The sequence below is a fragment of the Saccopteryx leptura genome, chromosome 1, assembly GCF_036850995.1.
Source record: "Saccopteryx leptura isolate mSacLep1 chromosome 1, mSacLep1_pri_phased_curated, whole genome shotgun sequence".
Taxonomy (NCBI): Eukaryota; Metazoa; Chordata; class Mammalia; order Chiroptera; family Emballonuridae; genus Saccopteryx; species Saccopteryx leptura.
Genome location: NC_089503.1, coordinates 292,709,165 through 292,781,253, shown reverse-complemented (window position 1 = coordinate 292,781,253; position 72,089 = coordinate 292,709,165). Strand labels below are relative to the sequence as shown.

Here is a 72,089-nt window from a genome sequence, read left to right as displayed (position 1 = left end):
TTCTTTTTCTTCATATGACATAACATGATTTTTCTTTAGTTTTTATAATTGGTTGTGATGTGAACTATTTAAGTTGGAGTTTCATAAATTTTTGGACAGATAAAGAAACTGGTTTTCAGAGAAGCAAGTGACTTCCTGAAGACCACCCAGCTAGAAAGTGACAGAGCTGGGACGTGAACCCAGAGCTGCTGGTTCTGAGTCCAGGGTTCGATTTTTCTCCTACACCAGGCACCCCCGTGCATTCTCATAATTCAGGTCCAGCTGAACTGGGAGCGTCTGGGAAGCTGGGTTCCAGAGCTTTCTATATTGACTCCTGAAGAAAAATTACATATTTTGGGAGTATGAGTTGATGTCAGGACCCTTTCTTCTTTCTGAAATCATATTGATGAATTGTTTTGCTCATGCATGACTTCCAAAGCAATTCCAGGATCCCAAAGCAAGGACACATCTAGACCACTAAACCAGAGTATGCCAATCCCTCTGAAATCAGGAGCATTCTCATTCCGGTGTCCACCTCACCTGGAAGACAGCCGTCGTTGTTAGTGACGTGTAATCTGATTTTTGTCTTCACTACTGTTTGGTATTTATCCTTATATCACATTCCTCACGGGGCGTGTGAGACTTCCTCCCTGTGACAAATGAGGAAACGAGGCTAAGGTTAAATTGCTTGCCCAAGTTCATGCGGTTAGTAATGGAGAGATGGGAAATCCAAACCATCTTAATCCAGACACTGTGCTCTCAGCTACTAAGCTATTGTGTCTCCAAGTAGACATTTGCTGATTGAATGGAGTTGAATAACAATAGTGGAGTGAGCGTGGCCGCGTGCCAGGTGGCCAGCACAGGGGGGAGTGCTGGAGGAGTCGGAGGAGAGAGGGTCATCTCTGAGACCCTGTTGGTGCTGCTGTAGAGCTGTCAGGTGGCCTGGCCACTGGGGTGAGCAAGTAGCTGGTGTCCGGGTCCTTCTTGGGCAGCTGGTGAAGAATGAGATCTCACAGGAAAACTGACTTGTGATGAACCATGCCTGAAATGGCCACTCCGTCACCAGCCCCCTCTGAGGTCATATTTCAAAGACTGGCTCAGAGCCACTGGCTGGGCGCACGACTGTGAGATCATGGCTGAGCAATTTGACTTTAAAATATCGAAGGACCAACTTGGGAGTTTTATCGCGTTTCTGCTGCCCAGGCATGAAGTCAGCTGGACCGCGCATGACAGGGAGCGCTCCTCTTGTAATTAGCCGGGGTGGGATTTTTTTTCTTTTCTCGTGTGCTGCCTAAATTCAGTGTGCCGCAAGTGCGTCCGCTCCCTCGCAGCTCCCCACAGCAGTAGCGGAGGTGAGTCATGGCCATAAAATCTGAAAGCTCGTGGGGGGGATGAGAGTGGTGGAGAAATATAAATTATTATCATCACCTTTCAGGCACACTCCAGTTAATTAGGGCACTTTTACCAGCTGCCCTGTGCCTGCGTCAACACCGAGCTAGAAGTGATGGTTTTAGTGGGGACAGATTTGGTCCCCTGCTCAGGCAGAAGCCCGGGAAGCCCTTGTTCTCATGAGGGAGGATGGGGCACGTTCAGTGCCCAGCACCGCCCTCACCAGCTGGGACCCGTGTGGATTTGCTCTGAGACACCTGAGTGTGAGCAGTGTCACGTCACGTTTTCTTTATTTTTCTAAAGCAAATAAATCTGGCATGGTTCTCCACCTGCTGGGCCTGGTGGGAAACCTATTCTCACTTATGGTGTTGAGGCGTTCTTTCTCTCTTCCTTCGGAACATAAGGAAGCCCTGGGAATTAGGTAATTCTGCAAGATTTAAGGGTCAGTTTCTCATCTTGGGTCCATTATAGCAAATCCTTGCTCATGGGTTGCAAGCACCATTTTGAAGGGAACCTCTCATTTCCCTCCAACCCTAATCTTGCCAAGGGGTCTCGACAGAGGGTTCCCAGGCAGACAACCTCATGTGCCCGGTAGGCACACCCCTCAGTCGTCCCTTCCCCCACATCCAGTGCTGTGGGTCTCCACTCTCAGGGGCTTTCAAAGCACTGTCCCTTTCCTAGCCTCAGGAGGACACATCACATGTCAGGCTTAGTCTCCTCTCCTCAGTCTTTCTACCCTCAGAACAGTTCTCCTCTCAGGCCGAGCACTAATCTCATCTCTTTTAGTTGTTCTTTAAAATAAAAAAATCAGAAAAGCAGAAAAGCAAGCCGAAGATTCCATCCAAATGGACGCTCACCCATATCGCACATTTAAAGTTGAACAGGCGTCAGAGTTTCCTGGAGGACTTGTGGAAACACAGATTACTGGGCTAACTCCCAAATTTCTGATTCTGGAGCCCTGATAATTGGCATTTCAAACAAGTTCCCAGGTGAGGCTGATCCCGATCACCATTTTTTTTTTTGGGGGGGAAGGACTGTTTTAGATGAATAGTTCTCTCCTGGAGATGGGAGGTAGGTTAGCCATAAGTATTTTAAACAAAATAAAAGCAAAAACAAAATCTCTCTCCTGTACTGAGTTGATTAGCACTCCACCACCCAATCAAAATTCATATCCATCCAGAAACTTTGTGACATTATCCATCCAGAAACTTTGTGACATATCCATCCAGAAACTTTGTGACATTATTTGGAAATAAGATTAGAGTGGGTCCTAAATCCATTGTGACTGTTGTCCTCCTAAGAAGAGGGAAAATTAGACACACAGGTGCAAAGATGGAGACACATGGGGGAGAATTCCATGTGAAGATGGAGACAGAGGTTGGAATGACGTGTCTACCAGCTAAGGCACACCAAGGGCTGCTGGCTACCGCCTGAAGCTAGGAGAGATACAATACATGGGACAGGGCCTCCCCAGGACCCCAGAAGGGACCACCCCGGTTGACATCTTGATTTTTTTTTTTCATTTTTCTGAAGCTGGAAACAGGGAGAGACAGTCAGACAGACTCCCGCATGCGCCTGACCGGGATCCACCCGGCATGCCCACCATGGGGCGAAGCTCTGCCCACCAGGGGGCGATGCTCTGCCCATCCTGGGCGTCGCCATGTTGCGACCAGAGCCACTCTAGCGCCTGAGGCAGAGGCCACAGAGCCATCCCCAGTGCCCGGGCCATCTTTGCTCCAATGGAGCCTTGGCTGCGGGAGGGGAAGAGAGAGACAGAGAGAAAAGCGCAGCGGAGGGGTGGAGAAGCAAATGGGTGCTTCTCCTGTGTGCCCTGGCCGGGAACCGAACCCCGGTCCTCCGCACACTAGGGACATCTTGATTTTGGATTTGCAGTCTCCACAACTGTGAGAGACTAAATTACTCTTGTTTTAAGTCATCTCAGTTTGTGGCAATTTGTTACAATAGCCCTAAGAAACTAAGGTGCCCCTAAAACGCAAAAACAAATACCCTGAATTCAAAATCAGTGATTTTACCTTTTCTTCTTTCACTGAGAAACTTCAGTGAGCACTGGAAACCACCAGGAGGATCAGAGGGCCCGGGTGAAGCTGTGTGGTGGTTCTTACCTGGAAGGGGTCCAGCCCACTCGAAGCAGCCCCACCCACTCAGGGCGCCATGCTCGGCAGCTCTACTGGGGGGCAGGTAGAAGCTAAGATCCCCAGGTTCCAACCCCAGGAGTCGACTTCTGTAGTTTGGATGTGTCCTGGAAATCTGCATTTTAATAAATAATCGGTGGCCAAAGTCTGCATTTAATGAAACAGAGATTGAAGGGGAGTGGGGTATGTAATATTTTAAAGTAGGCAAAACCTTTGACTTTCTAAACCAGGAGTTTTTAATTTTTATTCAGTAATTTGTTGAAGCCTATAGACCTTTCTCAGAATAGAATGTGGTTTCTAAATGCACAAAATAAAATATCTAGGATTACAGAGGAAGCCATTTATATTGAAATAGAGCATTAGAAATGTAAAAAAGAAAAAACCCAGACTTTTTAATATAGTTCTGTAAGTGATTTTTTATTAACATATTATATAACAAGAATTAACAGTAGGTCTAATAAGCACTGAAATGTCAAGGTGGGAATGTGTCTAAATCATATTTTGAAAAGCTGTGACAACTATACAGTAATTTAAAAAATCTGTGATTTCTATTCATAAAAAGTCACAGGAATTGCTTATACTCTGTGGTTTGTGGTCCACATTCATAATCGAATACCTTTTCTTTAGAATTAGTAGAAATAAACATGAACATTTCCCCCAAGTTTATGGTCCCCTTGAACTGTGTCTACAGATCCTTTGAAACTCCATGGACCTCAAGTTAAGAACTTCTGGAGTCTAGTCCTTCACATTTTCCACTTCTTGGTGGTATCCCTGTCCCCCTGCAAGCCCACAGCACACCCAGAGTTTCCTCCTCTCAGCCCACGCCCAAACCTGCCCTTAGAGACTACACTGCACAGTTAACCAAACTTGGATTTTACAGCCAGAAGGTTCAGGGGTTCAAGTACCTTCCTCCCCACTTATTAGCTGCATGACTTTAATCCTCTGAGCCCTGGTAGCTGCATTTATAATAAATACCCACTTTGTAAAGCTAGGATTAGAGATGACGCATGTAAAGAGATTGGCACACAGCAAGTGCCTAATGAAGGTTGAATGTCACTTATTACAAGTTATAAGTAACTGATTAAAAATACTTTTTTAGTGTTTCCTCAGTTAGGAGCTATTCCAGTTTTAACAAGGATTCATAGCATTTCAGGCATCTGTTGGAGTAAGAGGACTGGATGGGAAGAATGAGAACCTTCAAATCCCTTCCTGTGGGAGCTGGCTGGATTCATTCATTGAGCAGTCTTTCAGAGTGATAGCTGAGCACTGCGTCTCTGCGCGTGCACTGTTGGAGCCAGAGGAGCATTGGGGAGATCCTGGTGGAATCTGGGCCAAGTTTCAGCAGCTCATGCCTCCTGAGGTTTAACCAGCCTGGTTGTTACTGTGGCAATGACAGAGCCAGGTAGAAGAAGGTGGGTGAGGTGCTTGTGGTGGCTTGGCCACTCCTGGAGACACAGGCTGTGCCTTGCCTGGTGTGAGGCCGGAGTGTTGAGAGGACAGGCAGACAGGCTGGTAAACATTCCACCACGCTGTCCCAGCCTGCTCTCGCCAAGGGCCTGTTCCTAATAAAGCCCGCGTGTGTGAGAGAGCCTCTGACAGATGTAATGGGGGCCTCCGCTTGCCAAGTTTGCTCGCTGGCCATGCTCTGGTCTGCTAGGGGACTTGTCTGCAAAGCCACAGGACAAGCCCTCCTGAACCCCCTTTCCCCATCTCTCTGAGATGGGAGCTAGCATTAGAGGTCTCTGGGAGGTACACCTCTTTTTCTGCTGTTCTCCAGGGTCTGGTATAATGGCCAGGCAAACTGCAACAATGTCGGCTGTGGTGGGGGGAGATGATGAGCCCATCCTGTGCCCTAACTCATGCCGCTCAAAAGACAAACCCCCTGAAAGGAATACCAGCTTCATCTTCCAGCCTGTCGATGGTGACAGTAATCTTTGTGAAGTAGCATCAAGACACAGGGAAGCAAAAGATTTAAGGTCAAGTATCCTGGATTTAATTCAGTTCTATTTCTATCAACTGCTACTTGTATGATCTTCGCCAAGGCACAGAACCTCTCTGGGCTTCATTCTCTTTACAGAATATAACACAGGTAGAAAGTAGGGCCACCTTGTCAGTAAGGCAGTAAACAAGGAGGCTGAGAGCTCCCCCTCTCCTTCCACAGCCCACAGTAATCTCCTGTGTGGGCTCTAGCTTCCTCACCCCCAGTTTCTGCTCTGTGCCACGTCACACCCACACGTGACACTTCTGAGTGTTCTAAAGGGACCCGCTTCTAAAGTACCAAGAGTAAGATTAGTAGAATTGGCCAAAGTGTCTTGATTTTGTTGTGTTTGTTTTTATTTCTGTTTTGGTTTTGACAGGGGAAAGAGAGCTGAGGGATTTACATGGCAGAAATTTGATCAGCTTCAAAACATAGCAGGCATTGTACCACCCATAAGACAGTGTTCAGCAACCCAGCTCACCTCAGAGGGGAGCATCTTGCCTCCCCCCATCTACGTCCTTCTCTCTCTGTGGGTCCTATCACTCCATCCTCTAGTTTCTCTTCTCTTCCCTGATCTCGGCACACTCAACCCCTTGCCTCTTGCCCAAGGTTGAAAGGCTTCTCGCTCCTCTGTTGTCTGGGTCAATGTGCCTGCCTTCATGATTCAAGCAGCTCATAGCAAATTGCCATGATTATACCTCCAAGTGGTATTTGGGTACTCGTTAATAATCCCAACAGTTCACCAGCTTGCATGAAGATTATATGAGATAGTGTAAATGAAAGTATTTTTGAAATGCAAGGTGTTGAACAAATTCATTCATTCATCCATTCATTTATGCAATAAACCTTTGTGAAGACTTTTCCAGGTGCTGGAGATGCTGAAATAAACAAGGGACTTTCAAGGAGTTCAGAGTCTAATGAGATTTTAAGAATAACTGCAATGAAGTGTGATAAATGCCACAATTGTGCTACATTTTATGTGTAATGATGGGATAAAGAAGGGAATGATAGGTTCATGTTCCTGCAAATATAATGGATTAGATATTTAAAGTATAATATGGACAAAACAGATGCTCTTCTGAGCACTTTGGAGAAGAGCTTTCTGTGTGATTGACCCAGCTCCTAGAATCATATGGACAGCTATCTACATCCCTGTGTATAGATAAGGTCAGATCTGGGTGCCAGGACTACAACTTTATACCTCGTGTAGATCATTTGACCTCTTAGCTTAGGGTCTCAGTTTTCTCATCTTTCAAATCTGTATGATAATCCCCCATAAGGTGGCCAAAAAAGATGAAGAAATTAATTCACTCATTCATTCCACAAAGTTATGGAGCAACTACAAGGTGCTGGATGCTGCTCTGGGCACTGTGGTTTTACAAGGAATGAGAAAGTGAATGGGTTCCTGTCTGTCAGAATGAACATCTTCCTGGGGAGGAATACCTATTGCTGCCCAGCCCTGTTAACTGGCAACTAGAAGCTACGTAGCATTCTTACTCCAGCCTTTCCTTTCCATTGTCTTCATTATTCAATTCTTCGGCACTTGGCCTCAAAATTCTGTCACCTTAGAGTCCTTCAGATAGAAGTTGCGTAATGGAACTCCTGGGAGTCTGGGGGTAGGGGGCAACCTCAGACCCCTGGCGCAGGAGCCTGGGTTAGAGAGTATCTTAGCTCTGGCTCCCATAGACAGGGTGTCTTAAACCTTTGTTTCTCCCAGTTCTGGAGGTCAGGAAGTCCAAGATCAAGGTGCTGACAGGGTTGGTAAATGGTGAGGGTCCATCACTATGATCTCACATGGCAGAGAGAGCAGTCAGCTCTCTTGTGTATCTTATAGGAACACTAATCCCATTTATGAAGCTCCACCCTCATGACCTAATTACCTCCCCAAGGCCCCACCTCCCAATACCCTCACACTAGAAATTAGGCTTCAATATATGAATTTCAAGGAGGACACAAGCGTTCAGTTCATAGCAGGGAAAAGAGTAGGGAGCCAATCAAAGACGCTGAAACCAACTAGCAAATATCTCTTCTCTGCTTTCTTTTGCCAACAACACTGGAAAGAAACCCAACTTTTTAATGACTTCTCTTTTTTTTTTCGGTTCAGGATATATTACAAATATACCTCCTTTGTGTCTCCTATAATCATGTCATCGAGTGGCCCAGAGATAAATGTCAACAATGCAGCCCTCTGGCTTGAAAGGGGCCCAGGGAGGCTTGGGCTTGTCATTAAGGAGCCCTGGTGGAGGGGAGCAGACAGGGGCCTGGCAGGCTCTGCAGAGGACACATTCATTACACCGCGGGAGGGTTGGGGAGCCATCCAAGACCGGGTCTGGCAGGGTTTTCAACCGTGGCAGGGAGCAGAGTGCTTTTGTGTCTCAGGAAACCTTCTTGTCAGCCTAGTTTCTGGCTCCTTTGTCAAGCTTGGGATCTTCAGTTTTGACATTTGTTTTTCCTTTTGGATTTTCCCTCTCATTACAAGTATGTGTTGTGAATTTGAGCCCTGGGAGACACTGCTGCATTTTAGGCATAGAGAGTTAGTGGCGCGTGGGACCTGTGAAAGGAATTCAGTGCCTTGTGCTCATGGAGGCAAGGCTTGAGGTCTTGTGGTGTGTATGCGGTCGGAACGAGGTAGAGAAGTCAAATATTCAGCAATGGGACCGGATTTCTTGACTCCTAAACTGGACTGCCAGCGTCACACAATCCGAAGGGCTCCCGCAGATACAGTGCACGTGGCACCCTCTGGGGTTGTTGTGCAGCACAGCAGTTGACTCTCTACTTTCCACTCCACTTTATCTCTCAGCCTTCCTAGTTTTTAAGTGGTTAGACCAAGTGCCAGTTTCTCTATGAGCTAGGAGGCGATCCAAGGAATGGACGCTAGGTAGACTTCATCAGGAATTCTGCTGTGGAGACAGACGCAGGAAAGCCATAGTCAGATGTTCCCTGTAAGTCTGGAAGAAGGACTGTGCTCAAAAGAACCCTGGGTGGGTACCCCTGCTTAAGACTGGGTGGAAGGTTTGGGGAGACCTTTTGCTGTGTTTTAAGGATGGCTTTATCTACCTTTCCCTTTTCTAATGTGCTAGAGTTAGGGTTTTCCACATGCCAGTGTTAGGGCTGCAGAGATGTGTTGTGGTCAGCCAGGATGAGTCTAATACGGGGTCTCGAACAGGAAAAGGTATGGAGCTGAATAAATGATAGACAGAGACTTAAAGATATATACATACAGATGGGTTCAGGAGGACAGCACAGAGAACAGTCTCTACTGTTCCTGAGCCATAACATGGCTGCTCCCACAAGCACATCCATCTTTATTCAGGGGAAAAAAATGGTCCATTAGCAATTCAATTGTTTCCAAGACAACTCAAAGACAACCCCCACCATACCATTCAAATCTAACTTTATACCAGTAAGAAACTAGCTTCCAGTCTCTTTTGGAGAACATGCGTGGGACAAGCTAGAATCAGGTATAGCTCTTTGTGAACTAGGCAGGTGAGGTGGGGGTTGGACCCAGCACCTCTGTCCCCAAGATATCCAGATTGTAAAAATACGCTGTTTATATTTTGGTCCCCAGCAAAGATGAATCATGACATGAGTTTGGATTAAGACTTAGGTGCATGAACCTCACCATTTCCTTGTCTGTGCCTCTTGACTTCCCCAGGGAGAGATTAGCATTCTCCAGAGACAAACGCTGATGGAAACAAAATATTGCTCAAAAAAACCAAAATAGTTGGGCAAATACTTCACGCCCCCTTCCTCTCTATATTAACCTCTCTCCTGTTGCCATTCAGAGCTTTCTGGTATTTGTACTGGGGTACAAGGCAAAGACCTGGAAGCCTTAGTAAGTTTCTTAGTACTGCCCCCAAAGCCAAGATAGATCTGTAGAAGAAGCCCGCTTGTTTAGCCATGGAGGGGCAGATAAAGCAAAGCTGGAACAGAGCTGATATATATCTTACCCTTGATCATGCGCAGTGACTCTGTACACAGAAATCATGGTGAAGTCCTGTCCTCAGTATCACAAGCTGGGAGCTGACCTTGACCCTTTTCTCTCTTTCAGTCTCATACCCAACTTTTCACCAAATCCTGTCAATTCCAACTCTAAAATATCTTTCAGCTCCATCTGCTTCTCTCCAACCTCTCTGCCACCTTCTGACGACAACCTCACTTCCAGTACAGCAACCTCATCATTCTAGATCTCCCCACATCCCCCTCCACTCTACCCTTCACCCGCGGGTCACATTGCTGCCAGGGAAATATCTTGAAAATATCTATCTGGTTAAGTAATTCCCTTATTAAAATCCTTCAAAGTTATCCCTTTGCCCTTAAAAAATGTTTTAAATCTTTCTGATCATTCTGATTATCCCTGCTTACTCTCTTTATCTCATCTTTCACTTATCTCAGGGGTAGTCAACCTTTTTATACCTTCCGCCCACTTTTGTATCTCTGTTAGTAGTAAAATTTTCTAACCGCCCATCAGTTCCACAGTAATGGTGATTTATAAAGTAGGGAAGAAACTTTACTTTATAAAATTTATAAAGCAGAGTTACAGCAAGTTAAAGCACATAATAATAATTACTTACCAATTACTTTATGTTGGATTTTCACTAAGTTTGGCAGAATAAATCTTTATAAAACAACTTACTAGAATTAAATCTATCTTTTTATTTATGCTTTGGTTGCTCTGCTACCGCCCACCGTGAAAGCTGGAATGCCCACTAGTGGGCGGTAGGGACCAGGTTGACTACCACTGACTTATCTGTTCCAGACACCTAAACTGCTTTCTTTTTTCCTCAGATGGGCCATGCTCTTCCTTGCCTTTTCCGATGCTGCTCCTTTTGTCAGGCATTCTCACCTCCACCCCTATCTCCTTTTCACTAACTCCCATGGAATCTTCTTGTTCTTTGTTTAGTTGTCTCTTCACGAGGCAACCTCCCCTCCTTTGTTTGCACTGGTGATCCTCTCACATGTTTCTGCAGCCACCTGTCCCTTTCTGATTATGCCTTGTCATTGCCTATTTACTTTCCATTCTCCCTGGCCACTACAGCAACATTTGCCATCAAAAGATGCCCGCTTGACTTGTGCTAGGCTAAGCATGTAGGGTCTCCACACCATGTGGATTTACTTTATCTTTTCATGAGTTTGCCTAAAGCAAAAGAAAAGGGACACTGGCTACCATAATGGATGATGTTCACAATGGCAGTGATTTCTTTTAATATAAAGACATTCCATGCATTATTGGTTGCTTTATTGTTTCTCAACAAAGCCAAGAGTGAAATGAAATGTTAACTATTCAGTAATGATTCTATGGGGTAATGGGGTTGAGACTGCTTTTTAAGTTGTGTCTGTAAACTCTCGAATGAAACACAGTTTCACCTCTTCTCCTCTTTGCAATGGTGGAAACTTTGGAGAAGACTTGGTAAATCTTTTCTCTCTCTCTCTCTCTCTCTCTCTGAAGTATCATAATTCAGCCAGATTTTGACAGGGGCTATATATCAGATGGTTCTCTGTGGAGCCACTGGGGAGAGTCTGAAATGATGTGTTGCTGATTAGGAGAGAATATGCATATTCAAAATAACAAGATGCTTCTCTTCTTTTCTACAACCAATGTTTCCTGAGCATCTAACCTGTGCCAGGCTCTGCTGAGTGCTGGGGTACAAGGTAATCAGATACATCCTTGCCCTTGAAAACCTCACCTGTCCCTGAGTTCTATAAGAATAGCATGCGTGCACACACACACACACACACACACACACACACACACACACACACACAAACAAAATGGTAGGAGTTGAGAGAAGGGAGAGAGTATACACAGAGACACACCAAATAAAGAGGAACGGGCAAAAATGGTGAGGTCCCAATTATACATGAACACATTATGAGTGACAGCGTGTAATTGCCTTGGAAAGTGTCCCTCTGATGGTGACAATGTCAAGGATCAATGTAGAATTGGGAAGTTTTAGTATTCCCCCAAATCTCCATTAGCACCCCATGTTCTTTATAAAATCACCTCTTCTTTAATGATATATAAAGTGTTATATACATGCACCCTCAGGTCCCCTTGCCTCCCATCACCAGCTTGTCTCCTAAGCCCAATGTTAAACATTCTGTAGCCATCACTTCCTCCCTCTAGATCCTTGTTAATTGACAAGTTGCTGAAAGTTGGTCCTTAGTTGGAAATGGAGGTACACTGGGCTGTGATAGACCTGGACACAGGCTTATGCAAGCACGCATACACTTTATGTGCGGACATATATCCCCCATGGACCCTGTACCGCCATATTGTCATCCCTCACGTCATCGGATAAGGATGTCTGCAAACACTCCAGGGACTGAACAAGCTCATGGGTAAGAGACTCTTCCTCCTCCTAGAGACTGGACAGGCTTTTGCAAAGCTGACCTAACAAGGTCCTGGCTGAGAGAGGGGGACAATGAGGATCTCAACATTATTTATGACAGCTTCTCTTTGTATTGTAAGTGACTTCAGTGCCCTGTTTGTGAGGGAAAAGTTTCTGTGCTAACAAGACAGGAAGATGTGTGGGTGTGGCATGATAGATGGGGTTTGGGGGGTGAAGAGTTCAGAGGAGCTAGAGTGAGGGGCCAGGTGCTTAATTTTGAGGCTGTTTGCAGTGGTATTAGGACATCTCTGACTATAAACCAAGACAGACGAAAATCCTAAGTTTTCATTGTGAATAAGTTTGCCTTAGAAGCAAGAAAATGATAATATTAATAATAATAACTGTCATTTTCAACAGGTAGGTTTTTTGAGGGGGCATAATCATTATCTCTTTTTTTCTGATTCTAAAACCAAGACAAATGTTCGAGGTGGATGGGGCCATACTGTCACCTTATGACAGAAGCAAGCCCTTTGAGTGAGCAATCAACCTGAGAACAAATTGGGGTCTGCAAAGCATTGCATTTCTCTAGGTAGAGAAGAACAGGGAAAAGAGGCCAAATATCCCCTTGGGGATTTTTGATAGTTAGCACCACCCATTAAAGAAATATAGACAATTGTCTCTTGTTTGTCAACCAGGTAACTCACTCTTTCTCTCCAGGGAGAAGTGAGAGGTGAGACAGAGACCAGAGGTGTTCAGGATAAATCCTCTCTCATTGCAGTGAACAACTACAGAGGGGAAAAGTTCATCTCCCTAGAAGAACTTTCCCCATGTTTTTGTCATAGTCAACCCATAGTCAATGTGGATTGTGGGTGTCTTCCTGGTGGAGGTAGGTCCTTTGTCAAGACATCAGGACAGCTCTACTCTTCAAGAAGCTGCCTTTCCCACACAACCCCTGCTCCTTCCAGTGTTCTCCTTGGGCAGCTGGTGGCAAGGGTACACTTTGCTCTCAGAAGGTTCTGAAATGAAGAAAATCATCCATTAATTATATTACCTCCAAGGACATTCTGATCAGGGCTAAAACATTATTCTATTTCCTGCTTCTTATCCCAAATTATGTCTAGCTACTTTGCCTACTGTAGCTCCCAAGAGGTTCTTGTCCAATGGAGAAGCAAGAGTGATGAAGATGATCCGTCAGGACAGAGCCCTGATGGAGAGCCTCTGAGGGGCGCGTAGACAGCGGGGGCCACTGAAGGGCACTGGCTGCTTCCTGAGAGGAGCTGCTGGTTTGGATTGTGGGCCAGTGAACTCCATTTGACTCAGGTGTGAGGATTCAAATGAGGACAAAATATTTCTCTTTTTCTCTCTATATATCTAAATCTCTCTCCTTTTTTCTTTTTCTCTTCCTCTTTCTTCTCCTTTACCCCATAACCTCTCTCTTTTTTTCCTCACCCTTCATAAATTAATAGCTCAACCAGGACTTCCTGAGAAAAACAACCAAGTCAGAAATCACCCCGCCTCTCTGACAGCCAGACCCATCCCTACAAACCCATATCTCATGAGCAGCCACTCCCACGTGTCATCGGGCCACTGAGAAACTTCCTGTTCATTCCACTGTCAGAGACATTAGCACTTTTTGGCAAAGGATCTTGACAATTGCCTTGGGAAGGAAAACAGCACCATGGTTTAGTGGAAAGAATGTGACTTCTGGAGCCAGGCAAAACTGGGCTCCACTCCTAACTCTGCCACTTAATACCTGTGTAACCCTGGGCCAACCACTTAACCTCTTCGACTTTCAATTTCCTTTTCTGCAAAATAAATAATAAAAAGATGATAATAGTGATATTACAGAACTGTTTTGAAAGGTTAGAAATTCCGTACATGATCCGTTCCTGCAGGACATATGGCAGATTGGTTTTAATATGTTGGGATGGGCTAATTGCAGTTTTATGGATTTTTTCCTTTTGATAAAAGCAGGACTTATTTGAAGACTCTGAAATTACAGAAATCATGCAACATTTATACTGCACAAGGAAGTTCTTACTAGATAGTCTTCATTAGTTTTCCTAATGAATCACCCTTTATTTTGCTCTAAGTTTGTGCCTATTTCTTTCTTAGTGGTAGCGTCCTGTTAAGGCCATTTTGTAAATTTCCTCCCACAATATCCTTTCAGCTATTTCTTTACTAGCGTGGCCATGGTCTGTAATGAATTGTTTGCATATTGAGGTTGTCTTTATGTGGCCATGGAATTTATAGTGTGGACAGAAAAAGTCTATGGGACACAGGAGTCTGGCTGATCTTTTGGTCCTTGCAGTCTTTGTTATGGGTCAGCCCTGGTAGGTGACTCAAAGTTCCTTCATCCTTCCAGACTTGGGAACTTGGATGAGGCCCAAGCCAGATCAGTCTATCCATAAACCCTGCCCTGAGGCCAAGTGTGTTAGAGAGAACATGTAAATATATCATGAGGATGTTTCCCTAAGAGTATCTTTCAGAATAATTGAGAGCAAGAAACAGATTTTAACAAAAAATACATATATTGAAAAGATATCAGGTAACTTCCAACATCAATGGAAAACTGGAGAACCAAGTTGAGGAAATGCATGCATTGCAAGGTTGGGCCACAGCTGAGGTTCCTTGTTAGCGTGCTGCCTCTAGGTGAGCACCGCTGCCCCCGCTGGACCCTGAGGCTTATAGCACTGAACCTCGATGACACTGGATGAAAACCTTCCCTTTGTTCAATATTCACAGACTTGATTGGAACAGCCCATTGACTGACCCTAGGTCAATGTGGCTGGGAGGGAAATTCCTGTTGGTTGATGTTAGATCACGTGTCTGGTTCCAGGTATCAGAGAGCAAGGAGTCCTCTTTGACTTTCTTTGTGGGATCACTTAGTAAAAAGTTCCTCCTAGAGTAGGAAGGTGTTTGAGAATTTAATATCTAATAATCGATAAAACTAGGCAGCTTTAATTTATTGTCACAACTTTTGGTCCAATATACAAAAGGCATAATTGAAATGCCGTGCACCCTTAAAACTTGGGTATAGCAGAAAAATTACCTACCTGCCCTCAATATTTTTGACCCTCCATTTCTTCTTCAATGAAATGGGAATTAGAATAACTATCCTGCATACATCTCTCAAGGTTGTTGTGAAAATCAAATATAATAATATAAATACATAACATGTTAAATGCTTTATCAAAGGAGTAGAGGGTATGAATATTTTCCCATACTGTCTGATAAACCACTGGCAAACAATAATCTCCCTATAGATGGTTCTTGAAAAGAACTAGCACAAACTATGCAATTGCATGCTAGTAAAATTATGTCAAGTCTCTATCCTGTATAAAACTTTCTTCATGTGTGCATATCATCCTTTCATTCAATAAATCGTGCTGTTGCAGTTAGTTTATGACTATGAGCTCTGAGAGGTGAGTACAAGATCTATCTTGTTTACTATGAGATCAGCCATTTTTCATACAGTGCTGTAAAATAAGCAATTGTTGAATAAACGAGTAGAGTGATGAGTGAATGACTGGAAGAAGTAAAGTTATCAGGACTTGGGAGTGAATGGATCTGGTAGTTTGGGAGAGAGGTGATGTCAGGGATGGCTTTCAGGTTTTTTGAGCTTGAACACCTGGTTGAATGGTGGATACCATTTACTGAGGTAAGGAACATGAGGAGATGAGCAGACTCTGGAAGGAAGATTAGGAGTTTAGTTTTGGACTTGCCAAGTTTGTGTGTCAGTGAGACATGGAAGTGGGATGTGAGTGGGCAGCTGGATATGGGTCTGGAACTTAGGGGCGATTTTGCAATGGAGATAGAAATTTGGGACTTGTCAGCATCTAGCTAGTAACCGAAGGTAGAGACACAGACATAAGACATAAACAGTATATAAAAATATATATAAATCTATAAATATTTAAATAGAAAATTACATATATGTGTGTAACCATGCATACAGCACAATTAAGTAGTGGTAATATTCAATGAAGAATACATAATCTCAACCTGAGAAGTGAGCAGGGTTCAGTGGACACCAACATGGCAGAGACCTTTCACTGGAGGTTGAAATCATTGAATTCCAAATTAGTCTGTCTGCTAAGACAATATAAACACACATTAGTGGTGTGTCTGTGTCTCTGAGCTTCTCTTGCTACGTTAGACACAGAATGTTTGATATCTCAAATGGACGTTAGTCATGGCATAGACATTTCCTTTGCGTCAAGCCTTAGAACATTCTGCGGGGAAAGCACTAAGTCAGGGCAGTGGGAATGTCAAGCTGAGACAGGACATGGGGCCTTCATAGGGACTGAGTTTTAGGGACAGGAGACTATGACTAAAGAGAAGACCCCATATCCTTTCTCCTCTCTGGGAAAGGTGTTTTCAAAGGGCAGGGCAGTCAAGAGATTCACATGGACCCTTCTCAGGCTTCCAGCCTGAAAATAGGCTGAGAGTACCTGTGTTACGAGGTCCTTGTACTCTATAGTTCAGCAAATACAGGCCACTCATTTATTGTTACTATTAAGAGCAAGTGTTGTAAATTAATATAGGTGGATTTATAGAGTTCAAACCCCACCTCTGCCACTCACTTGCTGGGAAGCCTTTGATAAATTACTTATTCTCTCTGAACCTCAGTTTCCTGACCCCGCTGAAAGGACAATGGCAGTATAACACACGGGGTACATTGGGGGTAGTGAATAACTAAACAAATTTCTGTTGATAACAAATTTGAATCCTCTCTCTGCTACCCTATTAAATGGGTAGCCACTAGTGGATTTGAGACAGAGAGGTGCTAGAATCTGATTTATCATTTAATTTTTTTATTTAGTCATTTTAATTTTTTTTTTATTTATTAATTTTAGAAAGGAGAGAGAGAGAGAGAGAGAGAGAGAGGAGAGACAGAGAGAGAGAAAGGGGGAGGAGCAGAAAGCATCAACTCCATATGTGCCTTGACCAGGCAAGCCCAGGGTTTTGAACCGGCAACCTCAGCATTTCCAGGTTGACGCTTTATCCACTGCGCCACCACAGGTCAGGCTATTTAGTCATTTTAGAGAGGGGGTAGAGAGACAGAGAGAGAGCGAGAGAGAAAGGGGGAGGAGCAGGAAGCATCAACTCCTATATGTGCCTTGACCAGGCAAGCCAGAGGTTTCGAACCAGCAACCTCAACATTCCAGGTCAATGCTTTATCAAGTGGATCACCACAGGTCAAGCTGATTTATCATTTAAAACAACCCATTATCAAGTGCGCCACCACAGGTCAGGCTGACTTATCATTTAAAACACTCCTAATGTTATATGGGGGATCAATCAGAGTGAACACTGGCTACTGCACTAGTCCAAGCATGGAGTGATGATGGTTTGAATCAGTGTAATAGTGAGGTGAGGGTGAGATGATGAATTTCCAAGTTGTTGTAAAGACTAGTGTTTAGCAGGAGCTTAATAAATGATAGTTAACATAATAATTATTATTAAGATTATTACTTTTATTCTTAATAACACCAGGCAGTTGCAGAAACATATTTGAAGACATGGCAAAAACATGTACATTATAGTTATTTATTGTGTATGCACTTAAACCCCTATTTACTTGGCACCGTACTAAGAATTTTGCATGCATTAACTTATTTAATACTCCTAACACTTCTAGGACCCCCACTTTACATAAGAGAAAACTGAGGCTCAGAAATGTCCTACAGCTAGTAAGTGTATGGGTTTCAACCCCATATAGTCTTGGTTATATTAAATTTGAAAAAAAAGAAAAAGATGGTTCTTAGAATTAGTTTGGAACCAACTCTGTTTTTATGCCTCTGCAGTAACTGGCTTGGAGTCTCTTGCCCGAGGATTGAACAAAGCTCCTGCACAGAATTCAGCTGGTTCCCCTTATACCCTGGAGCCATAGAGGGCACAGCTTTTTTGATATAATTATATGAACATTGGAACTAGTGGGCATTTGGGTTGAAAGTTTCTTGGAAAACTTCTTGTAGTTCTCTGGGGTATATGCCTCCACCTCCAATCCAAAATTAATTATGAAACAAAATAAAATTAAAAGACTTAAAAAATTGCCTGACTGTTGAACTGCCAAGAGCCCAATTAGTCAAAGCAGAGCTTACAATAATACCAAATCAGGGTGAGTGCACACTGGAGGAAGTCTGATAAGAAAACACCGCCTAAGATGATTTTTAATTGGCAGCAAGAAAAGAGCTAGAGAACAATAGCTTGGCGGTGCCAATTCCCTTCACATTTCTCACTACATCAATGTCTTTTCCCATCCAGAATACTTTACCCTCCTCCCCTTGACCCACCCATTTATACAATTACCTCTGGACTTGGCTGAAAACTTAGCTCCCACTAACTGCCTTCCCCACCTAGCATCAATTTGCTTGGACTTGATAGATTGAATCATTAATTTCTCACTCAGTGAGGACCTTCAGGGTATTAGATACTCAACAAACTGCTGAGAATGCGGTAGTGAACTGGGCACCATTCCTGGCTCCTTGGAGTTCGGAACTTTCTGTGATGCTGGAAACATTCTACATTTGTGTTCTCCAATATAGCAGGCTTTTGGGTTAGCAAATGAAGAACTGAATTTTTAAATGCTATTTAATTTTCATGAGTTTCAATGGAAATAGCCACACAGGAACAAGTCTACAGTGAATGACTAACAATCAAGAAAAGATTGCAGCTCAGTCTTCAGGGTCTGTGATAGAAATTCATAAGAGGTTGAATGAGGCACCCGGGATGGGGCTAGTCGGCTCTCCCAGGCAGAGACAGGGTTGTTCAGGGGAGCAGTTATGCAGAACCTCTGGGTCAGTTACGTGGGCTCAAGCTCAGGTTTTTTCTACCTGTTATCTCTAAAATTCTGTTTTACAAATGAGGAAAGTGAGGCAGAGGTGAGAAGAGCTGGAGAGAAGGCAGATTCAAGATCTGGCCAGTCTCGTCAACAGTCTTCTTATCATGCACGACAGGGCTCATGCACCGTAACTTTATAGGCTATTCTTGCTCTGAGACTCACATTCCAGGTGTCTGTCCACTCACTTGCACGCTCATTCCAAAATAAAATATATTTTAAAAAATCTGATTATAAAACGTATTCTTTCTCATTATTTTGAAAATGCAGACATCATGGAAAATTATAAAGAATAAATCACAAATCTCACCATCTAGAATTTCAGGAATTGTGTAAATGTGCAAACATTACTATATAGAGATATATAAATTCCCAGATGTGGAAATATACTATGTATTATGCTCTTTAATTGCTGCTCCCCTCAATAATTTGTTGAGAATATTTTAATATGTTTATGTAGAACTTTATAAACACTTCAATGACTACATAGTATTCCATTGTGCCATTGAGATGGACACTTAGGTTGTTGATAATTTCTCCCCATTCTGAAATATTCTGTGATAATCATATATTCTGATGTGCTTGTGTGATTATCTCCATGGGCTAAGTTCCAAAATGGAAATTTTGGTATCAAAGAGTACATTTAAATTTTAATACTTAGCAAGGATTGCATTGAATCTGTAGTGTGTTTTGGGTTGTATGAACATTTTAATAACATTAAATAAATCCTTTAATTCATGAACGCAAAATGTTTTCCCATTTATTTGTGTCTTCTTTAGTTTCTTTCACCATTCTTTATAGTTCTCAGTGTATGAGTCTTATCTCTTCAGTTATGTTTGTTCTTAAATATTTTATTCTTTTTGTTGCTGCTCTAAATGGGATTGTTTTCTTAATTTCCTTTTTGGACAGTTTGTATATAAAAATACTACTGGTTTTGGTATGTTGATTCTGTATTTAACAACTTCACTGAATTTGTTTTTAGTTCTAACAGTTTTTTGTGCAGTCTTTAGAATTTCCTACATATGTTATCATCTGCAAACAAAGATAATTTTTCTCTCTCTTCTTCCTTTTTTATTTGGATGTCCTTCCTTCCTTCCTTCCTTCCTTCCTTCCTTCCTTCCTTCCTTCCTTCCTTCCTTCCTTCCTTCCTTCCTTTTTGCCTAATTGCTCTGGCTAATTAGGTATTATGTTGAACTGAAATGACAAGAGTGGCCATCTTTGCCTTTTTTTCTGATATTAGAGAGAAAGTTTTCAGATTTCTTAGCTATAGATTTTTAATAAATGGCCTTTATTGTTTTGAGTTAAATTTCACTTTCCAGAAAGTATTTACTAATTTATGTTTCTTTTTATATTTCATGAGAGTACCCCTTTCCCAACCACTTATCCAAAATTACATTGTGTCAATATTATTAATATTCTGTAACCTAATGTATTATAGTGAGCAACTACTATTTTTTTAAACTTATGATTTTTATTATTGTTGAGGTTCACTTTTTTGTTTATTTTTCATTTTTCCTTTTCTGCATTGCCTATTACTATCTTTGTAATATTTTTATTATTATGTTCAACTTTTTCTTCATTTCTAAGAGCTCTTTACATATTCTTATTTAACCCTTTTTTGAATTATGAATATTAAAAATTTATGTTCTGCTTATTAAAAATAATTTTAAGTGTGGTTAATAGTATTAAAATATATATAAGATTGTTTTCAATCAAAAATGCTTTGAAATTATTTAGGAGAGAAAAAATCACTTCAAGAATGTAAGACGGTTGGATTCTTAACTTTAAGTTTAAGTGTTCTGGAGGCCAACAAAAGAAAGAATATTGATAGTTTTAGATTTTTCATAGTTTAATGGAAGCAAGGATAAAAGAAAAAAGATTTTCTTAATTCTAATTCCTAGATAGACTCTTCCTGAAATAGTTTGTAAGTGAGGTGAAGGCAAGCTCGTGTCCAACCAGTTCTCTATTTTGCAAAGTGTTTTGCATATGATGGAGGCACATGACCGAGCCAGTACATTCTGTGGTACTACTCCAGGGAGAGCCCTCCGAACACAATGTGACTGGTGCTGACCCCTGGGACACATGAACTAATGACAAAGACCAACAAGGGACATTAGGTTGTTCTCAGGTCATGGGATCACAAATTTTAGAACTGAGACTCAGAAAACATGGGCTCCAGCTACAGCTTTGCCAATAAATGGCTTTGAAACCTGGGACAGGTCACAACCTCTGTTGGTGAAGTAAGCCAAGTTCTCTGGCCATTTAACCCAGAACCCCTTCTCTTAAAAGAGACCAAATTTAACCTGTACTCTCACCCCTGTTTTTTTTTTTTTTTTTTTGAGGCAGAGATAGACAGGGACAGACAGACAGGAATGGAGAGAGATGAGAAGCATCAGTCATCAGTTTCTCGTTGCGCGTTGCGACTTCTTAGTTGTTCATTGATTGCTTTCTCACATGTGCCTTGACCGTGGGCCTTCATCAGACCGAGTAACCCCCTGCTGGAGCCAGCGACCTTGGGTCCAAGCTGGTGAGCTCTTTGCTCAAGCCAGATGAGCCCGAGCTCAAGCTGGCGACCTTGGGGTCTTGAACCTGGGTCCTTCTGCATCCAAGTCCGATGCTCTATCCACTGCGCCACCACCTGGTCAGGCTCACCCCTGTTTTTATTTGGTGTCCAAAGTCTCAGCCCTTCTCCACCTAAGTCTTTGCCTCTGCAGACCTCCTCTTCCCTGCACCTCCCGTGCCTTCTGCTCTGTTCTCGGGAACTTCTTCAAAATTCAACTCTTTGTATTCACAAGCTTTACTGAGGTTCACATCCAAAGACTTGCTGCTTCTCAGGACATTCTTCTTTGCAGCCCTCGTAAGTGATGGTTCTTTTAATTTCAAATGTACCCCACACCTACCAGGTCTGGAGAGACTTGTGAAAAATCATGACCCTTCGAGTTTTGTTCAACTTAAGTAAGTTTCTCTCTTCCTCCTTTTTGTTAGCTGCTGTCTTCTTGGACATTCTTCTTTATTCTCTAAACATGTTAGTTAGCTCCTTGTTCAATGTCTTTGTCTTTCCCAAGCCCTGACTCGTCTGGAATGACTTCAGCCTTGATATTACAAGTTTCACTGACTTTCTCTCCTGCTCCACCTTAGCTATGTAATTCCTTATTCACACTTTTGATCTAGTTATTACTTGAATATTCTCTAATTCCAAGGTTACTAATTCACACAACCTCTTTCCCACTTCAACCTCATATCTTTCTAACTTGCTTATTCAACATCTCCCTTTCTATCCTTTATATTATTTGACTTCATTGGCACCTATGGTCCACTAAATCCTTTACATTCTCTTAATTTACCAGCTTTCTTGTTTTTAAAGTTCTTCCCGTTGTCAGAAGTTGCCATTTGCCTATACCCTACACTCCCTCTTCTTGAGTTTATAAATAACAGGTTTTATTGCTTAGTTATAAAGCTAAATTTCCCAGACTACTTGTATCTAGGAGTAGCCAAAGATGTAACAGGAAATTAGTTGTTGGGTGGGGCTTCTAGAAGGGCTCTCAAAAAGCTCAGAACAAACCATGCCCAAATACAGAGGCAGATTTAACAGCAGGTACACTGGGCCAGTGCCCTGGGCCCCAATTTCTGAAGGACCCCACAAAATCCCAACTCTACACTTTTTTCTAATGACACCAAGTTTGTTTTCATATGTGCAATTTTAACAATAATAGTATATAATATTTTTTATTTATTTAAAAATGTGGTTAACATGTATTTTTATTTTCCCTGTCACTCTCTTTTTGTTAAGGGGCCCAATATTTTCTTCTGCGCCTTGGGCCTCAACCAACCTTAATCTGCCTCTGCCCAAATATGCCACTTTGATGTATTGATTATTTTGAGATGTGTAGGCTCCTGAAAAACAGCAAATGCCAAGGGTTGCTTTCTCTGAATGCTCCTTACTGTGTTAAAGACAGATCCTCCCAAAGAAAGTCAATGGTCATAAATTTCCTCCCCGGGAGTTTCATCAACCCGGTATGATGAACTCAAAGACAACTGATTAGTAAGTAATTTTATTACATCTGCAAAAACCCTTTTGCTATTTAATGTACCATAATTGCAGGAGTGGTATTCCATCATATTCACAGGTCCTGCCTACCCACACTGAAAGGGTGGGAAATAAAGGATATTGGAATCTTGTGCACCATCTTGGAATTCTGTCACTAAACAAGCCCTTCACAGCCCTGCCTGGGCTGGCCTCTGCCTCCCTCAATGGTCTCATCTTGTTCCATTCTTTGCTTTTCTATATTCTAGCCTTACCACCCTCTATCTGCTTTCACTTTCCTGAAAATCCCTTCTTCCCTCCTGCCCCAGGGCCTTTGCATACACTACCTCTATGCCTCTTTCTTCCCCTCCTCAAAACCCTTCCCACATGTCCCCCCTCTTCATTAGTTAAAGCCTAGTCTTCCTTCAAGTCTTAAATCTGAAAAGACCTTGCCATAGGGCTGTCTTCACTAGAGCAGGTCCACCTGAAATATGTTTTTAGTACCCTGTGTGCATCTTCACAAAACTCATTAGTTTGAATTAAATACTCATATATGTAATTATTCAATCAGTGTCTCTCTCTCCCACTGTACTGCAAGCACCGTGAGGTGAGGGGCTGTGTGTGCCTTTGCTCACCACTTGATCCTAACACCTAGCACTTCGTCTGGCACATGGTAGGGCTCAAGAAACATAGGTTGACTATGTGAATCAGCCTCAGTTTACTTATCTATGATATGAGAGGGTTAGTTTAGATGACCACTCATTCTCTAGTATTCTGATTACAAGCTCTAGTTAAACCATCTCAATTTATAGTCAAGAAAGTGGTCCAAATAAGAAGTGATTTCCAGATGTTTGAGAGAACAGAGGGGCTGCTGCCCTAACCTCTTCTACACTATGGTTCTGGGTCACGCTCTGGTAGCCAGTTAGCCATTTATCAGTTTCTTTTCTTTTCCAAATCTTAAGATGCCTGAGTTAAATTCTCCATTTGTGGATTGATTGGCCCCTCAACCACAATGACTGTCCAAGTGTGGACATACATGGTCTTCAGGTGGTTCTTGCTGCTAACTCAGTGTGACCTACTTGGTGAAGAAAGACAATCTGCCTCCCTGTTGGCAGCCAGTTGGGTGGTGCTGTGGGACGAAGGCACTGGCAACCTCAAGGGTAGACTGCAGTGTCACTTTCTGCACTGGGGTTGTGTTGGCTTCCTTGCTGGACAGCTGTTATGGCTCTTTGGCCTGCAATGGACACTGAGTGGCAGACCACTCAAATGGAGGCCTGTTTCCTATTTGCCTGTCGCCACATGGCCTGTCCACCTCAGCTGCGTGAGGAACGCCAGATGTCTGGAAGGAGTGTTTCTCCTCTGGATTATTCTCATTGGCTCTAGGTTACTGATAGAACTTGGAGAGAAACAAAAGATCTGGATGATCTACAGTGTCATGTGACCAATAGCAGAAGATGGAAGAATCAAGGGAGGCACCAAACTTTCAAGAAAAGGAAACGACTTTGTAAGGAAGTTATGAAGCACAAAGTCATGCAGTGGTCCAAGAGAGGGCTGCACACTGGGTTGTCCCATGAATCTGACTTCCAATAGCTCTGAACTTTTTAAGGCTAGAAGCAGCAACAAACTGGTATTTTAAAGCTGCCCATAATTATATATTTATCCTGTAAGGATAGAAGCAGAATTCATCTTTGAGGTAAGGCTTGTCTTTCATTTTGTGAAAAACACAGGATGTTAAATTACTCAAAGGTGAAGTTAAAATTACTAAAAGGTGAAGTTACTTTGGAGTGGAGAAGTTAGAGATAAAGAGAGGCTTAGCAGAATGGCTAAACTGTTCTGCATAACCATGCAGAATAACCTAATGAGTTGCAAGCCTGGTAAGTATTACATGCCTGAGGAGAGTTGGCAGCTTGGATTTCAGAACCCTGATGATGTTAGAAGGTGGGCAGATTGTCAATATAATGGAGAGCAGAAAAGTACTACAGTCAGGGACAGGGTGCTGGCTAGAGGGCGTGGTTGATGGACCCAGCAGCAATGATATCTGATAACCACTTTTGCTTCTCCACCCCCCCCCCCTTCCTCTCTGTCTCTCTCTTCCCCTCCCACAGCCAAGGCTCCATTGGAGCAAGGATGGCCTGGGCGCTGGGGATGGCTCTGTGGCCTCTGCCCCAGGCGCTAGAGTGGCTCTGGTCGCGGCAGAGCGACGCCCTGGAGGGACAGAGCATCGCCCCCTGGTGGGCAGAGCGTTACCCCTGGTGGGCGTGCCGGGTGGATCCCGGTCGGGCGCATGCAGGAGTCTGTCTGACTGTCTCTCCCCGTTTCCAGCTTCAGAAAAATACAAAAAAAAAAAAAAAAAAAAAAAGCCTTCTTCTCTCACCCCACATGAGTTAGTGACATTTTTTAAATTGTCACCTTAAAATTTGACACTGTCTACCTGGGAAAATATGTTGGGAAGTTCATAGGATTGGAGGATTAAATAGATAATCAAGAATCAGAAAAGTGAAAAGAAACACAACCCCTAAAATACAGAAGTGGAAGTTTATGTTCCTTTTCAGTTAGATGGGCTCTTCCTGCAACCTGACACCCTGATTTCTAGTCTGTGTCTCCCTGTTCAAGCTTCAGATTGCAGGCGGACAGAAGCTGATCACTCCAACTTGGTAAGGCATTTCTACTCCCAGGTCAGCTGGCCATGCTGGAGACAGGGATTGCCACAGACTTGACTGCTGGGGGATTGTCATAAAACTGGTAGTGACCTCAATTTGGTTTCCTTATAGAAAATCATTAGAAATTTTGTTAACAACTAACCTCCACCAGTAGTGTGAGAAAATAAGGAAAGATCAAGTGCCTATTGACAAGGGCTCTAAATCTTTAAAATTATATTATTTTACTGTTTTTAGGGTTTCTCTTATAGACTGAAACTGAATTTTAAAAATGTGTTTGTAAGTTAATTCACTTATGTGGACAATAGTGCAGGCACATGCCTTATGTTTTGTATTAAATAGTAAGACTTCAATTTTCTCTATTGTTATTGAATCTTTATCAATTCAGTCATTTATTTTATACTTACTTCACATCAAGTATGGTTCTGAGGATATTTTATATTAAAAGCTACAATTTTTACATTAGTCAGGACTTTGGGGGGAGGATGTAAGTGACAGAGGCTAAGATTTGGCTTAAACCAAAATCAGAGTTCATTGGTTTACATAAGTGGGAAGTCCGGAGGTAATTGGCTGCAGGTAGAGCTAGATCCAGGAACTTAGAAAATGTTATTGGGCATCTGTTTTCCTCTTCATTTCTTGACTCCATGTGCTAGCTTTATTTTGTAGACACTTTCTCATAATGGAGCAGATTGCCACCAAGAGGCCCCCACATAGATCATCTGGTATAGGAACCGCAGTGAAAAAAATAGCTCCTGTATCTCAACATGCATTTATGAATCAAGGGGAACATCTGGATTGGGTCTGGTTCTTGTCCCTGACCAATCACTGTTGTAGGTTGGGTCTGGTTCTTGTCCCTGACCAATCACTGTTGTAGGTTGGGTCTGGTTCTTGTCCCTGACCAATCACTGTTGTAGGAGGGCGGAGTGCTGGAGTCCAGCTCGGGCCACCTGCCTCCGTCAGTGGAGGTGAAAGGTTCGGAGTTGGGTGCTGTAAATTGCAGTGATTCTCAGCCCATGAGAACCACATGGGAAGGACAGAGTGCCATTCTTGAATGGGAAGGTAGTTCTGGGAAGTCAAAAATGGCAGATTTCTACTTTAGTTATATTCATAACTCCTGAATTGTAGGTTTGGGAAGGATGATAGAAATCACTTGTCAGCATTTGAATTTTAAAAATAAGAAACCAGACCCATAGGATCAAAGAGAGTCTATGTAATCATTCATTAATTCAGCAGTGCTATGCTTTGCAAATATAATTGTGGTCAATACAATCTCTTTCTCCAGGAAATATCTTCCCAGTAGGAAAAACACATAAACAAATAAAGAGTTTATTACAATACAAATATGGTAGGTGTTCCTGAAGGAATAAAAATGAGTGCATTATGGGTACACATAAGGGGGTCCACTAATCCAGTTGAGAGACTCTCTATGAAGAAGAGATATCCACACCAAGACCCAAAGAATGGGTATATTAGCTAAGATAATGCTAGCTGCTATGACAAACATCTCCATGGTTCAGTGATAACATGATAGAAATTTACTTCTCATCACAAAACTACCAATGCAATTCGTCTAAGTGTGGCCTTCCAGTGATTCAGAGACTCAAATTCCTTCCATCCTACAGTTCCATCACCCCCTAGGGTCTTGGAGTCCTTTGCTTCCAGTTGGCAGATGATGAAATAGGGAGAGAATATACCTGCTTCTTAGCCACTCTGGCCTAGAAGTGACATGCGTGCTTATGTTCCCATTCCACTGGTGAGATCTAATCATGTGGTCCCACCTGGATGCAGAGATGTTTGGAAATATAATTGCTGATGTGGTATGGGCCACAGCCCAGCAATAATTTCACACTATGGAAGGTAAACATGGAGCTTTGGTGTCCCTGACTCAATGAATTAGCCAAGCAATGACAGAGAAAAAGCTTGGTGTTCTAGCAAAAGGTCTTTAACAAAGACCCAAGATGAACAAAAGCAGGTCCAATGGAGTAGGGTGGCCAAGTTTATGCAGATTTAACAAATAAAAATAGAGAACTTCCAGTCACATTTGAGTTTCAGATAAACAGCAAATAATATTTTTGATAAGTATGTCCCAAATAGTACATGGAACATACACTAAAAATTATTCATTGTCTCTTTGAAATTCACATTTACCCCAGCATCTGGCAATCCCACATTTGGGGAAAGAGCAGATTATTCAGAATGACCAGGGCACCGAGTCTGGGTGGGTGTGAATTGGAGATTATGAAGCTGGAGAAGTAAGCATAAGCTAGGCTCATGATGATCCTTTTAAGCCATGTTAAGAATTTATCCTAATAGCAGAGGGCAGTCATTAAAGAGTTTTAAATGGGGGGAAACGGCATGAAACATGCTCAGATCTGCATTGCAGGAATGTCTAATGATGGTGAAGAGTATGGACTTCAGTAGAGATGACAGAAGAGGGTGGCCAGAGACAAGGAGATGGTGGCCAAACCAGGAGCAAACCCAGGGCTTCAAGTCTGAATCCATTTCATGGTTCTTCAGGGTTCTTTGAAGCAGTGTAACAAAGTGGCAACAGTATGGCTAGGAGACCTACGGTCCACTTCTGAACAGCTGGGTACAGCAATCACTTGGCCTTTCTTAACATCCCTGTCCCCATCTCTAAGTTCCTCTGGAATTCTAGGATTCCACCTAGCTGCAGGACGAGTCTCCCCCACCTCTGCATTCCACACCTGCAAACACTGAATGTCTGAGAGCCTTGCAGCAAAAAGTCAGCCCCTGCCTGGCCCTGGCACTTCTATAACTGTCAGATCTTTACCATGTTTTTCGTCCATCCACAGTTTGGTGCTATCAGCTCCGCTGCCATTAGTGAACCATCGCGTTAAGCTGCAAGAAGTCACACCTGCCAGGCCCAGGCTGTTTATCTCAATAATTTTCCCACATAAAGTAAAAAGAGGGAACTATTTATTTTCCTTGCTGACATCCATAAGGCTGTTAAAAGGCTGAGAGCACTGGCAGTTTACATGAAGCTAACCTTAATTGCACACTGGAGCGCCATAAAAGGAAGATCAGCCCTCATTAGCTAGGGACCAATTTTACATTTTTCTCTTCTGACCAAAACTGTTTAAAAATAAGGGGTACTATCTCCTCCCAGCCAGACATAAATTTCAGTGCTGTCAAAATGCCCTTGCTGAATTCCAGCTTTTCTCAGGCTTGAACATGTCCAGTGTGTCAACTTGGGTTACAGAAATGTTATATCTTCCTTGGCTCCTCCCCTCTTCCCTCACAATGAATGAAAAACTCTCTATGGTTTTTATAGCACAACCTCCATTACACATAGGACATAATCCTGATTAATTTTTTTTAATGATGCAAGTTTAAGCTGAAGTACTTTCAACCTTCCTCATGGAAAATTTCTCTGACTTTCCTACTATTTATGGGGCAGCGATGCTGCACGTGGATAATCAATGCATTATCTCAATATTCACAATTCTCGTCCAAATGCCTACCACCTCAGTATCACTCCCCTGCATAATAGCAAGACGAGCCCAAAGCACTGGCCTCACCCTTTTGCTTCAACCTCCCACCCCCTTCTGATCGGCCAGTGCCTGTTCATCTATTTGGGAAATTCTCCTTCCTCTTCTACTGTGACTGACATTATTAGTTGTGTCAGGTCTTCTTCTGGCTGCTCCCAAAAAGGAGCTGGTTTTTGTTCTTTTGCAAAGTCAGGGAGAAAGACCTTCCCCCAACTCTACACCCTGCTTTGTTGCTGAGCTCCCAAAGCAACTCTACTAGTGCCTAAGCCAGTGGTTCTCAAACTTTTTGAAGTTGGGGTGCATTTAAAATCCTACAAATAATTGTAGGCACACTATATACAAATTTCTGAGAAATATGTTATAATAATTAAGTCAAATATTAAAGAAAAAAAAGTCCAAGCATGCTTTTATGGTAATTAAATGAAATAAATATGACAAAATTAAATGAATTCTGACATTTAAAAACATTTTTATGTTACATTTTTTGAGTTATGCTTTTTAGAATTTGTAAAAAAGAGGGGTTAAAAAATTAAAAAATGACAAAAATGTTATCCTTTTGTATATATATATATAGATACATTCTTAGTAAGATTTAGTAAATTCAGCAGGTTCTGGCATGAATGTATTGTTTTTTCATTCTTGTGTTTATGAGAAATATGAGCCTGATGTGTCCTAGAGATTTCTTCAATGTTTGGGCATATATTTAGAAGGCAAACTCTCATTTCCTCATCAATACATTGAAGAATTCCTCTTTTTTTACTCTTAATTGTGTTGAGTTCAGAAAACTCCCATCCTACATATCATCTTAACTTGACACCAAACAAAGGATAGAAGAAACTTGCCTCCAGTCTTTCTGGGGAACATGGGGGGTAGTGTAAACAATCCAGCACCACAGCTTAACAGCCTTTTGCAACCTAATCAAGCAAGTGAGGTGGGGGGTTGGGCAGACTGTCAGCTCACAGCCAATTCCCCACACCTCTGTCCCCCCAAAATCTAAACTATAAAAACCCTGTTGGTTTTTTGGTCCCCAGCAGGCACATATTTCTCTAGAATACCATAAGGCAGACCTAGATAAAAATCTAGGGCGTACCAGTGCGCCCTGGCACACACTTTGAGAACCACTGGCCTAAGGTATCACTAATGCCCTAGCAGCCTCCCCTTTGTCTCTGCTCCCCACTGGATGCCCAGCCCCAAGAATAGACCTGGAATGTGAAGGAAGTTTTCCAGCTTCTCCACACCCCTCCTGTTTCCTCCTTCCTCCTCACTTCCAACAAGATCCTCTTTCCTTCCTTGGGTATATATAAAACTAAAGATATAAAACTGTAGGTCTTTATAGACAGAAACTAAAGCTTCCACCCACACGAATGAACATCACCGACAGCTAACACATCGGTGGGGCGTGACAAGCACTGCTCTAACTGCTTCTTATGTAACAGCTTATTCAGTGCCAGGGGGTAGGGTAGATTCTTATCTCAAATACAGAGGGGAACCCAATGTAGAAAGAGGTAAGTCATACTCCTGGACAGTGTTCGTGCTGACAAACACCGTACTGTAGTGAGACTCAGGCAGTGGGGTGTGTGTGTGTGTGTGTGTGTGTGTGTGTGTGTGTGTGTGTGTGTGTAGTATTATCTACATGTAAATCAAAGCCAGTAGGTCATACCAAAGTTTTCAAGAGAAGTAAGACTATCTCCATTCTATTGATGAAATAACTGAAACACAGGAAGGTTAACCAGCCTCGTCTGAGGCATCCAGGATTCCGTCCTCCTTCAGAGGTTGACTTTGTATGGCCATCACCTGCCTGTCAGAAAGTGTTCTAGGTGCCTGCAGTTAGTGACCATATGGTATGTAAGGCAAGCAATTCCTTCACTGAGAAGCTAAGATTCTCCAGGTTGCTAGAGGTGGAGAGAAGGACACTAGACTTGGAGCTGAAGGACTGGCTAAGGGACTTCATTTTGATACCTTACTTGCTGGGTGACCTTGGGCAATACCTTCAGCTCTCAGGTTGTCATTTGTCAAATGGACATGTGTTTATTTGTCAGAGAGAGTGTGTGTGTGAGGGGGGGAGTTGGAGAGAGAGAGAAAGAAAGAGAGAAGGGGAGAACTGTATGAAATTAAGTACACTCTGAGTCCAACCTTATGGGCTTATATCTTGGCACTTGTGAGAAAAGCTATGAAATCAAATGTCTTGCAGCCTCAGTTTCTCCATTTGTGACAGGAGGAAGATAACAGGGCCCACCTCAAAGGTTTGGAGTGAGGAGTAACGAGTGCAGTCCAAGCCCTCAGCTCCCAGGGATTGGCTGGGAGTCAGCAGTGGACAAAGGCAGCGATTTTTATTAACTCAGCCTCTGCTGGGGGCGGGGCTGCCGCGTGTTAGGCTCTGCACACAGAACACTCACCAAGGTGCACGAGGACACAGTTCTGCCCTGTCAGGAGAGCCAAGGGAATCAGCAGGGACCACATTTTACGCAGTGTGGGGCTGCATGGGTGTGAGTGATGGTTCTGCTCTTTGACAAGTCTGCGGGTTGAATGCAGGTGTGGAGAGGCGCGGCACCTAGTGTATATTATAAGGAGCACTGGATGGTTTGGCCGCAGTCAGGAATCAGAGACTAGGACGTGGCCCTTCCTTCTCCAAAGCTGCAGTCCTGGCCTCTAAAACCAGGTGGTTGTATAAGAAAGAATTCCGGAGTTCTTTTAGCTCTATTCTCTCTGATTTTATGTTATCTCTTTGGCTCAATAATCTTTGAGCACCTGGAATTTGTTTTAGATAAATCACTAACATAAATGATTATTTTTGTAGTATTTTCTTTTTCTCTTTTATGTAGAGGATTGCCCATGAACCTAGGAATTGAGGGCTTCTGACTGGCCGGGGGCAGTACACTGAGGTTTTGCTCCGTGTCTGTTGGTACCAGTTCATCTGCGAACGTGACCTAATCTTGGGAGAGGGGATTTAGCACTGCGGGGGATTTTTCTTACTTGAGGAGAGATGTGGTCATTAATCCTTTTTGTTATTCCCACTCACATCTTCCGAGCAATTAGTGAGGTCCCATGCCCTGAGCGCCCGCAGGGGCTAGAAGCTTGCCCTGGTGCCTGCCTGCCGCTCTCCCAGAGCAGCTGCCCGGCCTCAGAGCTCTTCCACAGGAAGTTTGCTCCCTGCAGGCGCAGCTTCAGACTGCTTCTTGAGCGGTCCCTGGCTTTCTGGCCTTTGGATCCTAACTGTTCGATCATGGCTCTGCCTCAGAGAGGGCCTAGACCAGAGGACTGTTTCAGGATCCTTGGGCATGCTCCTTTCTTGCATTTTTTTCTTTCTCGTTTTCTGCCTTTCCATCTCTCTGTGCGTCCTTCTCCTTTCCCCACCCCTTTATAGTCAAATTATTTGGTTTCACATCCATAAATATGAGCCATCTATGGAGCTGTGAGCTGTCGTCTTTCACATGTATTCTACGTTCTTTCCTGTTTTTAAATCTACAAAGTATAAGGAAATCGGGTGTTGGGAGTCAGAGACCTTGATTCTGAGTTCTGAGAACTGCGTGCAGTGTGCAGAGGCGGGTTATGGTCGTCTGAGGCCCTGGGTACAGAAGGAAATATTGGGCCGCTTAAAAAAAAGAGACAGGGAAAATAAAAATACATGTTAACCATATTTTTAAATAAATAAAAAATAGTATGCACTATTAATGTTAAAAGTGCACATATGGAACCAAACTTGGTGTCATTAGAAAAAAGTGTAAAGTTTGGGTTTTGTGTGGCCCTTCAGAAGCTGGGGCCCAGGGCGCGTGCCTGCCATTAAAGCCACCTCTGGCTGTGTGACCCTAGTCAAGTGACGTAACTTCTCAGAACTTCAGTTTCCCCAGCACAAATGTGACATCACCTACATTTGCACTGTGATTATTGCCTTCTAGTTCGTCCCCTCCAAGCCACTTTCCTGGGGCAGATGGCTAGAGCTTTCAAAGACATAAAGCAAATCTTTTCATGCCTCTGTTCCTATCCATCTGGGCTTCCCAAAACCTTTAGAGGCCCCTTGTTGAGGTCAACAAAGCCCAGCATGGCCTCTCCCTGTACCACGCTGCCATCACACACCAGGTTACCCCCCCTGTTGTTACTGCTCTGCGGCCCTTGCACGTGCTGTTCCTTCTGTTCAGGACAGCCCCCCTCTGCTCTTCACCTAGCTGATCCCTCTGATATCCAGGTCTTGGTTTAAATGCCACCTCCTGAACTAGACCTTGATTTCTTCCCCAGTGAATGGCCAGTAGTCGCCACCATCATTGCCATGCACATACAGGTTCCCATAGAATTTGGGCAGACAGCAAAGAAACAGTGGAGCCAAAAAATGGTGGGCCATCCTTTATTGAAGTCTTGCACCAGCCGACGAGCAAACACCAAGGGGAAAACACTTCCCTCTTCAATCATTCAGAGCTCATAAAGCCACTGACACATTATCTGGTTTCATAACCAGGGGTATTTTCTCTGGTCTCACCTAGAATCAAGGGCCCCATTAGTCTCAGCAGAACTCGCAAAGCTCCTCAGCTCTGTTCCCCCTCTCCTTCTCTCTGCACAAACTTATCTTCTTCAGCACCCTGCATTCTCTCTGCTCTCACTCTGCAAACATGGCTTCTCTCTCCTCCAGCAAACATTAGCAAGACAATGGCCCTTCCCCAGCAGGAAGATAATTTGCAATCTCACAGATCACATACCTGGTGCTGCCCAGTGCCATTTTGTAACACTAAAAGTGAGCAAACTCAAAAAATACAAATTTTACAAACTCATTTGCCCAACACCCAGTATAATTTGAGACCTCTGCATATGCATATATATATATATATATATATATATATATGTTAAACCTAATCCGGAGGGACCCGAAACATTGAAGACACGAACAAAGTCTGTCGATTACACATCAAAGCTTTATTGTCTAGCTTGGCCAAGCGGCGGCAACTCCGACAGAGGTCTGAGGGAGAGTGTGCCGGCCCTTTGTTTTACCTAGTTTTTATAATTTTGTAAGTGGGTTGTACAGAAGCAAAAATTGTAATTAGGAGCCCCTTACCACTATTGGTTATAGTCATATGTCCTTTAACATAATAGGACCATGTTCAATTTGCAAGCCATACATTATTTTGGAGAAAACAAAATTTACAAGTCAACACAATGGTAGAAAGATGTCTTTTTACATATTAAAAGGCATTCCTATATTATCTAGTGTTTATCTGCCATCTCTCTGTCCAGAGTCACACATGTTAATCACATGCATTTACATAGGAGAGGTAGTTTCTTTGGGGACAAATGCCCGCAAATGGTTCATTGCTATAAGAAAAGGTTTATTTTGGCTTTTCTCTCCCTGCACCTGGCTAGCCATTCACCCCTTTCCCCACAGGCGTGGTGGAATGTCTGGGAATCCATGTTTTCTTCCCCTTTAGGGAATGCCAAGGGCCATCCTGGTCATGCCAATCACACAGTACAGGGACTATTTCTCACAATTTCTTTGCACACCTTAACCCAAATTAATAAAATGTTCTTCAAGCCTCCCAAAATATTAATATTAATTCTGTAGCTTTTGGTACTTTATAACGCCTGCGGTTGAGGTGGCACAGTGGCTCCTCGTATATATATTTATATACGACCCAAACTTTAGTATATATATATATATATATATATATATACACACACATACACACATATATATTTTTTAATTTTTAAAATGGGAACGATAACAAAATTTACCATCTGTTGCCTGTTTTGTTTACTGTGATAGATTGACTGTCTTCACAGCATCTGTGTGTGACCATAAGCAAATGACTTCATTTTTTTTGTGCCTCGGTTTTCTTACCTAAAACATGAAGATAAGGAGGGTACTTGCCTCCTAGAGTTATTGGAAAGGATATGTATGAAGGGCTTCGAAGAGAGTCTGATCAACAGTAAATGCTCAATTAATGTGTACCATTTTCATCACAGTAGATGTTCAAATATTTATTGAGTCACTATGTTAAACGAGTGAGATGACATTGAAGAGGAATCTATTTGTTTCCCTCATAACCTCTGTCTTTCATATGCATCTCATTTTCCTGCTCCTCACAGCAGGGGCAGATGCTAATGGAAGGCAATGTTCCTGTATCTGTCTGTGGATGCTCATTGGTTCACCCTTACCAGGGCCTCTCTCTGAAGCTCTGGTTCTCAGCCTCCCTGCGCCTCAGAATGACCTGGGGAGCTTCAAAAAGTCCTGATGCCCAGGCTGCACCTAGACTAATTAAATCAGAAACTCTGGAGGTAAGACCCAAACTTTAGTATGTTTAAAGCCCAGGGTCATTGCAATGTGTAGCCAAGGCTGAAAACCATTGATTTAACCCCTGGGTAAAGCTTGGGGTCTGATGGGTAACTTCTTGGGCTCAGCTGTTCAGAATCTAAGCATCCCAAATTTGGCAGAAGTTTCTATAATCTTAAAGAGCAGACCTCTCATTCACAAAAGAACCACACATGGCTGAGAGTGAAATGAAAACACCTTCAGTCTCACTAGAAAACCAAAGAAGGGCAGATTACAAAGACTGGGTGACTATTTACTTGTTTCCCACCAAATTGGTAGAGATTTAAAAAGAGGTTTTCGTTTATAGGGAATTGGGCCCTGCTGTGCAAAGCTGGTGAGAGTATAGTTGCGACAATCCATGTGATCTGAAGGACATTAAATATCAAAGTCTTTATCGGTTTTCATATCTGATCTACTATGTACAGAAAAAAAACCACTTGGCTTGAATTGAAAAAAAATTGTATTACTTTTATTGATTATATAATTTATATATGTTTATTATAAATAAAAAGATATTAAAATGACCCATAAACCTACCAACATAACATAGGCTAACATTTTGCTGTGTATTTTTCAGATATTTTACTTTTAAAAATTTTTTATAAATTTTAATTTATTGTGTTAACATGGATTCAAGTGTCCCACTCAATATAAATCCCTCACCCCCACCCCCTTATTCACCATTATATCCCATTGTGCCCCTCCCCAAACTTCCTCCCCCCTTCCCTCTGGGATTTGCTGACTTCTTATCTGTATCTCTGTGTTATGTATATATAATTTCACTAATCCCTTCACCTTCTCTGACCCATCTCCTCATCCCCCTTCCCTCTGACAGCTGTCCCTCTGCTCCCTGTGACCCCGCCTCTGCCTCTATTTCGTTCCTCAGTTCACTTTGTTCATTAGATTCCACATATAAGTGAGATAATATGATATTTTTCTCTCTCTGCCTGGCTTACTTCACTTAGCATAATAATCTCCAGGTCCATCCATGCCATCGCAAAAAGTAAGATTTCCTTCTTTTCATGGCTGCATAGTATTCCATTGTGTATATATGTACCACAGCTTTTTAATCCACTTGTCCACTGATGGACACTTGGGCTGTTTCCAGATCTTGGCTATTGTAAACAATGCTGCAATAAACACAGGGGTGCATTTCTTCTTTTGAATCAGTGATTTGGCATTCTTAGGATATATTCCTAAAAGTGAGATGGCTGGGTCAAAAGGCAGTTCTAGTTTTAATTTTTTGAGGAATCTTCATACTGTTTTCCACAGTGGCTGCACCAGTCTGCATTCCCACCAGCAGTGCAGGAGGGTTGTTTTCTCCACACCCTCGTCAGCACTTATTGTGTGTTGATTTGTTAATGAGCACCATTCTGACAAGTGTGAGATAGTAACTCATTGTGGTTTTAATTTGCATTTCTCTGATGATTAGTAATGTTGAACATTTTTTTATATGTCAATTGACCATCTGTATGTCCTCTTTGGAGAAGTGTCTATTCAGTTCCTTTGCCCATTTTATTTATTTGTTTGTTTATTGTATTTTTCTGAAGTGAGAAGTGGGGGAGCAAAGAGACTGATTGCTGCATGTGCCCAACCGAGATCCACTGGGCAAGCCCACTCAGGGGCAATGTTCTACCCATCTGGGGCGTGGCTCCGCTGCAACCAGAGCCATTCTAGTGCCTGAGGTGGAGGCCATGGAGCCATCCTCAATGCCCAGGCCAACTTTGCTCCAGTGGAGCCTTGGCTGTGGGAGGGGAAGAGAGAGATAGAGAGGAAGGAGAGGGGGAAGGGTGGAGAAGCAGATGGGCACTTCTCCTGTGTGCCCAGGCTGGAAATCAAACCCGGGACTGCCACACGCTGGGCTGATGCTCTACCACTGAGCCAACTGGCCAGGGCAGTTCTTTTGCCCATTTTTTAATTGGATTGTTTACCTTCCTGGTGTTGAGTTTTAGAAGTTCTTTATAAATCTTGATTATTAACTCCTTTTCAGATGTAATAGCAAATATGTTCTCCCATTGTGTGGGTTGTCTTTTTATTTTGTAAATGGTGTTTTTTGCTGTGCAAAAACTTTTTAGTTTGATATAGTCCCATATGTTTATTTGATCTTTTATTTCACTTGATCGTGGAGATAAATTGGCAAAAACATTGCTACGAGAGATATTGGAGAGTTTACTGCCTGTTTTCTTCCAAGATATTTATGGTTTCACAAATTAAATTTAAGTCTTTTATCCATTTTGAGTTTATTTTTGTGAATGGTGTAAGTTGACGGTCTAGTTTCACTTTTTTGCATGCACCTAATTTTCCCAACACCATTTATTAAAGAGATTGTCTGTATTCCACTGTATGCTCTTACTTCCTTTGTCAAATATTAATTGACCATAACATGTGGGTTTATTTCTAGATTCTCTGTTAGTGTCCTATTGACCTGTATGCCTGTTCTTATGCCAGCACCAGGCTGTTTTGATTACTATGGCCTTGTAGTATAAATTGATGTTAGGAAGTGTGATACCTCCCACTTTATTCTTCATTTTTAAGATTGCTGAGGCTATTCATGTTCTTTTTTGGTTCCATATAAATTTTTGGAATATTTGTTCTATATCTTTGAAGTATGCCATTGGTATTTGAATAGGAATTGCATTGAATCTATAGATTGCTTTGGGTAATATAGACATTTAAATGATGTTTATTCTTTCTATCCATAAACACAGTATATGCTTCCACTTGTTTGTAACATCCTTGATTTTTTTTTTCATTGTCTTACAACTTTCCAAGTACAAGTCTTTTACCTCCTTGGTTAAATTTACTCCTAGGTACTTTATTTTTTTTGTTGCAATAGTGAAGGGGATTGTTTCCTTAATTTCTCTTTCAGACTGTTTATTGTTGGTGTATAAAAATGCCACTGATTTCTGAATATTAATTTTATATCCTGCCACCTTGCTGAATTCATTTATCAGGTCTGGTAGTGCTTTGACTGAGATGTTAGGGTTTTCTGTGTACAGTATCATATCATCAGCAAGTGATGATAATTTTACTTTTTCTTTTTCAATTTGGATGCCTTTTATTTCTTCTTGTCTGATTGCTATGGCTAGGACTTCCAGAACTATGTTGAATAAGAGTGGTGAAAGGGGGCAGCCCTGCCTTGTTCCTGATTTCAAGGGGATTGTTTTTAATTTTTGTCCATTGAGGATGATGTTGTTGGCTGTTGGTTTGTCTTAGATGGCTTTAATTATGTTGAGGTATGTTCCCTGTATTTCCACTTTGCTGAGAGTTTTGATCATAAGTGAGTGCTGGATTTTATCAAATGCTTTTTATGCATCTATTGATATAATCATGTGATTTTTATCCTTTGTTTTGTTTATGTGATAAATCACATTGATTGATTTGCGAATATTGTACCAGCCTTGCCTCCCTGGAATAAATCACACTTGAGCATAATGTATGACTTTTTAAATATATTGCTGGATCTGGTTTGCTAATATTATGTTGAGAATTTTAGCATCTATGGTCATCAGAGATTGGTCTATAATAGTTTTCTTTCTTTGTAGTGTCTTTACCTGGTTTTGGAGCTTGAGACTTGTTTGGAGGTTCTAGCAGGGGAGCACAGCTACTCGTATACCCTTGACCGAAGAACGGTCCTCTCCTCTAGCAGGGAAGGTCGTCCTCTTCGACCGAGCGCGCAGCTTCAGGAGGGACGCACATGGAGCGGTGAGGGAGGAAGGGGACACCCGCCTAGCCAGCCAGATCAGCTGAATCAACCCTGGCGATCAATGGGGTGACAGATGTCGCAGCCAGATCGCCCTCACATCCTTTACCTGGTTTTGAAATGAGGATAATGTTTGCCTCATAAAAGAAGCTTGAAAGTCTTTCTTCCTTCCTCTTGAATTTTTTGAAATAGCTTGAGAAGGATAGGTGTTAGTTCTTCTTTGAGTATTTGGTAAAATTTGCCTGTGAAGCCATCCAGTCCAGGACTTTTGTTTGTTGGGAGTTCTTTGATAACTGTTTCAATTCTATTTCTTCTAAGTAGTCTATGTAGGTTTTCTGATTCTTCCAGATTGAGTTTTGGAAGATTGTATGTTTCTAGGAATTTATCTATTTCACTTAGGTTGTCCAATTTTTTGGCATATAGATCTTCATAGTATTTTCTTATAATCCTTTGTATTTCTGCGGTGTCAGTTGTTACTTCTTCATTTTCATTTCTAATATTATTTATTTAAGTCCTCTCTCTTTTTTTCTTGGTGAGTCTGGTTAAAGGTTTACCTTTTCAAAGAACCAGTTGTTGGTTTCATTGATCTTTTGTGTGTTTTTTTTAGCCTCTGTGTCATTTATTTTTGCTCTAATCTTTATTATTTCCTTCCTTTTATTTCCTCTGGGCTTTATTTGTTGTTCTTTTTCTAGCTCTTTTAGATGCAGGATTAAGTTGTTTATTTGAGCTTTTTCTTGCTTCTTAAGGTATGCCTGTAATGCTCTGAACTTCCCTCTCAGGACTTCTTTAGCTGTGCCCGTAAATTTTGAGTTGTTGTATGTTCATTTTAATTTGTTTCAAGGAAATTTGATTTCTTTCTTAATCTCATTGTTAACCTATTTGTTATTTAATAACATGCTGTTTAGTCTCCAAGTGTTTGAATGTTTTTCAGTTTTTCTATTGTAGTTGATTTCTAGTTTCATGACTTTGTGATCAGAGAAGATGCTTGATATAATTTCAATCTTCTTAAATTTATTGAGACTTGTTTTGTGTCCTAACATGTGGTCTGTCCTAAAGAATGTACCATGAGCACTTGAAAAGAATGTATATTCTGCTGCTTTGGGGTGAAAGGTTCTGAAGATATCTATTAAATCCAGTTGATCTAGTGTGTCTTTAAGGCTGCTGTTTCTTTGTTAATTTTCTGTCTGGAGTATTCATCCATTGATGTTAATGGAGTATTAAAATCCCCTACTATTGTAGTATTGCTATTGATCTTGCCCTTTATGTCCATCAAAATCTGTTTTATATATTTAAGTGCTCCTATGTTAGATTCATAAATATTTACAATGGTTATATCCTCCTGTTGGATTGCTCCCTTTATCATTATGTAGTGACATTTTTTTATCCCTTACTATAATCTTTGTTTTAAAATCTATTTTATCAGACATAAGTATTGCTACCCCAGCTAGTTTTTTTTCATTTTCATTTGCATAAAATACTTTTTGCCATCCCTTCACTTTCAGTCTATGTTTATCTTTTGTTCTGAGGTGGGTCTCTTGTAGACAGCATATGTATGGGTTCTGTTTTCTTATCCATGCAGCTGCCTTATGTCTTTTGATTGGAGCATTTAATCCATTTACATTTAAGGTTATTATTGATATGTAGTTGTTTATTGCCATTTTATTCTTTAAATCAACAATCCTCTTTTTCTAGATTTATTTTTTTCCTTTGCTCTTTTTACAACAGGCCCCTTAACATTTCTTGCAGTACTGGGATGGTTGTAATAAATTTCTTGAGTTGGTTTTTTGTTTGTTTTTTTTTTTGTCTTGGAGGCTTTTTATTTCTCCTTCAATTTTAAACAATAGCCTTGCTGGATAAAGAAGTCTTGGTTGTATGTCCTTGTTTTGCATCACTTTAAATATTTATTGCCAATTCCTTATGGGGGCTCCTCTGTAGGTAATTAACTGCTCTTTTCTTACAGCTTTTAGTATTCTTTCTTTGTCTCTTAACTTTGGCACTTTAATTATGATGTGTCTTGGTGTAGGCCTCCTTTGGTTCCTCTTTAGTGGGACTCTCTGTGCTTCTTAAACTTGCATGACTTTTTTCTTCATCAATTTGAAGAAGTTTTCAGCTATGATTTCTTCAAACAGGTTCTCTACCCCTTGTTTATTCTCTTCTTCTTCAGGAACCCCTATGATGTGAATGTTGTTTCTCTCCATGTTGTCACAGAGGTCTCTTAGAGTTTCCTCAGTTTTTTTGAGCCTCTTCTTTTTGCTGCTCTGCTTCCATGCCTTCATTTTTATCTTGTCCTCCAAATTACTGATGCAATCCTTGCTTCATTCAGCCTGCTGTTGATTCCTTCTAGTGCAGTCTTCATTTCTGATATCGTATTTGTCATTTCTGAATGGTTCCTTTTTACGATTTCAATGTCCTTTTTGATGGTTGCTATCTCTTTATTTAGGTGCTCATTATGTCCATCCATTGTTGCTCTAAGATCCTTGAGCATCCTAAAAATCATTATTTTGAACTCTGCATCTACTAGTTCCATTTCATTTAGTTCTTTTTCTGGGGATCCCTTTTGCTGATTCCTTTGGGTTGCATTTTCCTATCTGCCTGCTTTGTCTATGTATTATGTAGTGCTGTCTGACTTTAAAATTTTTGTGGCGCCTTTATGAAGAAGATGGGTTCAGTGGTACTGACCTCCCAGTCACCTATTTTCCTTGTTCTAGGAATACTTCTTGAGGGCACTATTTTTCTTTCTTGTTGTATGTAAGTATTGAATGCAGTTGGTCCTTTCATGGGTATAGTTGTCCCTTCAGACTGGCTGACTCTAAGGGTCAACCTTGATCATGTGTATTACACACTGTGCAATGTCTGTCCTGTTGGGCATATTTATTCTCCACAGTGTCTGGTGCCTGCTAGACTCCTCCTTAGGGTGTGCTGCTTGTGTAGCTAGCTGAGTCTAGGGTTGGGGTTTTTGCCACCCACTACCAGTTGTATTGGCTCTAGATCTTCTTGGGTTGGTGTCAGCTGTTGTGTGTAACCTGATGTAGGCTACCTGTCTGCAGTTACTGCACTTTTCACTGTTTGTGTCTGCATTTTCTGTGCCTGGGTAGTGTGGGAGAGGCCAACCTGTGTATAAGGATCAGCTTCCTCCTGCTTAGAGATGACAGTAGCTCCATAAAAGCCCCAAGCTCTGTAAGATTTGTCTTCATTTTTCAGCTCCTCCTCCTCCTCTTGCAGCTGCCTGGTCCTCCCATAGAGTCTTCTGTAAAAAGACTGTAGTGTGGGCTCAGACTGGCCTCACCCAGCCAACCCCTCTACAGGTTTTATGCTTGGTGGTTTAGGGCAGCTGAAGTTGTGAATTCAATGTTTGTGGGACCCCCTACTTCAGGGGTCTCTTGGTCAAGAGCTAAGTATGGGGAATGTGGCCCCTACTCTAGAGCTTAGTCCCTCAGTCACTACTGGATACTCAAATTTTATTTGTCCCCAACAAGGTGAGCAGCAGTTTCAGACCAAGTGTGGCTGACAGTCCCCTCTGCAGAAGTTCTTTCAGCTGGTGAGACCCTGGTCTAAGGTAGAAAGACTGAGAGAGTCCTCTCCTGGGGCTGACTGTGCCCCCCCCCCCGGAGGTGGCTAAGCTCCTCAACCAGATTCAACAACAAGCTCATAGGGACCCACATGTGAAATGTTCTTGGTCCAAGCCTCTCTCCCTTCCCCCTGTGGGATCTAGCCCAGCAGGGCAGTATATCCAGTACCCAGGCTGGCTGACTATGAAACTACACTCTATTCAATGCACATGAGCTGCTGTGCTGGTGCTGATCACAGAGAGCAGAACTTGCCTCACCTGGGTCAGGTGTGAGGAACCCTTCCTTAGGCTTCTACTGTAGCAAGGGTTGTTAGGTCCTGAACTGATGCTTTCCACAGCTGTAGCTAGCACCTGGATGTGCCAGCCCTGGGCCTTGCTGGCAGGAACCCGGTGCAGACCAGTGGGAAACACTACCTGTGACTGGCCCTCAGCAACCTTCTTAGAGCTACAAGCAATCCAGAGTTTGTGGCTTCCTCTGCTAGGCCCAGGTGCACATGGAAATACCAAGCTGCACACCTAGCTTTTACCTACACTGGTCCTGGGGAAAGGTCCGCTTAAAAAGCCAAGGTTCGCCTGACCTGTGGCGGTGCTGTGGATAAAGCGTCGACCTGGAAATGCTGAGGTCACCAGTTCGAAACCCTGGGCTTGCCTGGTCAAGGCACATATGGGAGTTGATGCTTCCAGCTCCTCCCCCCTGTCTCTCTCTCTCTCTCTCTCTCCTCTCTAAAATGAGTAAATAAAAAAAAATTAAAAAAAAAAAAGCCAAGGTTCCCTGAATCCCATTTCCTACAGCTTCTTTCTGCTGGCTGTTTGTTGGGCCTGGCCACTGAAAAAACCTCTGTTAGAGTCTAGAGCGGTGTTTCCCAACATGGGGCCCACGCCCCACAGGGGGGCAATTCGATAGTTAGGAGGAGCAATTTGAAAATGGACTCGACACAACTTTAACTCTTTCGCCCCGGGCCATTTAAATGCAATGCTAGATATCGGTGCCAAATTTAACAAAAAATGCAATTCTTAAATAATTGCAGTAAATAATTATTAAGTATAATTTCGTTTGACGAGACCAAAATATCAACTGGGTGATTGGCGTCGTCAAGTAAACTTCGTCCTGGGTTCACCACGGAGTGTGCCGTCTGCTGCGGGGAACCCCGGACGTTTTAAAAACTCGCTAAACAACACAGTTATTCTCACCTAATTGGCCCATCACAACTTCTGTAGTGTTTCACATCATTCAGTTGGTGTTAATTTGAAATAAGTGTCATTCAAAACTGTTGTAAAAGCTCGTTGATTTAATAAATATACATATATATATATTGTATAGATATAATTGGTAAGTTGTTTGTAAACAAAAGTGGCAAAAGAGGCAGATACAGGCACTATGTATATATACACCTGCATGTATGTGTGTGTGCGCATGTGCTGACTCCCCCACAATCCTCTCTTCTATGTTGGCTCCTTTCTCAGTTCCAACCCACCCTTCTGCCCTTATTCTCCTGGCTGATTTGCAGAACCCTACTCCATACCCTGGCTTCTGACAGTGGGTTTTGTTTCCCCACCTTGGACTCTGCATTTCCGTGATGGCCAGTGGAGTTAGCGAGTCAGTTAGGAGCCTGGAGTTTGGGCTGGAGATGAGGGTCGCTCTCCGCCAGCACTGGCTTTCAGGAGCTCTGCCCCGCTGAGCTTCTTTCTGGCTCCTTTTATTCCCCCATGAGGCTACTGGGAGTCCCCGGAAGATCACAGTCTGAGGTGGGGTGGGGCACCTGCACCTGTCTGCAACAAAGAGGGAAATGTTTCTTCTTCTCATTAGTAGGCTTTCAAATGTTTTCTGGAAGCATTTTTACCTCCCTCCCTCCATCTTTTTATTCTTCCTCTTCCTCTTCAAACTGAAGCAAGAAAACAAGAAAATAAGGAATTATATGAAGAAGGAAACAAAAACAGGGGTAGAAATAACAACATGCAGCAGAAAGTTTCTGATGCTCTTATAACATTTATTTTCTGGGCAACAGAGAAAGAGGCTGTTTGTAGCTAATCGTAATCTTCAGAACTTGCTGAGGAGTCAGAACCTAGAATTCTGAGATGCACGCAGGGCACTTTGGAAGAAAGCTGGAATCTAAGTGGCAGGTCCAGCCATAATTACTCACAAAAAGCTTGATACAATGACAAATTATTTGATTTTTCATCTAAAAAAGGCCTCCTTTAGGTTAGCTGGTTTGGAGCCGAGTGATAAAGCTGGCTTTCTTGTAATAGGACTGTGAAAACACGCAAGGAAAACCACACCATTCGAACCTGGAGGCTGATTGCAAGGGCCTTTATCAAAATGTTATTCTTTCCCAAAAAGGCATTCATCATTTTCAACAGGGCTTCCTCCTGCTGTTGGTGTCGGAAAGTGAAGTCTTGCCTCGGGCAGGTTAAACTAGCAGCATTCAGGGAAAAAATAATCCTTCTGCCTGTATCCAGGGAGCTGTCAGGATGATTAATTAGCCTTGACAGTCCCAGGTGGGTGATAAGGCCCAAAGCATTCTCGCCTACTATTTGTACTTAGTGACATAGGCGTGGGCTCAAGTCCCCTGCATGTCATCCCATCCTCAGTCTGCAGAAATACCGACCCTCAGCCTGATCTTAGGGAAGTGCGTGGGCAGGTTAAGTTGAAAATGTAGAGAGGTGGAAGTCTAGACGGCTCTGTGCTTCATTTGCTTGGTACCCTGGAGCAAGGTTCCTGGTAGCCTTGGAGCTCAGTTTTCTTAAACAGGCCCCTCATTATTTGGTTATTGTCTGCCTCTACAACACTCCAGTCTCACTGGGCTTTTAGCTTTTTCAACTTTTTCTTCTTCCTCTTGCCTCTAGCCATTACCCAGCCCTGTCCAGAGACCTCTTTGATCAGCTCATTACTGCATAGCGTTTAAGCCAGAGCTGAAATGAAACTCTCTTTGCAAAGTCTTGCTGAGTTGAGCTTTGACTCCTTTGACTAGTTAGGCTCACCTAACGCTTACCATTCATGTTGTGGGGGCTCATTCATGGCTGTCCCAGCTGGCTTTTGGCTTCTTGAAGTCAGAGAGAGTGTCTATCTTTCTCGTCACTGTAGGTACATCACTAAGTACAGGGCCTGGCACATGCAAGAGGCTCAACAAATGATAAGGGAATAAAGATAGGAGATAAAAGAAGGGGAAACATTAAATGAATGGCACAAATGTTTTGCATATCAAAACACTATCTTTATAGCCTAAAATTTGCCTTGTTATCCTCACTGTCATCTCCACACACAGGTATAACTGTTGCTGGGCATTTGACAGCCATTTATTGAGAATTAGAAAATGACAGAAGTCACTATGAATTAGCATTGTCGTTAAATTAAATTGTATTTTATTAATGACTGTAACACCACCGTACATTTGAAAATACTCATCCATGCAAGCAGTAGAATACTGTCAGAAACTGAAATTTGTGTTTTAAAAATTAATTTTTAGTTTGAGAAGTGTCATAATATTGCTTTTGGAATCATTGAAGGTGGTACCATTCCTTGCCCCCAATTCTCCCAGCTGGAGTGGGTATACAAATTTTACAATCACTTGGAAAATTCTCTAGAAGAATCAATCACTTTTGAGTCACCGACAACTTTACTATTATTATTATAAGTAGTAGTGATAGTGTCATATTATTATTACTCATGTAGAAGGATGATATGTAGCCACATAATATGTTTTTTAATGCTTTTTAGAATTCAACTGTTTATATTTGAATTTCTTTTTATAATTGTTGACTGCTCATATATAAAATATATTTGGTATTTATATAATAATCGTATATTGTGTAACCTTCATTCACTTATTTAAGAGTTGTTTTGTAGATTTCTTACAATTTTCTACATGTCCAGTACAATCTGAAAATAGATATAGTTTTACTTCTTGCTTTCTGAGCTTTATGTGTTTGATTTTTTCTGGCCTTTTCACAATGGGTAGGACTTCCAGTATAGTGGTTCAGTATAAATGATGAGAGAGACAGTCTTCTCTTTTATGAATATCAGAGAACAAGTGTTCACAATTTTACTGTGAGGTGATTTCTTTATTTATTTTAATTAAGTGAGAGGTAGGGAGGCAGGTAGGCAGAGAGACAGACTCCTGCATGCACCCCAACTGGAATCCACCCGGCAAGCCCACTAGGGGGCGATGCTCTGCCCATCTGAGGGCTCTGCTGTGTTGTTCAGAACTGAGCCATTTCAGTGCTTGAGACCATGGAGCTATCCTCAGTGCCCTGAGGGCCAAACTGCTGCTTGTTTGAGCCATGGCTGCAGGAGGGGGAGGAGAGAAAGAGAGAGAGAGAGAGAGAAAGAGAGAGACAGAAAAGGGAAAGGGGTGGAGAAGCACATAGTTGTTTCTCCTGTGTGCTGGGACTGGAAATCAAACCTGAGACTTACACATGCCAGGCCAACGCTCTACTACTGAGCCAACCAGGCCCCTGTGAAGTGATTTTTTTGTTGGTTTGTTTTTTTATTTTATTTTATTTTAGTGAGGGGAGGAGAGTCACTCAGTGCTAGCGTCTGCTGGGGGCCAACTTGAGCCTTGGCTGCAGGAGGGGAAAAGAAGAGGAAGAGAGAGAGAGAGAGAGAAAGAGAAAGAGAAAGAGAAAGAGAAAGAGAGAAGGGGAGAGGGAGAAGTAGAGAAGCAGATGGTCACTTCTCTTGTGTGCTCTGACCGGTAATTGAACCCGAGACTTCCACATGCCGGGCTGACACTGTACCACAGTGGCCAGGGCCAGTAAGGTAATTTTTGAAGTATGATTTAAGCTATCAGTTTCTTATAAGTGCCCTTATGAGACTGAGACAAGGAGAGATGTAGAATTTTGTCAATTGCTTTGACTCTATTAAAAAATCATACAGGATTTTAAAAAAATCTTTTATTCTTTTAATATGTTAAAATACATTCATTACTTTTTAAATGTTAAAACCTTGCATTTCCAGGATAAATTCCACTTTTATCTTTTACCTATACATTGCTGAGTTCAATCTGATAATATTTTGTTAGGAATTTTGCATCTATGTTTCTGATGATTTTATGAAAAGGTTTGTATGTGGCCTGACCTGTGGTGGTGCAGTGGGATAAAGCATCGACCTGGAACACTGAGGTCGCTGGTTCGAAACCTTGGGCTTGCCTAGTCAAGGCACATATGGGAATTGATGCTTCCTGCTCCTCCCCCTTCTCTCTCTCTCTGTCTCTCTCTCTCACTCCTCTCTCTCTAAAAAATCAATAAAAAAAAAAAGATTAGTAGGTTATTTTCCCTCTTAACAGTCTGATGGAAGGCATCATTGAAAGCATGGACCTGGAGTTTTGTTTGTTGGAAGTTCTCTGATAATGAATTTAATTTCTTTAATAGGTCTGTGACTGCAGATTTTTTTTTCTTGTATCAATTTTGTTGTATTTTTTAAAGAAATTTGTTCATTTTATTTATCAAATTGAGATAATGTTCCTTATAAAATTTCATTCCTTTAGGACGATCTCTCTTCGGGTGATGGGTATGCAACAGAACTAAATGACAAAATAACCTGGAAATGTTTTCTTTGAATATATGTACCCTGATTTATTGATGTCACCCCATTTAAATAAAAATTTATTTATTAAAAAAAATTTCATTCCTTTATCATTTTTATGCTTGTGATATCTGTAATGCTAATTCATTTTGCATATCTAATATTAATATTTAGGGTTATTTTACTCTTTTTCCCAGTCGGTCTTGCTAGGATTTTATAGATTTTTATTTTAACTTTGTCAAAAGCCAACTTTTGGCTTTCTCAATTTTCCCTATTGTTTGTCTATTTCTTTTCATGGATTTCTTTTTTATCTTTATTATTTATTTTCTTCAATTATTTTTATTAATATTTTTTTCTCCTTTTAAAATATTTTTCTCTTTATTCTTCATATTGAGATTATTTCCATTGATCTATTTTTATATTGATTGCCCACTGATAATCATATCCAGAGAGGTCTTTTATTTCTGGTATTCTATGTTTCAATTTCCCAATTTCTATTTGTTTTTGTTATGTTTTCTCTTCCTGTACTGAGATTTACTCTCTTCTTATCCATTATGGTGCATTTTTTCTCATATTCTTAGCTATAGTTAGATAGCTGCTTTAAAAACCTGTGCTAACACCAATATCTTTGTCATCTCTAGGTAGTCTTCATGGATTGCCTTTTCTCTTGAAAATACATCACATTTTTCTTTTTTTTTTTTTGTTTTTTTGTTTTTTTTTGTTTTTGTTTTTGTTTTTTGTATTTTTCTGAAGCTGGAAACGGGGAGACAGACTCCCGCATGCGCCCGACCGGGATCCACCCGGCACGCCCACCACGGGCGACGCTCTGCCCACCAGGGGGCGTGGCTCCGCCGCACCCAGAGCTACTCTAGTGCCCGGGGCAGAGGCCAAGGAGCCATCCCCAGCGCCCAGGCCATCTTTGCTCCAATGGAGCCTCGGCTGCAGGAGGGGAAGAGAGAGACAGAGAGGAAGGAGGAGGGGGTGTGGAGAAGCAAATGGGCGCTTCTCCTATGTGCCCTGGCCGGGAATCGAACCCGGGTCCCCCGCACGCCAGGCCGACACTCTACCGCTGAGCCAACCAGCCAGGGTCCATCACATTTTTCTGATCAATTTTGGATCATATCTGGACTCTGAATCCTATACTGTAAAGAATTTGAATCTGATTATAGTCTTCTAAACAGTGGATTTAGTTGCTGTTTTCCTTGTGGGCACTAAACATGGCTGGAATCTGAATACAAACATTGCTTCCTCTGCAGCAGGTGTCAGCTCTAATCTCAGTTGAAGCTTGTTCTTTTCTGGTTTGCTTGGAATTGGCTTCAAGTCGTCATGATTTGGGCTCAGTGAGAGATTGGTAGATGGCTTATACACAGAATTTAGGAGTCCTTCTTTCAGGCTCTGTTCTTCCTGGGCTACGACATTTTCCAGTGGAATTGCCCCAAACTCTGTTCTTCAGTTCCTTCAAGCCAGTAAGCCTAGGTGTTCTATAGAAATTTTAGCCCGTTCTTAATATCAACTCCTCTGCTTGCAGTGTCATTTTTGCTGTTAATTACTTTGTATTGCCTTCGAGTGTTTGTTTTAAAATTTTTCCCCCAGAGATGTCAGTTGTATTCTGTGAAGGAGTTTGTGCCAGAGGAGCTACTTGGCTTTATTGTAGGCTAGACTTGAATTTGATTCTCAGGTCTGCCACTTATTAACTAACAAATTGATTAATTTCTAGGACACTCACCATCCTTATCTATAAAATAAAAATGATGATGATGATGATGACGATGACCATGACGATGCTGCTGCTAAATCACATAAAGTTAGTCTGAGGATTAAATGAGATTATGTAAAGTGCTTGCCAAGTTCCTGGTACATAGTAAATGCTCAATAAATAGTAGTTGTTATTAATAATTATTAGTGCAAGTGCACTAATAAATAGTGGAAGAAAGAAAGGTTAGTTGGATAGGAGGCTAAGAAATTAGAATTTTATTTGAAAACTGTGATCACCTATGGAATGATGAGTTTTTAGACATATATAATTAATTTCTTGAGAGTTAAGAACCCTATTTAACTTCAAATGTGATCTTGCTCTTTGTTAAGTTTGCATGGAAGTAATGAAATTTGCATGGATTTGATTCTATACATCTCTTCTTATTTACACAAGCAATGGTATCTTTAAGATTTGTCTCTGCTGTATAGGCAACTTTTTCTTCTGTCTTCAAGGATGACATATACATTGGCATACCTGTTCTGCCCTAGGGTTCCAGGCTGAATGGGTAGAAGATTTAGTGTATGTTGAAGAACACAAAATTTCCAAAGGATGTACTACATCCACGGCCTGGAGGCCTCCTTGGAGCTTTCTGTTTCAATCTTCATGCTCACCAAAGAAACTCAGCATCCATGCTGTGAGAAATAGAAAATCAAGAAAGGCTGTCCACATCCAGTGAGTCACCAGATTATGACAACTCCATGTTCTAAATATTTCTCAAATCTTGTTCTTTCTTTCCATCTGGGTACTGATTTTAATCTAGTACAGGTCTCAACACTATCAGGACACTTTCACTAGCCTTTATTATTCTTTTCTTCTAGACTTTCATTCCTCCATTTTCCTTCCACATTACTATTATGAATGTCTCTATGTATGCTACTCCCTTGCTCAAAAAACATAGAACATTAGAGACTATAAAATAACAAAGTCCTAAGCACTGAACTCAAGGTCTTTCATGGTCTAGTCACTTTATTGCCCATTTACTAATTTACCAATCAGAGTCTCTTTCTGTGTAATGTCTCCCTGTGTCAATTCTTCACTTTACTTAATAGTGATAATATAATAGCAATAATTTCTTTAATATTCAAGTGTTACCTATAATGAGATTCACTGTCAATTTAATAATAGCTTTTTCAGGAAGAAAAAAAGAATACTATGACACTAAGTAAATGGACACTTTAATTGTAAGATACCTTGCAATTCCAGACACATTTAAAATGTGAAGTTTTAGGTCTGGGAGCTGAAAACACATCTCAATAGGGACTATTTATTAAATGCCAATGAAAGGCTCAGCGCTGATTTAGCTAAAGAATCTTTTCTTGCTTATTCTACCTCCAAGGAGCTCTTAACCATGCAGTCCTGCGCCTCTGCATATGACTTTCTGGATTATTTTGTGCTAAAATAAAACTTCACTTGGTCTAAGTTTGTTGAGTCTGCACAGAGAGTAAGTAATTTGTTTACTCACTGTGTAAAACTTGCTATACTTTAAGGGAAAAATTATAGTTGAAAATAGGACTCTAATAAGTCCCAAAGTATTTGTTATATCTGGCTGGTGGCTGAGGATTATCATGTTTTTTGTTTCATAAAATGCACCTGACTATAAGACACACCTAGGGTTTTAGGAGGAAAATAAGAAAAAAAAAAAAATTCTGAACCAAATGGTGTGTTAAAATGTTTCATAAAATACGGTATTTCTGCTTTCTGGGAAGGGTGTAGGGAATCAAAGCAGGGGATTCTCTCTTTTTTTGGTCACACGATGTCATCTTCTCTTTTGAAGTTATTACCAATGCAGTTATTCAATCAAGGCAAATTAAATACTTGGGTCTCAGGCTGGGGTTTCCCTCCATCTCTTTCTCTACCACTTTTGGCCTCTAAACATTTGACCAGCGTTGAAGCTGGAATTAAGCCATCACAGATCTTGATTTGATAAGGAGGAAAGGAATTAAAATGAACAAAGAGAAGTGAGGCTAATTAGCATTTCCAAGTAATTTTTTCCCCTTTGCAATTGGCCAAGGAAAATGTCATGAGGGAGGGGTATTTGCTTTCTCCTAGCAGGCGTCATCGTGTGCCCCTGGGGCCAGTCCTCACCCTCATCGGCCTCTTGGTGCGCCATTCTTAGGATATAAGTGAGCTGGGCTTTGTTGTGAAAGTCTATACACAATTAATGAGATTTCTGTTGTCTGTGCTCAGAGGATTCCAGACACTCCACTATAGTTAATTTGGAATTCATTTATTGTGGGCAGTTCTCCAGGCTTAATGGCCGAAGGGTCCTTTTAAAAGGGGAAAGAGTTCAGGGGCACAATTCCATAAAGCTTAGTATGAAAACTAATTCTTCATAAAACCCTGAAAAGTTTTCTCCAAAGTCCAGACACGAAACCTATTGTGGACCTCAGGATTTCATCTCTGCTCTCCTTGCTTGGGGCCTATGGACCGTAAGCAATGAATGTGCATTGGTAAATAAGGCATAACTTCATGACAGTTTAATGGGGCTGGGGAAAATAATTGCTTTTCTTTTTTTTTTTTAAAGTGGTTCTTCTTATCGTGTCCTGCTATGGTGAACTGTGATGGTGAATTTGCTAGAGATAAGATCCTTAAACTGAGACTAAAATAAACACAAAGATAATCTTATTCCATTTCTGGGCTTAGATTGTCTACCAAAGAGAAGCACGTTCATTGTAAAAATGAACAGGATTCCTGGCCAAGCAGTCTGAGGGGAGGAGGGGTGGGAGCCTGGCAAGAGGGGACAAGAGAAGCAAGCAGCTGGGAGCCCTTATTGGCGTGGCCCCTCTGACCTTGGTAGCCCCCTCACTGTCCACTCATTCATCCCTACATAGTGATTACTCCCTTTGTTTCAGTTTCATTCAAGCTCAGGTTCATCCTCAATGCTATCATTTTAAATTTGCTTATAAGGCCCTGGCTGGTTGGCTCAGTGGTAGAGTGTTAGCCCAGTTTGTGGAAGTCCCAGGTTTGATTCCCGGCCAGGGCACACAGGAGAAGCGCCCATCTGCTTTTCCACTCCTCCTCCTCTCCTTCCTCTCTCTCTCTTCCCCTCCTGCAGCCAAGGCTCCATGGGAGCAAAGTTGGCCCAGGCACTGAGGATGGCTCCATGGCCTCTGCCTCAGGCGCTAGAATGGCTCTGGTTGCAGCAGAGCAACACTCTAGATAGGCTGAGCATTGCCCCCTGGTGGGCATGCCGGGTGGATCATGGTTGGGCGCATGTGGGTGTCTGTCTGTCTGCTGCCCCCTGCTTCGTTCTTCGGAAAAGTACAAAAAATTTTTTTTTGCCTATGAGCTTAACCATCCCCTTTCTCCTCTCTGCTTTTCTAACCCCTACCCATTCTTACAGGGTCATCTCTCAGCAAAGTCTCCCAGTGTCTTCGTTCTCTCCTAGCACTTCCCTCCCTATGCTGTCTGTGCTTATTGGCAGCATTGATAGCCTTCTTTATCTGTTTGCATCAGAGCCTCTTCCTCTAGATTCTGAGCCAAGTGTTCATTCATTTGTTCACTCTCTCGTGTAATCATTGAATCAGTACTTGGCCAGCACATACTCTGTGCTGGAGATACAAGGGAGAACATAACCATCATGTCCACTGTTTCAGTCTAGTGAGGGTGACACAAAACAGAGGATCCAAAATCAAAGCTATGGATGAAGTGCACCAGGTGCTGAGATAAAGAAATGGAGAGATGACTACCTTATCAAGTGGGTCCTTGAGGAAGTTTCCCTGAGGATGTGGTATCTAAGTTAAGACCCAAGGAAGTAAGGTTTAGCTTTAGGACAGAGCATATTGACTGTTCCATGATCAATTGAAAGAATAATTCTAAATGAAAGGTCTTTATGGTTTGCCATAGTCAATTCAAAATACTGCTGAGAATAATGTCAATGAGTATTTCCCAAGGCAGTGTTGAGAGGTTTTTCAGGTGCTATCTCTGATCTAGTGGCAAAGGCTACTGGGAACACAGCTTTGAGGAGCAGTGTGATTGGATGAAGCTCAGTGGGAAAGAGTGCCATGATCAAGGTGTGAGGTCATCCTGGGTGTGCAAGTGACAGTGGCTATAGAATAGAGTATTGGAGTATATAGATTCCGGTTGAATAGAATGATTGGCCCAGCAACTGTGTCTCAGTTCTTACTTTTTCTAATTTTTTCTTTTTTGCTCTTTGATTCTTCTCCCAAAATCTTATCCCAGTTAATCAGCTTATATCTTCATAAAATTTAATTTAAGATTTCCCCAACTGTATTTGTGTGAGTATCCCCAAATATAGTGCACCACACACAAGCACACACATATAAAAATAAATGCATGTGCACGCGTATATATACATATATAAGTCATATTCACACTGACACCCACACATGTTCCCAGTCTCACTGTGTACAAATGTGAACATGACCCCATCCAGTACACAAATTATTCATTCTAGTATTAAATTTTAAAGAAGAGTAAATATTTTACCTTATCTGTCTACAGCTGCTTCAAGCAGCCTGGTGAACCCTAAGAAAAAAAGATTTAGATTTGAAAGACCAGGATCTAATTTCTGATCTTCCACTTATTAGCAATAACTTTCCAAGCTTTAAATGTATAAAATGGATTTAATAATAATAATAGGTTTTACATACTCTTTACAAAATGTTGGCAGGTCAAATGAGAACACATGTGAGTGCATTTGGAAAACTTGTACAGTGGTACCTTGAGATACGAGTTTAATTCATTCTGTAACTGAGCTCATAAGTCAGTCAACTTGTATATCAAACAAATTTCTCCCATTTAAAATAACTGAAATAGATTTAATCTGTTTTAGCCCTATGAAACATCCCCAAACCATCCTAAATTATGAAAAAAAGATATTTTTAATTAAGAAACACACATGTATACTTTACCAATGCATAACAAAATATATGAAATAAAAGAAAAAGTGTTATTTAGTACTGTATTCTTACCTTGGAGACAGACGAGTGCGGCTAACGGAGGTGAATGGTGGAGGAGGAGGGAGGGAGGAAGGGATGCAGGCACTGTAGAGACGTAAACTAAAACTGCACTTTCTTAACACTAAATGTGAACTAAAACTGCATTTTCTTTACTTTAAACAAACTGAAACTGAACTTTCTTTACTTAAAATGAAACCACAAAAACTTAATTGTAAAAAAATGCACTTTCTTAACTTTGAACTTAACCTAAGCTTAACATTACATATTTTTCATTTAATCACCACCTGTTTTTGTCTTTTGGCTGCACTTGCGGCACTTTCACTTGCAGGACTTTTAATAAAAATCTATCCAAAGAGGTTTGCTTTCGCCTGCCTTTTAAAATGTTATGGAAATGTGACAAACAAGTGTTATTAAAAAGTGCTGAAGCACGACCAGTTGAAACTTTTTCTGGGTGTTTCTTTTCAATGAATCTTAAAAGCTTCTCCCACATTACCAGCATGTCTTTAATTTCACTTGTAGAAATCACTTCCTCTGACTCTACCTCCTCCTCACTACTAATCTCTTGCAGAAGCTCTGTATGTTGCATCATCTGTAGCTCCTTCAACTCCTCAGTTGAGAGTTCCTCCTCATGTTCCTCAATGAGCTCATTTACGTCACCCTCATCCATTTCCAGACCCATCAACTTTCCGAGGGACACAATCTCCTCCAACGCTTCTACCTTGGTCTCGGTCTGTGGTTCGAATCCTTCCAGGTCCCTTTCTGCAATAACATCAGGCCATAACTTTTTCCGTGCTGAGTTCAAGGTTCTTCTTGAAACCTCTTGCAATTCCAAGTCAATAATGCATAAACATATCACGATGTTGTAGTGATCTTTCTAAAACTCTCGAAGGGTTAGATTTGTATTCTCAGTCACCTCAAAGCAGCGGCGGAACAATTGCTTTGTGTAAAGCTTTTTAAAGTTGAAAATGACCCGCTGATCCATAGGTTGCAAGATTGAAATCATGTTGGGTGGGAGGGTAGAGGACTTTCACAAATTTGAACTCATGGAGAATGTCATCTTCAAGACCAGATGGGTGGGCTGGAGCATTTTCAAGGATTAGTAATGCTTTCATTGGGAGTTTATTTTCTTGAAGATATTTCTTCACTGCAGGACCAAAGACAAGATTTACTCATTCAATAAAAAACTGCCACGTAACCCATGCCCTAGCATTGGCGCGCCACATAACCTGCAGTTTTTCTTTAAGAATCTTGTGATTCTTAAAAGCTCGAGGATTTTCAGAATGATACACTAGCAGTGGCTTTACTTTACAGTCACCGCTAGCATTTGCACACAATGCAAGGATCAGACAGACCTTCATGAGTTTATGGCCTGGCAGCTTCTTCTCTGGGGTGATGAAAGTCCTCCAGGGCATTTTTTTTTCCAGAACAATCCTGTTTTATCACAGTTGAACACTTGTGTTGGGGGATGTAGCCTTCCTTTGCAATAAGCGCAGCAAAACGTGCGCTGTACTCCTCAGCTGCCTTAACGTCAGCACTTGCAGCTTCACCATGCCTCACCACCGAGTGGATGCCAGATCTCTTCTTGAAATTTTCAAACTAGCCGTGACTTACCTTAAACTTATCTTCTGCTGCCTTTTTTGAAGTTGATGGTTCTTTCTTCTTCAAGTCGCTGTAAATAATACATGCCTTTTCGCATATTACAGTCTCCGTCACTGTATCTCCTGCCAGCTCTTTCTCTTTCACCCACACCAGCAGAAGCTTCTCCATTTCTTCATGGATATTTGTCCTTAATTGGGACAGAACTGTAGTTCCTTTTGCTGGATTTGCGCTTTTGATGGCATCCTTTTGTTTAAGGATGGTACAAATTGTAGATGTATTGCGGTTGTACAGCCTTGCCAGTTCAATCTCTCGTACACCACGCTCATGTTTTTCTATTATTTCTTGCTTTACTTATATCAACATCATTCTCTTCTTCTTCCCACTACTGTCTTTTACACTTGCTTTCTTCAGCCCCATGATAGCACACAAAAATAGTTAGTAAAAAATGCAAAAATGATGCAAGAACGAGTACAGTGCACGAGATTTGACTTGATTCTGCAGGTAACATGAGAAAGAATGAGATGCTGGTGTTGTGCTGCTGATACTGGACCCGTGCGCCAGCACGCCAACTAGAGGCAGCTTCCTGAATCACGACTCGTATCTCGGAATTTTGCTCTGATCTCGAACAAACATACAGACCAAGTTGCAGCTCATATCTTAAAAAAAAATTGTATGTTGGTCTGCTTGTATCTCAAGGTACCACTGTACAGAGATTTACAAATGTATTATTCCATGAGCATGTTCCAATGACCATATTCTATATTCACCTCTTTGTCCCTGGTACTCGTGTGTATGAGAACTCAAGTGATTTAGAAAATCATTATGCATGAATTGTGGTTTATTAAGTGCATTCTGACACAGATAAAAGCAGCTCCGTGCACATTTACCTTTCCTCTTGGTTACTAAAGAAATAAAATTTCACATGGTTTTAAAAGGATTTGTTTTGCTGGTTTTCACAGTAAAATTCCATTAGACTGAAGTTCCTCTCCTGCTAGGTCTCTTTTAACAGCATCTAGTATTTTCATGTACAGAAGAGACAGTGCATCACATTTTAAAGCTACTGTTAAGTCAGTACAAATTAAATACATACTTTAAAATCAGGTCTTGTTGCAAAGGGAAGTAGGCTAAAGGGGACCATGGCACCTGGGGCTCACAAAGCATGGTCCTTTCTGAGCCAATTCTCTACACCAATGCCTTTTTGTCATCTTCTCTTCCTTCTCCTCCTCCTCCTTCTTTCCCTCCTTCCTCATGATAGCTAAAATGTATTGATGACCTATTGTGTTCTAAGAACCAAGATAAATTATCTTATACATTATTCTGTTTAATCCTCATAACAAGTCTGCCTTGTCAAGTCTACTTCACAAATGAGGAAAACAAGATTCATTGAGCTTCTGCCCTCACCCAAGCAGCTCGGTCATCTCCAGAGCCCGCTCGGCAGTCCTCTGTCTTACAACATTCACTGCCTGCACATCCCTTTGTGGACTTTGTGCAAATCAGAGTCGTTTCCAAGTAAAATTCACACATGCACTTACACATAAAACTGCATTTGCTTTTTTCTCCCTGTCTCTCCTGTCATCCCTTAAAGGCCTGGTTCTTGTCTTCGTCATGTCTGTGTCTGCTCAGAACAGGAACTCCAAGAAGCACCGTGATTGGCTGAACTAAGGAGGTTTGGCGTTCCTATGGTGAGACTGATGAAAAACAAACAAGTAGCTGATCAACAGTCTGAGGTTATTTACAAAACTGAAAAATAAACTGGATCAGGCCCAGCTATTGGGACCAAACTAAGCAAGAATGCAAGGTTCAAAAGAAACTTGCACCTCGTGTTCATGCTGCACACGTACCCACCCCCCGGCCCCGGGTCCTACTGCAAAAGTGGAGGTAAATTTCTAACTGCTCTAAACAGCTGAGGGGAGAAATGTAAACTGATTTTTTATGCCATTGATGGGGCCAAGACAACCGAAACTGAAATGAGAATTTTGCAAACATGAAGAGGTTTATTAGTCTGGGCAGAAAGTCAAAAGCACTAAATTTTCCTGCAGATATGTTTTGCGCCTCATTCCTGATGTCTTGGACTCTGAAGAGCACTGGCCTGCGTCGTGGGTGAGAGAGTCATCAGTTCAGTTTGCACGATGGAAATGGTGGCTCCCTGCACGTTGGCCTGTACTGGGCATGTTTTGGGGGCGTCATGGCCTCATTCCCTCCGAAATGTAGCTGCTGCCATACACTTGCCCTCTTCCCATCCAAAACTGTACACTTGTGGATGACTGAGGAACCCTGGCACCGTACAAATTATCCATTCAGACTGTCAAGTGTCTTTTGTTTGGAAGGAAAAGAGATGTGACAAATGTAAACACTAGAGAATGGGACCCGCTGCAGAGGACAGATGCCATGTCAGACCTGATAAAAGCTGATGTGCATTCCTTTACTGTTAGTCAGCAGCTGCTCTCTCTCCAGCCTCCCAGACTTCGTTTTTTGCTATAATATTTTCTTTCATTCTGACCCCTAAGGCACGCCCTGGAAGCAAGATTCTGATTAGCACAAAACTGCCCACCTTATGTTTTCATTTTCATCCATGTTTCTAGTTTGCTGCTCGGACGCAGGATGCAGATACAGATCAAAGTTGATGAAGGCCACTGGTATCCCCAAACAGGAGGCAAAGAAGATTCTTTTCTGTCACTCAGAGTGGCAGGGCCATCTGGTTCAAATGCAGATGGAGGCTGTGCCTTCAATTATCAAGGTTCCAATATCATAAAATTTCCTGAGGCAGAGGTGGAGGGCTGAAGGCCTGGAGAACAGTCAACAAAAAGGAATTGGCCCCGGAAAATTCTGAAAACCAAATCAGTGTTTCAGTGTTTTATTCTAGGGCTGTGAGTGGACGCCCTAGACTTTATTTTACAACAATTTTACTACTGCCCAGCCCATTCCTGAGACATGGCTGAATTAGCTCCTAGCATGCTTAACGGTGCACTGAAGTTGGAATTGGCACCTTTCAGGGAGGCTGTCCAGGTTGGCAAGCTCAAAGCAGAAGCTGCAAACAGCAGCTGCTAGCTGGGCCTTTTCTGGCCAACAAGGGCATGTTTCTTCTCCATCTACGTAGCTATTGTCTCAGATAAACCACAGATAGTACAGAGCAGCAATTTTCCACCTTTTTCATCTCATGGCACATATATATTAATTATTAAAATTCTGCAGTACACCAAAAAATATATTTTTTGCCAACCTGACAAAAAAAAATAGAGAGGTATAATTTTGATTCATTTACATGCACAGAAAAGTTGGCCACTGATGGCTCAAGTCATAGTTATTCATCTTACACAACCAGAATTCCAGAGGGAGGCAGGCCAGGGCCATCACCTCGGCTTGGAGATGCCACTGTGGGCCGGTTCATTTCAGCTTCCTGTTCTGTATCCTTAAGGGGTTGTCATGGAACAAAAATATAACCCCAAAGATCTCAATGGAATGCAGTTTATTTTCAGGAAAGGATACAACGATGGTGAGATAAACAAGCAAAATCACTCAGTGTATCTCAGGATTCCCAGGAGAGATGCTGCTCTCAGTTTGAGGTAGTAGCTTCTCTGAGTTCCCCAGCAGAGGTTCCACAGGGCGAAGCTCTCCACAGTGCCCTCCTGGGTCTTGTCAACTAGCAAGCACATACGCAGCACACATCAATTATGTCTTGTCTTTTTTTTTATGCTCACTTATTTAAGAATGCTTCAGCTGTGAGTGGACGCCCTAGACTTTATTTCACAACAATTTTACTACTGCTCAGCCATGACCCTGAGCCACAGTGGGTTAGAGGGGGGCCAGAATGAGGGCAGTGGCCATGGGTTTAGAGAAGAAAGAATCTGTGAGTGAGACACTCTTTCCTGGTGGAGAGTGATTGGATGTGGAGGGGTCTAAGTTCGTGGTGGGTTCTTCAAATGGAGGTGCTGGCACAGTGGTGAAGCCATGAATAGGAATCAGGAAGTCAAGAGGAGGAATCTGAGAAGTTCAGTTTAGGACACACAGGGTTTCTGGGGTTGAATAGAGGCATATCCAGGGAATATATTCAGGGCGCAGCTGGAAATCCAGGCATAGAGCTCAAGAGAGAGGATTGGTAAAGTTTAAATATAATAACTATTTAATGATATTAATGAGAGAAGATAGTTTTTTTAAATTAATTTTTGACTAAAATGGCATAGTACTTTCCCACTAGTTATAAGCATCCATCCTGTGGATGAACTGAACCCACAAGTTGAGGAAGATGAAGTCTGCAATTATCTGGTGAATATGATCTTTGTGGAGAGTCCGTGGAGGGGGGAACACAAACCTCTGGTTCCCCATAAGTGCAGGGGAAGTGGGCAAGGGTGGTTATTTCTGATTTCACGGGAATAAATATTTCCTTGGGTTATAAAATTTTTAAAGGCTTTTTCACAATTTATTTGATATTCACAAGAACCATACAAAGAATGCAAGGGAGAGCTTCCTTTCAATGTTGATGAATGAAGAAAGAGGGATCCAATTGAGCCCCTGATGTATCCAGAATCTGGACTGACTGAGCCCATGATGGAGCCCAGAACCAGAATCAACTGGCCCAGGGCTTGGAGTGGCTGCCAGCTCCTCCCTCCTATTAAAGTACCCTTCCCACCCAAGTACGAGTGCTTCAAAGCTTTTACAATACCACCTCCTCTCTTTGATGACTTCATAGTGAGTTAAATAAATGATTCTTAAATGTCAGTACACTTGTAAGATACAGTTTTGAGCTTCACCCCAAAAGATTCAGTTTCAGTATGTGCATTAGGGTTCTCCAGAGCAATAGAAACAATAGGAAAAAAAAATATGGCTCACATGAATATGGAGGCTAAAAAGTCCCACAATTTACCATCTACAAGCTGGAGACCCAGGAAGCCAGTGATATGGTTCTAGCCTGAGTCCAAAGGCCTGAGAACTAAGAGCGCCAAAGGCGTATATCTCCGTGGGAGAAAATTGATGTCCCTCTCAGGCGGAGAAAGAATTCTCCCTTCCTCTGCCTTTTTCTTCTATTCAGGCCCTCAATTGGATGATGCTCACTCACACTGGGGAGGTCCATCTGCTTTGTTCAGGAATACAAATGCTAGTCTCTTCTAGAAACAGCTTCATAGCTGCATCGAGAGATAATGATTAACCAGATATCTGCACATCCGTGGCCCAGTCAAGTTGATATATAAAATGAACCATTACAGTGAATTTGCCAGGAATGTACATTTTAGCAAATATCCCAAGTGAGTCTGATAGTGGATGGTTCACCTACCACATTTCGAGAATCACTGAAGTAAGGGGGTCTGGGGGTTGGGGGAGGATGTCTAAGTCCCTTTTGTTGCCTTTCCCGCCCTTCCATCATCTTTTGTACATGAGGAGTTCTTATCTCATTGGCTAGATTCTGGGACATAAACCAGGCTGCATTTACTAATGGACATAATCATTATTTTCAGTGTCAAGTAGTTACAGTTTCTACCTTCTTTTCTTCTTCTTGATGCTGCGTTGATGTGACATCACTAAGCAGAGCCAGATCCTGCCGTTCCAGGGGACTTCATCCTATCATTTTTTTTTTGCGTGCTTTCTGAAATGATGTCATGAAAACTTGGGTCCCTGTGACCCAGCCAGAAGGTGATAACACCCAAAATTGCATTTGGGAGGTAGGGCCTTTGTAGACAATTCAACTAGGTTGCAAGTGGCCCTCAGTCTTACCAGAGTTCCATTTTGAATATGTCATCATTGGTTTCAATAAAAATAAAGTTTTACCTTGTGTATATTCAGTCTTATCTCATATGCATATAGCATCTTCAAGACTCCTAGCTGGCATTTATTGATGCATACTATGTGCCAAACAGTGAGTGTTTTGCATAAAGCAGCTCATTTAATCTTTATAACAGCTCTATGAGAAGATGCTATTATTATTCCTTTTCTTTTTTTCAGATGAAAAATTTTCCCAACGTGTTCTCACTGGTGAAAAAGCAAGATTTGAATCTAGTCTTTTAATTACATATACAATACACATACATTTGATTCTACTCTTATCTACTATACTTTATCATCTTAGGAACTTCCTGGGCGAGGGGCTGGATGATAATGGTAGAATGTTGGAATTCTCAGGTCCCCTGCACATACACCATCTTTGTATCATCCAAACTCTGAAACTCTGCTTAGAACCCCAGCAGAGGCCAACTCAATGGCAAAAGAACACAGGAATGCAAAGCCATTATCTGGCTAATTATAGCCACAACTCTATTTTGAGTTGCATTAACTAGATAGATTTCTTTTGTCCAATAGCTTGTTGACTGTCTCCTGAATGAGTACTCAGTTTGGCCCCTTTTTGCTGTGTTGAAATTTCTGTAACCTCAGTGGTTCTAAAATCAACAGATGATGAAACTTTTTAACAAATCTACTTTCTGAGCCAGTTGACGAGAACAGGGCTGGTGTTCCCTATCTGAGAACAAACTATTCACCAGAAAGGAAGGCCACAACCATAAATTGACATAAACTGGGTATAACCTTCTCCAAATGACTTTGTCTTGCCAACCTTCTCCGAATGACTTTGTTCTGCCAAAAGTGTTCTTAGCTTTATAACGTTGGTTGTCACTGGCCCTAGCCCAGCAGTTTCCAGTTTTTCTTTATGGGGGTGAATAGACTAAACTCAGCACTTTCTCAGTTTTTCAAATAAATGCACTGACATCATTTGGAAATTATAAGAATCCACATATCAGGCCAAATTCCACTCTGGGTTCAACATCCGCTGCTTCCCCGCCCCCACCCTGAAATCAACCCCCAAGAGTATAATTAAGTAAGGGTAGAACTTGGCCGGAAGCTTGTTATTTTTGCAGTTTTAATTACACATACCTCATTCATTTGCCCAAATTAGGAGAGTTTTAAGGAGGGAACCTTTGCCTATTGGCTTGCCTCAATGTCTGGTTATTCTAGTTCTTAACTTGGGAATTTCAAGAAAATAGTCAAGAATTGACATTATAAATCTCGGGGGCTGGAAAGAACTTAAATCACAAATATCTTATCCAAACCCCATGGTTTTATAGACCAAAACACAAAAACAAAAACAAAATCCTATGAGGTTTAGAGAAGAAAAGTGCTCAAAGTCATATAAAAGGTATGGTGAGCCAGACAAAAAAAAAAAAAAAAGAGAAGAAGAAGCCAGGAACCTGTCTCCCTGTTTAGCATGCTTTCTGCCACCCCCTAGAAAGGGTAATTCATCACAATGATTTATCCTGCTGCTTTTGGTAGTGCGAAGGACCCGGGATTTAGCGCCATGGAGAGGTAAGAGTAAATCTAAGTTCAACTACATCTTCATCATGCGTGCTTAGTTTCTTACCTTCTTTGGGTTTTAGTTTTTGTAGTTATCAAATAAAGAAGACCGATACATGCTTCCTAAGAATGGGGTGACAGTTAAGTGAAATGATATTCTCCGGGCAAGTGAGACACAGTAACTGTTTGATCCTCTTCTTTTTAGGACCCTTGGGTTACAAGTGATAGAAACTCAAACTGGCTTGAGCATAAAAGGGAATTTCTTAGAACATGTGATGTTGAGTAGATTTTGGTTCAAGAGAGGCTGGTTCTATAGGCCTACGTGTCATCATCAGAAATTACAGCTTTCTCCTGCACTAGTGACATTCTCAGGCCAGCTCCCTCTTGGTGTGACAAGATGGCTGTCCACGGCTCCAGGCCTCTCTCCTATAAGGTTACAATTCAGAAAACAGAAAACTTTTCTTATTTAATACCTCCAATGAAGACTCTAGAATTAAGTCACATTGGTCTAGTTCTGATGTAAGATAAAATGGTAAAAATCAGGAACAGAACAAACCATTGTGCCGTAAAGCTGAGTAACAGATCAGAATGTCAGGTTGATCTGCTATGTCCCCTCCTGGAGCTTGCAGGAGGTGGCGAGATAGGGAAGGCTGAGTGTCCAGGAGCACACAGGTTGAGGGTGCAACAGGGTTAGTTCTCTGTGGAGCCACCTGCGTGCTCTTAATCTCTGAGCATTCGCTTCCTTCTACTTTCTCCTTGCCCTGGGTTTTGTCAACACCCAGAAGAGGCCCATGAAGAGGCTCCAATCCTGTGCCCAGAAGGGGAAGAAGAGGAAATATTTTGTATACAGCACTAATATCTACCATAGAGGTCAACATTCAACAATGTAGAGTGATCCTGTTTAGATATGGAGATGCAACAGGAGTTCAATACTTTTTGCAAGTGTCTAACTTGCCCTTGTAGTCACTGACTGGCATAGCCGGACAACCATAGCTCTCTGTCCCCAGGATGCTAGGGGACCAGGGCATATTCTCTCCATAGCAGATCAGAAAAAAGAAAACACAGAGGCTGAGAGTCTCATGCCTTTTTCTCATTGTTGGGTAGACCTCTCCACCTTCCTTGATGATAAACAAGAGAGAAGAGGATGATGGGTAAGGGCAAGAATATTACTCTGTAGACCAGTGGTTCTCAACCTTTCTAATGCCGTGACCCCGCAATACAGTTCCTCATGTTGTGGTGACCCCAAACCAAAAAATAATTTTGGTGGCTACTTCATAACTATAATTTTGCTACAGTTATGATTCAGAATGTAAATATCTGATATGCATTATGTATTTTCCGTTGGCTTTAGGTGACCCCGCTGGGGTTGCGACCCACAGGTTGAGAACCACTGCTGTAGACACTTCTCCACAGAGGACATACAGATGGTTAATAAGCATATGAAAAAATGTTCAATATCACTAATCATCAAAGAAATGCAAATTAAAACCACAATGGGATGCCACCTCAGACCTTTCAGAATGGCGCTCATTAACAAAAGAACACACAATAAGTGCTGGCAAGGGTGTGGGAACCCTCCTGCACTGCTGGTGGGAATGCAGACTTGTGCAGCCACTGTGGAAAACAGTATGGAGATTCCTCAAAAAATTAAAACTGGAACTGTCTTTTGACCCAGCTTATTTCCCACTTTTAGGAATATACCCTAAGAACACCAAAATACTGATTCAAAAGAAGATATGCACCCCCATGTTTATTGCATCATTGTTAACAGTAGCCAAGATCTGGAAACAGCCCAAGTGTCTGTCAGTGGACAAGTGAATTAAAAAGCAATGGTACATATACATGATGGAATACTACGTGACTGTGAAAAAGAAGGAAATCTTACTTTTTGCAATGGCATGGATGGACCTGGAGATTATTATGCTAAGCGAAATAAGCCAGGCAGAGAAATAAAAATATCATAGGATCTCACTTATATGTGGAATTTAATGAACAAGGTGAACTGAGGAATGGAATAGAGGCAGAGGCGGGGTTGCAGGGAGCAGAGGGACAGCTGTCAGAGGGAAGGGGGAGGAGGGGATGGGTCAGATTAGTGAAATTATGTATTCATAACACATAGATACAGATAAGAAGACAGCAAATCCCAAAGGGAAGGGGGAGGAAATTAGGGGGAGGGGGGAAAGGGGATAATGGGGAACACGGGGTAGGGGGGTGAGCATGTTATATTGAATGGGACACCTGAATCCATGTTAACATAATACATTAATATTAATAAAGAAAAAGAAATATTAGTCTGTTAGGAGTTCTCTCATTAAAAATAACCTTGGCAGTCCCCCTCATCTGTCTCTTGCTTCAACAGTGTTTGAACGGAACAGACCCAGGGATGCCCCTTCTTTTGAACACCCTCCAATCTCTTTCCCAGTCATCACCTGTGGAACTACCTCAGCCAGTCTTAGCCTGGAGACCAACCAATACTATTTTTTTTTTACCTTAACTCCTTTTTGCTAAACAACCATGAGCTCTCAAATTCATCAGAATTATTCTACCAAGATAGAGGCTGCCATCAACCACCTAATCAACCTGCATCTGCGGGCCTCCTACACCTACTTTTTTCTGGGCTTCTATTTCACCTGCAATGATGTGGCTCTGGAGAGAGCGTGGGCCACTTCTTCCCAGGATTGACCAAAGAGAAGCACAAAGACACTGAGCATCTCTTAAGGTGCAAAAACCAGTGAGGTGAATGCATTGCATTCTCTTCTAGGACGTGCTGAAGCCTTCTCAAGATAAGTGGGGTAAAACTCAGGATGCCATGGATGCCACCATGGTCATGGAGAAGAACCTGAATCAGGCCCTTTCAGCTCTGCATGCCCTGGGTTCTACCCACACAGCCCCTCATCCCTGTAACTTCCTGGAGAACCACTTCCTGGATGAGGAGGAGATGCACTAAGAAAATGGTTGACCACTTGACCAACCTCAGCAGGCTGGTGGCCCCCAGGCTGGGCTGGGCAAGTATCTCTTTCAAAGTCTCACCTTCAATCATGACTAGGAGCCTTTGGAGCCCAGAGGACTTTGAGGGGTGCCCCTGTATTCCCTGATGCCTGGCTTTTGCCTGAAGCTCTCCCTGAAACCACTAAGTATCCTTTTAACCACCCTGGAGCCCTCTCCCATGTGTTGAACCAAATAGAAACAATAAAGAAAAAAATATATATATAATGACCCTGTTTTTTTCACCAAGAACTGTGGCTTCTTAGAAACCATTATAGAGCCCTGGCCGGTTGGCTCAGTGGTAGAGCATCGGCCTGGCGTGCAGAGGTCCCGGGTTTGATTCCCGGCCAGGGCACACAGGAGAGGCGCTCATCTGCCTCTCCACCCCTACCCCTCTCCTTCCGCTCTGTCTCTCTCTTCCCCTCCCGCAGCGAGGCTCCATTGGAGCAAAGATGGCCCGGGCACTGGGGATGGCTCCTTGGCCTCTGCCCCAGGCACTAGAGTGGCTCTGGTCATGGCAGAGCAATACCCCGGAGGGGCAGAGCATCGCCCCCTGGTGGGCAGAGCGTCGCCCCCTGGTGGGCGTGCCAGGTGGATCCCGATCGGGCACATGCGGGAGTCTGTCTGACTGTCTCTCCCCGTTTCCAGCTTCAGAAAAATACAAAAAAAAAAAAAAAAGAAAAGAAACCATTATAGAAACTCTGTGTTGTATTGATTGTACTTGTGCCCATGGCCGAGAGCCTTTGAACTAAAGCACCATCCGGAACATGGCAGATCCCACCTCAATGCTTCACATTACTCAGAACTGAGCACTTCAGCTTTCTCACGAATAACCTTCAAACAGCACACTCTGGGCTACCTGACGGGGAGATCACAGGGGTGGGGATTGCTTTGAGAAGATACATGAAAGGAAAAGAACTAACATAATTTGAAGGCCTGACATGAATCAGTCTTTGACATATTTTCATCCAATAATATAACTCTTTATTCAATGCTTACTATTTTCCAGGTATTTCTTTTAACCCTGAAACATGTGGACAAATTGGACAGTTGGCTGTAATGCATTGGTTAACACTGTGGGCCTGTCAGTAGTTTGATCAGGCTCTGTCGGTTGTAGATAACTTACTGTCCTGTGACTCAGTGTCCTCGGCTATAAAATGAAGACAGTGATAGCTCCCCCTCATAGGCTTCTTTGAAGGATGAAATGAATGAATATATGACAAATAGAAAGTACTCTGTCGACATCGGCTCTTGCTACTATTATTAGCCTCTTATTACAGATCAGAAAACTAAAGCTTGATGAGCTGTGTCTAGAGTCACAGCTAGGAGATTGTCGACTTGAGGCGAAGGGGAAAGACTGGAAGGGAAATTTGACTTGGATGAGCAGACACAGCAGGGGAGCACAGAGTGCCAGCAGAGGATAAGATGCTAGAAGCTCGCACAGAGGGGAGCTTAGATATTGGGAGTGTGGTGAGGATACCTCCCCCATGGAGGTATCTACAAGCTTGCTTTTTACTGGTGATCACACAGGATATGATCTCCTGGGAAGGTAAATGGGGAAGAGAACCCCCAAGCACAAATGATGAGTCACAGCCTATTTTGGTTCAGGTTAGAAGGGTAACCTGGTAAAATTCCAAGGCTGGTTGGTGGGAAAAGTTTTCCTTTTTTGCCTTCCTTAGCAGGGCTAGTTTTTGTAAACAGAGTTTCCCAGGCAGGAAGAGGAAATCTGTTTCCAGTGAAAACAAGTCACTTGAGGAGAGACAGGAAGGAAGTTGTGTGGATTCGCAGGGCTACTCGCTTCGGTTCTGCATGGTCTTTTAGTCCCTTACTTGTGGCTAGTGGATCTCATCAGCACTTTGGAATGGAGCCGAGAAGGAAGAGCACTGCATCCACCACTGATGCTACTCCATCATGCCCAAAGCCTCCATGTTTGCTGTGCGTGCCACCCAAGGAATTTTAAGCCCGTTTTTGGTGTTCAGGTTTCATATGATGTTTGATTTCTTGAAAGCCTTCTGTAACTGTTGTCTCAAGGGTACACAACAACCGTGCTGAGGTGGGTGGGATGAAGGTGATTATTCCCATTTTGCAGAGGAGAAACCAGGGTCTAGGAGAATGTGTTTCCTGCCTGAGGTCGCAGAGCTGGTGAAGGTTAGCATCAGGTTGAACCCAGGCTTGTCTGGAAGCCCACTGAACCGGGAAGATATGTGCGTGAGCGGCGCCAGCAGGCACAGCTCTGACAGGTGAGGCTGGGCTGGGATGTGGGAGTGGAGGCTCAGTTTTCTGCACCTTCGCATCCTGCTGCCTGGACCTGTGCCTGCCTGTCTCAAAAGGTCTCAGATATTGGTTAAAATGCATTAAAGGAAAGCTCCAGAAGCCAGGGCTGGCTTAGGGCAGGGGGCTGCTGAGCCTTTAGGTAGCAGGAGCAGGAGTCCTTGCTGAAAACAGGACATGGGGGTCTGATGCACAGTAAGTTTTTAATTAAAAAATTGCCCCAAAATGTGCTTTAAAATTGTACAGTACATTAACAAAATATGTTGCTTTCCCTTGTTTCGGTCAGAAGAAAGAGCCAGGGACCAGGGAATAGAATGAGATGCTTTTCTCTGCCCTCATGTGGCCCCCGAGCCGGCCCCGTCTGTGTCTTTCATGCCTGCGTCATCTCCCTTGCCTCTGCCCGATGCCCTGGTTGCTCAATGAACAACATTATTTTCCAAGCCCCAACATGAAGCTCCTTGGACCCAGTTGAAGAAAGACTGAAAACAGTGCAAAAAGACAGGGCACCTTTACAGTCAGGAAGCCTTGGGTTCTCCTACATCAAGGTCACCCACATCCATCCCAGGCCTTACAGTGGCTGCCCGCTCCTTTGCCCTCTGCCGTGGCTCAAACCACAGGCTCAGGTGTGTGGTGTGGATGAGTCTTATTTGGCTCTTTGGAGAGCACACAAGGACAGCAGTCTGCTCTTGGGATCCTGAGAGAGTGCCCGAAAAAGCTCATTAGGTGTGGAAGCCCAGGTAGCATCCTCGACTGTCAAAGAGGGTGCTTTGTTCTCCCCCCTCTGCCTGGCTTTCTGGTGGGCGTTCTTTGCTCATTCATGTGGAGGAATGTCGGCTTCTCAGCTGCCTTGTGCAGCTGCCAGACTTTCACTAAGGGACATCATTGCTGTTTCTGCAAGTGTGCATAGTTATGTTTCTGAGAAGACTTCTTTTGGTTTTTAATAGTTATTCTGGCTTGGGAGAGCCTAACCCACTGAGCCTATCTGCTATGCTGAATAAATCCCAGTGGATAATCGCAGTTGTTATGATGGTAATAGCAATGGTGGGCTTTAATCAAACACCTACTACATGAGTGAGGTTGTTTTGAGGGGCATACATGCTCCTTCACCTCCCTGTCTTGGGCTGTGTCTGTCAAGTCTATGAACTTTTATCAGCATGCTCTGGGGACCTCTAATTTTACCTCCCGCCATCCTTCTACATTTTCAGTTCTTGTGTTCTGTTCTCACTGACATCCTCACTGTTCCTCAAACACATCGAGCATCCCCCTGTCTCAGGGACTTTGTGCTTCCTGGTCTGTCATTCTGGAATGTTCTTCACTCTAATAACTTCTGAGTTCACATCCTCATTTCACTTAAGTCTGCTCAAATATCTACCTATTGTATATACAGAAGCTTCCTCTTCTTCCCCCATTATTCTGGGCCTCCCTGCTTCTCACTGTGTTTTTCCTCTTCAGAGCTCTCACCATCACCTGGCACAGTGTACAAACAGATGCTTGGCCAGTGTTGTTTCCTGCTGTGTCCTCTGCATTTAAAACACTGTGTGTCCTATGATATACTTAGTAAATAGTTGTTGAATGACAATATTGGTGAATGAAATGGTCCAGGCACACCAGTCCAGAGTATGAAGCCAATTGCACATACTGCACATTATAACTTAAGGTATATGTTGACATAACAAGATAGAAGCTGATTAAAAAATTTAACAGTTAAAAATAGCACAGAGATTTTAGAAAGAAAATAATAAGAATGTTTTTGTTATGCTCATATATGGATCATGTGATTGTGACTATTATGTGAAAAGTTAGAATTTTGGACTTGGTCCCAGCTAACAGTTCTATAATTTCCATGCAGAAATCATGTGTGCCTTCTACATGAAGTCTCCTAGCCTTCCCAGTAAAAATTAATACCTATGTCGTTGGAAATTCCAGAACACTTTAGCTGTACCTCTCTAATGAACAGGCAGCTAAGCCAAAGGGAGTCACACAAACACTGGATTTGAAGTCTAGCAAATACAAGTCAAACCCTTCTTAGGACATTCTATAACTAGTGACTGGATAACCTATATAACTACTCTCAACTTCTGTTTCTACATTTGTAAAACGAGGGCACAGTAATGTGGCCAATTTTTCTTTCATTCAGCAAATATTTCTTAAATATTTTTTATGTGCCAGGTACTTTTTATATGTTTTGTGACACATCCTAGGACAAAACCTACAAAAGATCCCTGAGTTCATGAAGTTTATATTTAAGTGATAATGAGTGTGAAAAGAATTTAAATACCATCAAATGCCAAGTTAACATTAAATAGTCTAACATGTTATTTATTGTCCTGCCATCTATCCTCCCTTTTTCCTGAGTTCCAGAGCCTCAATTATGTTTTGACATCTATGTCTACCACATGGACCACATTCATAGCCTCAGGAGAAGATCCTCACCATGGGGACTTATACCCATTTGGCCAGTGGTTAGAGTAGGGGTGGAAATGAGCCCCAGATCTGAACAATGAGATGGGAGAGAAAATTTAGGTGAAAGAAGACAACAGAAAAGATAGCTTCATTTTTGCCTGTAGATATTATTAATTCTAGATGTTACAGCTGAAACTGGCACAAAGGAATTGAGCAAATTCCTAACTGAGGAAGAGGGCAACACTGAAAATGCAGAGCAGAGAAATGGAAGGAATCTGGGTTTTCAATGAATGATCAGCTATGAGCTCACTCAACTCTAATCTCTACGCCACCATTGGACTTGGTGCTATGTTTCCAAATTATTGAGGTCTGTCTTAATTAACATTTTCTCTTACTTGAGTCCAAAGACACTATACTTGATATGAATTATTCTTATGGTATTATTCTCCCTTATCAGTGAGGTCATCGGGAGTTGGGTCTGTTTTATGTTCATGTTTGTATTTGACTCGCGGGCACACATAGCACCATGTTTGATGTAGGGTGAGTAATGAATGCCGATTTCAGTGAAAATGTATCTACAGCCATATGTTTATAACTTTGAATGTATATGATTGTTTTCAGGGCTCAAGTCCAGTGCTTTATACAGTTGTATAAGAGAATAATAAATACCAACTGACTTCTAAATGTTTGGATATAACAGATCCAAAAATTTTAAAAGAATCTTCAGAGTCAGTATGTCTGAGGTGGGTTTACTTGAAGCAATGGCCAATAATATAAGTCAACACCAATATATTTTAAATAAAACCTTAAGAGTGTGGCTGAGGCTGCAACTCTACTGAATGAGCGAGGACAGTAAGCCCTGCTGCCTGCTCTGTGCTCAGGCCAGTGAGCTAGAGTGAGGGTGTCGTCTACCCTGCCCCATGATTACGTTC

The 72,089-nt window shown here is 42.1% G+C and overlaps 1 pseudogene; it reads left to right on the top strand.

Annotated features, from left to right (window-relative positions):
- Nucleotides 1-66,012: 66,012 nt before the first annotated feature.
- LOC136389402 (ferritin light chain pseudogene) lies at nt 66,013-66,573 on the top strand (annotated as a pseudogene).
- The last annotated feature ends 5,516 nt before the right edge of the window (nt 66,574-72,089 follow it).